Raw genomic sequence first — 72,089 nt, 5'->3', positions numbered from 1 at the left:
GCTAAGAAAAATGAGTTTATGAACCTGGTTCAAGGAAATGCAACAGTAACTGAGTATGTTAACAGATTCGATGGGTTAGCAAAGTTTTCTTTTGTTATGGCACCCACGGATGTAGCTCGAAAGGAAAGGTTTATCCAGAGATTGAATCTCAGGATAGCTCAGGGCATTAGAATCGCCCCAATACATGAAATCTCTACCTACGCCCAGGTGGTAGGGAAAACTCTTGTTGTTGAGAGCACAAGAAATGAAATTGAGAAGGAGAGTGCCGGAGAGCGCGAAGCTCAGACAATGATACCTCCGTTTATTGGATTGGGGAAGGACAAGGATTGGAAAGTTTACCCAGAATGCACTTAGTGTAAGAGGCGTCATCTGGGAGAATGCCGAGCAAAGGCATGTCTCTTATGTGGGATGGTTGGGCATTTCAGGAGAGATTGCCCAGGGAGAAGGAAGAATGAGCAAAAGGGGGCGGCTAGCTCGACTCCAGCTCGAGTGTTCGCTCCGATGCAGTCAGAGTCAAAGACTGAGACTGAGATTGAGGTTGATTCCTCAGTGGTGGCAGGTAAGCTTTTTTATTCTTATATTATGTTGATTGGTTTTGGTGCCATGTAGAGAGGCATAGATTTGATATGCAGATTACATGGTTATGTTGTAATGAGAATGTGATACTCTATTGGTAATTTTAAGAAATGGGTTAGGTTATGGTAAGAAATGGCTCATCAGTTGATTTGATGGGGTTGGTTATGATTGACTTTGATATAATCCTGGATATGGATTGGTTAGCCGAGTTTGGGGCAATGATAAATTGCAAAGAAAGGATAGTAACTCTTGGGTTTGAGGGTGAGAAACTCTTGTATTTTTTGGCACTGTGCATGGACCCTGTATGTTATGACATCTGTATTTAGAGATAAAGACCTATTGCAGGAGGATGCATAGGACTCTTAGTAAGGAGGATAGTGGGCCAGCATGATTCGGTTCGGGTCATTATGGACCAGTATACAAAGTCAGCTCACTTCTATCAGCAAGAACGAGTAATATAGTTGACCAGTATGCAGTTCTCTATGTGAGAGAGATAGTATGCCTTCATGGAATTCGAGGTCTATCTTATTAGATGAGGACCCTATTTTTACCTCCAAGTCTTGGGGAAGGTTGCAGAAGGCGATGAGTATATAGTTGGAGTTTAATACAGTTTATTATCCTTAGATTGATGGTGAATCAGATGGAGTTATCCAGTTATTGAAAGGGCACCTTATGAGATGTTGTTTAGTAGGAAATGTATATCGCTCGTTCATTGGGATGAGATGAGCGAGATGTTATATTTGGATCCTGAGGTAGATTAAGGGACCATTGAGGCTGTTGAAAAGGTTAGAGCTTGGATGCTCACTTCTCAAAGTAAATGGGAAAGTTATGTTAGTTTGAAGTGAAGGAACATGGAGTTCCGAGTGGAAGACTGTATCTTCCTTAGAGTCTCACCATGGAAAGGGGTGAGGAGATAAGGGCAAGTTGAGCCCTAGATTAGTAGGACCGTTGGAAATCCTGGATAGGATCGGTCAGGTTGCCTATGGATTGGCCTTATTTGTGGCACTGTCGGTCATATACAGTGTACTTCATATTTCCATGTTGAAGGAAACATGTGTTAGATGAGACTCATGTGTTGAGTTATGAGGATCTGGAATTAGAGGCTAAGTTATCCTGTGAGGAGATAGCCAGCTCATATATGAGACAGAAAGAACAAGGTTCTGAGAAACAAAGTTGTACCTTTGGTTAAGGTATTATACAGAAACAGTAAGGTCAAAGGAGCGACCTGGGAACTGGAATCAGATATGCGGGATTGATATTTCGGGCTACTCAGTTAAAATTTCGAGGATGAAATTTCTTTAAGGAGGGGATAGTTGTAACGTCCCAAATTTCCTAATAAGGCTTAGGGCCTTGATTAAGGGGCCAGGATGGCAAATTATGGAATTGTGTGATTATATGATATTTATGTGTATTATTATGTGAATATGTGAGTAATATTATAATATAACTTGATATGCATGTTTATCTGTATTAAATATGCATGTGGGCCCATTTCTGTTTAATTGGGAAATTTTCATAATTTGGCCTGTTATGGGTATATATAGCATATATGTGGTATGTGTGTGGTATTACATTATTATATGATTATGTTTGGGTTACTCGGCATAAGACGATCCTGGGAAGCAAGCTAGTGGGAAAGTCACAATAGGATCCATACTTGACTTGGAGTGAGTCAAGGGGTATATTGGGTATTTAGCACATTACCGGGATATTGGGTAATGGGAATGATTATTTGATGATAAATTGGGAGTTAGTGAGATCATGGACAAATTTTGGGAATTTTGACTATTTTACCCCGGGGGCATTTTTGGGACCCCGAGCATTAGGATTTGCTTGAGGTTACTTAAGCTCGAAGTAATCTGTTAGAATTATAAAAGAATGTTCAGAACATTCTCTCTCTCTCTCTCTCTCTCTCTCTCTCTCTCTCTCTCTCTCTCTCTCTCTCTCTCTCCCCTTCCCTTATCGACACCCGTTCACATTTTCGAAGGAAACTCGCGTTTTAGGACTCAGATTCAAGCAAGGATTGAGGCATAGCAATTCTAGGGAAGATTAGAAGCTTATTAGACGAAGGATTTAGTTGGGAAATGACTCAATTGGAGGTAATCCAAGTTTTAAGTTTTAAGTTTTCAAGATTTTAAGCTTTGATTGGATTTTATGTTTTGATGAGTTTTTAGATGGATTGAGACTTGGGTTTTCGTGGTTTTGGGAAATTAGGATGTTTAGGAACTTTGATTTTGGTATTTGGATGTGTTTGGATAGGTTTTTGGAGGATTTTAATTGAGAAAAATCATAGGAAATGGTTGGTTTCGTGGTCAAGTCGCGACCTTGTTCTAGCAAGTCGCGACTTAGATGAACCAGAAGCTAGGAGAGCTCTACCTGGGGGGCACACCGCGACCCAAGAGAGGCCAAGTCGCTGCTCGTACCTTGAAGCCCAAGCAGTGGCTCTCTGTCTTGGGGCCAAGTTGCGACCCTCAGGGCCAAGTCGCAACCGCCCTATGCATTTTTGCCCAGATTTAGCGTTTAGTCGTGGGAACTTAACTCTAAGGGCCTAGGATCGATCCTACTACCCAGTTGAGTAGGATTTGATGTCCCAGAGGCTAGGATTTGTTCTAGAAGTATTTATTTACTCATTTTGATGGGGTTTTATATTATGGTTGTGACTACGTTATCACTAGAGGCTTGGAAACAGGATCGTGCTTGAGGGTCGTTTATTGGTAACCTGTGCTTGGACCAAAGGTAAGAAAAATGCACCCAGTAAGTGATTTATGTGATACATGTGATTAGGGCATGACATGAATATTGAATATGGAACTGGTCACATCTTGAGTCTCTGTAAATGGGCATGATCATAATTGTGCTGGTGATTGTTCAGTAAGCATGTTGATTCCCCTATATTTGGATATTTGACATATGATATATACCTAGTTGCATTGCTTACTTGTGAGTGGCACTGACTCATTAGTCAGAAACGACATTGGTGTTAATACTGGTCGTGAAGTCTTAACTTATTATTCATGATAGGCAATAGTATTGAGCACTGGTCGTATAGAATTGACCTACGAGTCAAGAGCAGCGTTAGCATATTGAATGTAGAGTCAAAATTATTAGATCTAATCAACATGAGCATTAAATGCTTGACCGTCCCCAAGGTCGAAGAAAACTAAATCGCTTGTCTAGTCTAAAGGCTTGTTACTTAGAGCCAGGGCCAAAAGGCTCAGGTGACTGAAACATCAGATGGCTTAGGGCGCAGCGCCCCAGATAGTGACTCATTAGTCACCTACCCAGAGAGTGACTCATTAGGCAACTAATCAGTGCGTGGGTCCCCAGAGATAGTCTCATTAGTCATCTAATCAGGGCGTGGATCCCCATATATAGACTCATTACTCATCTAATCAGAGTGCGGGTCCCCAAAGATAGACTCATTAGTCATCTAATCAGGGCTTAAGTCCCCAGAGATAGACTCATTAGTCATCTATTCAAGGCACAGGACCCCATAATCATTTATTTGGACTTGCTACATGCATGAATAGGACTATTACTGCTAGGCATGCTTATTATGATTTAGTGACATGTTATTACCTGTTTATGAGCATGTTGAGTTTTCTTGCTGAGCCTCAGCTCACGGATGCTATGTGGTGCAGGTAAAGGTAAAAGAAAGTTGGACCATCCTTGAGTTGGAGAGCTTAGATGACGATGTGTACATATGCGGCTGCTCAACCACCACGGCCGAGGGTTTAAAGAGAAACTAGGGTTAAACCCTATTTTTCTGCTTAGGTCCTTTGATTGTAAATCTTTTATTGTAATTAACCTTTAAAATATATTTTGGGATCCCAGTGTATACAGTAAATATTTTAGTGAAACGTTGTATCTTTGACCAAAAATTTTAACCCTAAACATGCACATAAACATGAATAGTTACACCCTTATTAACAAGAACGGGCCCACATGAATAGTTAATACACATAAACATGCACATATATTCATATTACCATATAAATCTTGTATGCCATGTAGTCACACATTTATTCAATTAATTCCACATATATAAATCCAACTAAGCCCTCCCGGCACACTAATCAAGGCACTAAACCTTATTAGCAAATTTGGGACATTACAACTTTCCCCTCCTACTGAAAATTTAGTCCTCGAAATTTACCTAAATAACTCAGGATGCTGATCCCGCATAACAAACTCTAGCTCCTAGATCGCTTTCTCGACCTTGTTATTTCCCAACAAAAATTTAACTAGAGGAATCGTCTTGTTCCTCAGAACCTTATCCTTTCTATCTAGGATATAAACAGGTCACTCCCCATAGGAAAAATCTGTCTGCAGCTCCAGATTCTCATATCCCAATACATGGGTCGATCTGACACATACTTCTGAAGCATTGAGATGTGAAACACATCATGCACTCCTGATAATGACAGGGGCAGAGCCAATCTATAGCCTACTTGCCTAATCCTCTCCAGGATCTCAAAAGGTCCTACGAATCTAGGGCTCAGCTTGCCCTTCTTTCCAAATCTCTTTACCCCTCACAGTGGCGAAACTCGCAAAAATACGTGGTCCTCTACCTAGAACTCCACGTCCCTACACTTAGGGTCAGCGTAGCTTATCTTTCTACTATGTGAGGTGAGCATTCGAGCTCTGGTCTTCTTAATAGCCTCATTAGTCCTCTGGACCAAAACATTTCTTTATCCCGTCTTATCTCAATGAATGGGTGATCTACACTTCCTCCCATACAACATCTCATATGGAGCTACTCTAATCGTCGACTGATAACTGTTATTGTATGAGAATTCAATCAATGGGAGATACTTACTCCAAGACCCCTCGAAGTCTAGCACACATGCACTAAGCTTGTCTTCCAATATCTGAATCATCCTCTCAGACTACCCGTATGCCTGAGGGTGATATGTTATACTGAACTTCAACTGAGTCCCCATAGCCTTCTGCAAGCTACCTCAAACTTGGAGGTAAAGATGGGATCCCGGTCCGATACTATAGATTTCGGAACCCCATGAAGACGTACAATCTCCCTCACATACAACTTTGCATACTGGTCCACGGTATAGTTTGTCCTCACCAGCTGAAAATGAGCTAACTTGGTATATATGTCCACTATCATCCATACCGAGTCATGTTTCCCCCACTGTCCTAGGCAAGCCTCCCACAAAATCCATAGTAATATCTTCCCATTTCCACTTGGGAATACCTAAAGCCTGTAACAACCCCGCTGGCTGCTGGTGTTCGGCCTTTACCTGCTAACAGGTTAACCATGTCCTTCTTTATCCCAGGCCACCAGTACAACGACCTTAGATCTTGATACATCTTCATGGTTTCTGTATGTAGTGAATATGGTGTGGTATGAGATTCATCAAGGATCTCACCTCTAATACTCATGTCCATCAGAACACAAATCCGATCCTTGTATCTCAGCAAACCCATCTCTAAAATGGAATAATCCTTATCTACTCCAGCTAGGACATCCCCTATAAGCTTCTTCAACTGTGTATCACTCATCTGGTCCTCTTTTATTCTCTCCAAGAGGGTGGACTACAAAGTAATATTGGCCAACCGGCCTACCACCAACTCTATCATTGCTCTGGTCATGTCTTCTGCCAATTCCTTCGATATCTGCTTCGAGCTAAACAATTGTCCTGGACCCCTACGACTCAAAGAATCTACCACTACATTGGCTTTTCCTGGGTGATAAAGGATCTCACAGTCATAATCCTTTACCAACTCTAGACAACGTCTTTGTCTCATGTTTAGGTCCTTTTGGATGAAGAAATACTTCAAACTCTTATGATCGGTGTATATTTCATACTTTTCTCCATACAAATAGTGCCGCCACACTTTCAGTGCAAATACCATCATTGCTAATTCCAAATCATGAATAGGGTACCGCTTCTCATACTCCTTTAACTGTCAGGATGCATAGGCAATGACCTTCCCACTCTGCATCAACACACATCTAATCCCAGTCTTGATGCATCGTAATACACCACAAACGTATCCCCATCGGAAGGAAGACTCAACACTGGAGTAGTGATCAATCGTCGCTTCAATTCCTGGAAACTACTCTCACATCTGTGTGACCACACAAACTTCAGATTCTTCCACGTCAACTCCGTCAATGGTGTGGCAATCTTCAAAAATCCTCCCACGAATCGCCTCTAATACCCCACCAACCCAAGGAAAATCCTAACTTCCGACGCGTTCTTTTGCCTCGGTCAATCTGTAACTGCTTCTACCTTGGCCGGATATACCTTAATCTCGTCTCCACTAACAATGTGACCAAGGAATGTCACCTGCAGTAGCCAAAACTCGCACTTCTTAAACTTAGCATATAATCGGTGCTCCCTTAATCTCTACAATACCAATCAGAGATGTTGCTCATGATCTACCTCGAAACGGGAGTAAACCAAGATGTCGTCGATGAAGACAATCACAAACTGATCTAAATAATCCTTGAACACCCTGTTCATCAGATCCATAAATTTTGTTGGGCATTAGTCAACCCAAATGACATGACTAGGAACTTGTAATGCCTGTACCTCGTCTGAAAGGTCATCTTTGGGATATCCTTATCCTTGATCCTCAGCTGGTGATAACTAGATCGAAGATCAATCTTCAGGACTACAATCTTACCATGCAACTGATCAAACAAGTCTTCTATCCTCGATAGTGGGTACTTGTTCTTGATAGTTAACTTGTTCAACTCCTTATAGTCTATGCACATCCTCAGGGTCCCATCCTTCTTCTTCACAAATAAAAACGGAGCAACACATGGTGAGAAGCTAGGTTTGATAAATCCCAGGTCTAATAATATTATATTTTTTTATATAATGTTTGATTGATTAAATAAGTGTTACAATAGATAACTATTTAATCTAGTGGAGGAATGTTATATTATTTATAATATAATGTAATATTATATTATTTTATAATATGATGTTTTAGATTAAATAAATGTGACAAAGAGTGTCACATATTGTAACATATAATAGAGAGTTACAATATTTAGATATATGTGAATATCCAAATATGTAACATATTTGGTGTTACAAATTTGTAACTTCCAAATATTACCCAATAATGTGTAGATTGTATGTTACACAATTGATATTGGATTTCACAAAGCCATGATGAAATATGGTTGTTGGAGACATGTTTTTAACTCCCATTAGGTGTTTGGAGGTTACAAAATCATGTGGGAAAGGATTTGGGACGTTTTGGTACTATTTGGATAAATGACTTTTTTGTGCTGAAAATGGCCTGTGGCCATGGCCACTGACTTTCCTTGGTCGCGGCCACTGACAATCCTGGTCGCGGCCAATGAGGCTGACAACCAACTTGGTTTTTCAGTTTTTTCTAAATTGAACGATTCTAACATCTCAAATAACTCTCAAATCTCCATTTTAATTCCATAAACTTCCAATAAAACACTGGTAACAACCATGGGAGTTGGTGGAATTTGAAATTAAAAGGGTATCTCAAACTCTATAAATAGGAGCCTAATGCTCACTTATAAGACACACCATTTTCCATCCACAAAGCACTTGGCTGGAAAATACACCATAGAGGCTTGATAATTCCAGAAAGCTATTTCCTAGAGAGATCCCTTAGTGCTTAGAGAATAGGGGGAAATAAGCTTTTGGACAAAGGTTTTGAACCTTGTTCAAGTTGGTGATCCCCACTACTCTACACTTTGGTTGCGTGAGAGTTTGTTTTTTCATTGATCTTTTCATTCTGTTGTTCTTCTTGTATTATTGTATTGAGTTTGTAATCCTCTTCTTCTATTTCTATTTACATATTTATTGGTATCTTTTGTTTTAGAGTTTTAGTTCTTATAATTCTCTTCTTTCCCTTATTTCTATTTACTTGTATTTTGAGCAATTGAGTTGTAATATTTCTTTAATCAATATTATACTGTCTATTGTATTTTTGCATAGAGTTGTATTTGGTTTTACCATTTCCATTGAGCAATAGCATATATTCTCTAACAAATAACTCTTTTAATTGTACCTTCAACTCCAACTCTGTCGGAGCCATTTTGTAAGGTGCCCTCGACACCGGTTCTGTACTGGCGCTAACTCAATGGCGAACTCGATCTCCCGGTGCAACGACAGTCATGGTAAGTCCTCAGGGAACACATCCAAGAACTCACACACCAATCTGGTATCCTCTGGTTTTATTGGCATAACCCTAGTGGTATCCACCACACTGGCTAGAGATCATATACAACCTCCTTGTAATAGGTCTCTAGCCCTCAATGTTGATATCATGGGAATGTGAGGTCCATGTGTTGGGAATAATGCCCTTAAAGCAGTTTTAGTTGACAAATATTTTAAATGAAATAATAATTGACTTGAATTATCATATATAGACTATGTTCGATATTATATTGATAATATTATGTAAATATCAAAAATTCCAAAGTTTATCGATGTGGTCTTAATCTCATATTGGTATGAGAGGAACGAGATTAAGACAATAAACTTGAAACAGTTCGTAGTAAAATAAAGTTATGGAATCTTTAGATTAATTACTACTAGTACGGTTCGCTAGTATTATGAATACAAGTGACCTAGATCCAGGTCACTAGTGTAGTAGGACACTTTAGTGAAGGTGCTTTATATATAGTGATATATAGAACTGGACCAGATGTGATTTGTTAATACTTGTTCAAACATCGTTTCATAGTATTAATCAAACACATCAAACAATGATCATATACACAATGATCTTAATCCTGAGGTTGCTATGAACTCTTATATATGTCATCTGATCCATTAATTCATGCATTAAGGTTTGCCAGAATGATCAGACTAAGAACAATTGTTTTGGGGACTCAATGATATATATGGCTGGGGACATAGTTTAATAGATATGGAATCTATACTTTCTTATAGATTGAATAATGATTCCCTATTAGGTTGACTTTTGGAACTGAAAAAGTTATAAGTGCTCACGTCGCAAACTTGTTGTGACAAAACCTTCACTAGTAAAGTCAATGGTACTCTAGGAACAAGATGTAGCTAAAAGGGTAAAACGATAATTTTATTCCCTTTTAATTATGAACCATTAATAGAGGATTAACGTTGTATATAATGATTATATCATTGGACACTTTATTCTTAAATAATGTACTCAATAAATATATCACTACTACAAAAATAGGCTTTAACTTCAGTTTTTATACATAGAATTGTTGAGAAATACATAATAAGCGAAGTTAAAGCTTCTAACAGACTTTTAACTTTGCTTTTTGGTTAGGCACTCAAAGGAATTAACTTATTATTTCGATTTTATTGAAGATAAGTAGAACGGAGCTTTTAACTTTGGTTTTTTTTTTAAAAAAAACTGAAGTTAAAAGGTACCCTTTAACTTCGGTCTTTTCATAATAACCGAAGTTAAAGGTCTTTAAAATCCTTTTCCACTTGCACGTCTCCTCATTCTGAAACACAAACAGACTTGAAACCCCCATTACCATCGTGAGCGAGAAAAGGGTTTCACCTATTTTCCATCATTTTTCTTATTTTCTTCCAATTTCTTCCATCATTTTTGCTAAAAAAAAACTCATCTTGATCATTGAAAACTGATTATATTTAGTTTTGAGAGGAAAAAGTTGTTCATTTTACAATGGGTATGGGTGGTGGTCGAAAATACCCATTGTTTTGGGTTTTTGAATAGATTTTCAACATCCAAACATATTTTTGAGCTTTGAAATAGGTATGGATCGTTAAATATTTGTTCGTATGATTTTTTATATATATTTTTTTCTTATTATTTTGGATTTATTATATTTTTGATAATGTATAGGTTTTTAAGGTTGATAATATTGATTTGGAGTTGCAATTGACTATTTAAAAAGGTATGAATCCTCCAACTATGTGTTTATGATAATTTTCTTTATTAATCCGAATTTAATATTATTATATTAATAAATTGATAATTTTTTGTTATTTTATAAAATATTATTATTTATAATAATTATTTGGTGTATTAATCAAGTTAATATTTTGTTGTTGAAAAAAAAAACAAATTAATACGTTGTTGTTATAAAAAAAAAATCAAGTTAATATTTTGCTCAAAGAGTCATTTATATAAATATGTTTTAATGTTTAGTTTGTATTAAATATTAAATATGTTTGGTACTAGTTATATATAAACTCAATAATTTAATACTTTATTTTTGTTGAAATTTTTTAGGACGATTATTGTTTTGGCGGCATTTTGGTTTTGAATTGCCGGTTACTAACTTGAAGATTAAATTGAAGGTGAGTAAGTATTTTAGTTTTATTTATTACTATTGCACATATTTATAGAATTATAGTTAATTTATATTGAATTTAGCGGAAATTAAGTTTGAAAACTAGTGAAGTATGTTCTGGAAAATTTGTGTGTTGTGTTGGTATAAGGATAGAATTATGCATGTTGATTGTCTTTGTATTGAATTAATATAATAGGTACTTATGAAACTGGGATAAGTTATCGAAACAGAAGAAACTCTGTCCAATTTTTTAGGATTTATTAATTGAACATATTTTTAAATATGTAGTATTTATTCATAGAGTTGTAATTTAAACTTTTTAGGTTTGGCGGTAGGTTTTGAATAGGCTATCGAGAATTTGTGTGCTGTAGTGATAACCATAAGTCCCTACTTTGAAGCAACCTTATCATGTCTCTTGACTAGATAAGGTTACTTTGAACTACAGGTTTGGGTAGTCCTATTTATAGGGAAAATTTTGCTAAATTTTTAAAATATATATATTTAATACATAAGAAATTTTAATATTTCAAATAATTACTTAGGTGAACTTCACATGTTTAGTTGTATGAACACTTTAGATGTTTATATGGTACTTAGCTTTTATTTATGTACGAATGTGTATATATATGTGCATTAAGTCTATATAATTTGTAAATTTATTTTATTTTATGTTTATTGGAATGTTCAAATATATTTAATAATACTAAAATAATTATAAATTAGAATTAAAAAAAATTAATTATGAAAATATTTTATAAAAACCAAAATAATAAAAAAAATTAGGAAAAAATACCTTTAAATTCGGTTTTTAAATACTTTTAACTTCGCTCGGATTAACTTCGTTAATATCTCTGCGAGATCCGAAGAATAACAAGCGAAAAAGCTGAAGTTAAAGCCTATTTTTGTAGTTGGGTATGTCTATAATTATCAAGAGTTCAATCTCATATTTATAGTGGAGTAACCATGAGATTAATAAATATGATTATTTAATCAAAGAGCTTTGCTTAATGATCTAATATTTATTGGAGCTTGAAATTATAGGTCCATAGGTCTCCAGGGTGGCACTATCAACACCATATCAAAGTAAGAGTTGATACAATGGTATAATTGTAATTTGGGAATTTGAGAAAAATTTTATTCTTCGGGTCAAGTATACAATTATATGATAATTGATGTTGAATAATTAATTTGTAATTAATTATTAATTTTTAAAAATATATTTATTAATTTTAATATATAAATTTCGAATTTCATATATATAAATAAATTAATTTTTGAAATTAATTTATTTATTTGAGTGGGAGAAAATACAATTGGTAAGTCAAAAATAGTTTTGATTTATTGAATTTTAAAAGATGATGATAATGATGATCATCAATTTGAATTTTGAATTTAAAATTTAAATTTTGAAATATGGTTGTCATCTTTTCCTTAAAAAGATGAGTACCTTATTTTGTGGAAGATTGTTTTTTGTTGAATAAATAAATGAAAGAAAAATGCAATATCCCTGAAAAGGGATATAGCAGTACACGCATGACACAGTCCAAGCACTGTGCCATGCATGTATCAATATACTGATATTGTATCAGTGTTGTTTTTATTTTATTTATTTAATTAATTAATAATTTGAAAATAGTTTTTTCAAATTTGGCAAGTTAGATATTTACCTAAATCAAATCCTATCATCATTATGATATTTTATTATATTACTATTATTATTAGGAATAATAAGGTAATAGAATTATCTCTATATATATGATATAGAATAATAAGAAGACATGTAAATCAAATACAACTCAGAATAGTTCTCAAAAAATTTGTTAGACAAAATGTCTTTCTTCTTCTTTTTTATTCTAGTCATTCTCAAAAATACTTGTGATTCCTAAAATTGCATACTCATGTTCTCTATGTGCCTACACACATCTTGAGGTGTAGAGAACACTCCGGAAGATCGTGGTTTAAGTGCTCAAAGCTTTGGATAGGAAGATCGATAAATATACGAAAAGACTCAAGAACACTTGATAGGCTTCAAGAGGTAATTGTTCTTGTTCTTGAATATTCATATGTTTATGTATTTATATGTTGTATATACATATATAATATATTTATATATATGTTGCATGATTAATAATATTGTATGTTAATGTTTCTGGATGGATGTTTTCTTGGTCATATAAACTGTTTATATTATTAATGAAATTTTTTATTGTTGTACCCAATGGGCCCACCACGCTCATTTCGCTGCATGTTCTGAATGTTTTTCCAACAATTAGTACCAGAGTAGGACATTAATCTATACATATTATTAATTGCTTTGTGGGATTATATGCATTTTTATATCATATGTGATATATTTTTTAATGGATGGATGTTTATTTTCATGATGATAGATTCTTAAGGGGTGTTTATAATGATGCTTTTAGGTTTAGGAATCGTTCTTAAAATTTCTACATGAAATATGTAAGCCATTTTGGGGCATAGGAATTTTGAAATTTATTTTTAAAATTCTGTTATGGCCTGAGCCCCAAGTTGCTGCCAGCGCACCAGCCCAGCTGCGTGTGGCGTGCTGCCCCTTTGGCACACCCACATGGGGCCATTTTGTAATGAGCATGCCTTGGTGCTTGGTCATTAGTCAAGTCTTGCACCAAGAAACCTCATGGGATAGGGTAGTGGCAGTTTTGTAATATTGCATATGTCTCCCAGACAAAAATCATATATGTTCCTGGGAAGACTTTATTTCCCTAGAAGGCTCCTTAGGGGGAGGTGACCTGGTGACTTAGGGAAACACCATGGCCATCAGCAGATAGGGGCCAAAGCTGTGTACTCCCTTGCCCTATCAAGGCTATATATTAATGAAATAGTATTTATCCATACTTGCCCCTGTGTGCTTCCTTGTTGCTTATGTGTACTTGTTTGTTATCTTCATTGGGTCACTGTGTACCACTTGCCTTGTTGTGTGCTTTGTGTTGTGTGAACGTTCCTAAGAATGACTTGCTTTGTGCTTGCTCATACTTCGCTATTGCCCGTTACATGTCTGAGATGTATATGTGGCTAACCGCTGGGTTTGTTTGCCTGTAGGTGTGTGTTGTAGGCTGACTTGCTAGCTTGAAGAGTCTGCAAGTGCCGCACGTTCCGTCTAGTTGGAGTACCCAAATAGCCGGTCCGTGACACCGCGCGCCTACCTGCTGCTCCAGCCGCGCCCCTGTGCCAAGCACAGTGCCCCTGTGCACCAGCCCAGCCTGTGCGTGCCTGCCAGCTGCACCCCTATGCCCAACCAACGTGCGCCCCAGCCGCATTGCAGCTTGCGCCCAACCATGCCTACGCCAACTCCCAGCCGAGCCTCCTCTAGCTGTCGCACCCTTGGTAAAACCTAGGGTTTGAACAAACCCTAGTGTGTTATTACCATAATTATTTTTTAATTATTCATTTAATTAAAAATCAGAAATTGAATTAAAATAGTTTTAATTTGGAAATTTCTTTCATTGAAATAATGTTGATTATTTTCCTTAATTAGAAATGATTTAATTGTTATCTTCCATAATTAATTTTTTTTAAGTAAAATATCCAAAATTAAAATTATCTTGAATTTTAATTTATTAAAATTAAATTGTTTAATTTTATTTTTTTAATTAAATTACTCAAATTCAAATTGGGCCTTAGAAACTTTTGGGTGTTGAAACCCAAAGTTTAATTATTTTAAAAGGTTGTTTAAAATAATTAAAAGTTATATAATTCAAAATGGATATGGAAAAAGGGTGGCATTGGCTCAACAAGACTACATCTCAAGGTTGAAGATCAAAGTGTTTGTATCATGCCTTAGTTAGTCTAGGTTTCATTTTCATGTATATTTTTGCAAGTGTTGTAACTTTTCTAGAAATACCCAAAAGCTACCATACCCGCTTTTATTTACTTATTATAAATGTTTGAATGTGATTAAAATGTTTAATATTTTGACATACATTATAACATGTCATTCATATACCCACACAGTATGCAATTAGTATGCATTACACTCGTGTAGAAACATGCTATTAGGAACGTCCTATATTTTTTGTATATGTTTATATGTGATAAATCATATAATAATAAATTTAGTCTCAATTAGTTAAGATGGTAAATCAAAATTAAAGTTGTTTAATTTGTTGTTTTAATGAAAACTAGTTTATTAAAATAAAAATAATACTCTCTTGATTAAAGAAAAAATAGAATTAATGGCACAATTTTGTTTTGTTTTGCTTAATTGGATTAGTAATTATTAGAATATCATTTGGTAAAAATAATTAAATTTATTCTTACAACTAAATTAAAAAATATTGATTTTGTGAAAAACACACTTTTCCAAAATAGTGAGTGGGAGAGGGAGTTATGACAATAAGTCTCATGGTCTCCATTATTGGTTGAACACTGAGAGACATAGGAAGGGCCTCGTGTCACCTCCATTTGCGGCCTCCCTAAGGAAAGGTTTTCGAATATGTTTATTTTATCTCAAGGTTGACTTCTCTTATGAGAATATAATTAGAGATGTATTTTAAGTTTGACTGATAAGGCACACTCTTGAGTTAAGTCATTGATTTAAAATAATGGGTTACACTCCAAAGGTGTATCTAGGCTTTCGAGCACGACTAGTGCATTTTGACCAAACTAGCGATAGTTCATAAGTCAAAAGAGAAAAAGATGTTTTTAAGTTTTCACTTACGAAATTGAGATTTGTCTCAAAATTAATTTGGAGTTAGTTTGACCTACCCCAAGGCGGTCCATTAATTTTCAAATTAATTTATCATGGAGTAGTATGTATTTTTCTGTGTTTTTATATGTTGCATTCATGCATCATATTTACTTTTCCAAATAAAATCTGATATTTATTATATGTTTTAATTCATTATATTTTATTTATTTATTTCCAGCAACAAGGGTTAATTCTCTTAATCTTGATCATGTACTTGAAAACTTGGGAAATCAAACATACCTCATTAACAAACTCTTGGAAAGGATTCCATTTAGTCTTAACCAAATGAGAAGATGGTATGATGGGATTTACATTGTCTTCATAACACAAAACTTGTATGGAGCGATCTATGATCTACCACTAGAGGTTCCAAACTTTTCATCCAACTTTGATGAACATGAAAATATGGTGAATGGATGAGATCGAATCACCTGACACGTCAATGCATGTTATCGACCATGCATTGCGACATTAAAGAAAGATGTATAGTTATTGAAACTGCATATGAGATGTGGGCCATGATAAAGGATGATGTTGTTGCACATGCTCAATTTTTGAAATACGGGGTAAATTTGATTTACTCAAAAGCTCTTCTTTAATATTTTTGAATGGTTGATTCAAAACTATGTCACTAATATTATTTTTCATATGTTCTTGTTTTCAGGGATGCAGAAATCTTTTGAGAAAAAGAATAGTTGCATTGAAACCAAAGCGAAGAAGAAATGATGAAGACAATTAAATAAAGAAAATATTAGTTTAGAAATTTATTTTGCTTAGTTTAAAACAATTTAAATTTTTAGTCATTTTGAAATACTTGATTTTTCATTATGAAAGAAATTAATAAGTTCTTTCTTTAAATTAGTTCTAGAATTCTTTCTAGAAACTATGTTTTTACATTCATTTATTTGATGAATGAACAAGTTTAGTATTTCTTTTGAATAATAAATTCAATTGTTATTTTTGAAATATACTTGTTCCACCTATTTCATCAATGAGTATAAATGATAATTATGTATTATTTATTATTGTACAAATCATAGATTTAATAAGACATCTTATTACAACCACAATTAAGTGAAACATATATGTGAATTATTTTTTAAATTGCCTTGTGATGAATTAGACACATAAAACAAATAAAAGACAGTCTTTTATTGCAACCATTCAATGGTTATCTCCCTGTTCATATAGTCTATTAAAGATTAACCAAAAGACCTTTCTCTAATAAAGGCTCAAAAATCACATCATCATTTAGCTAATACATGGAGATGTATGTTGAATCTTTTAATGTTCAAAAGCTAAAAGAAAGAATAAATAGTAAGTCAATATTGATTGACATTTATTTAAGATATGTTTGACTTTGATGCAAAGAAAATTTCTAGAAATTTTCATTCAACATTCAAATTAAAGTCACTTAGAGACTTGTTTGATCTGGTCAAATGGAAGTCTAAACTCAAATTTGGAATTCAAGTAATTTGCATGTGAACTTGGAATTCAAACCCAACTCACATACAACTAAAATGCTAAGTGAAATTAGTATTTTGGAAATGGAATATAATCATATTAGAGAAGATTATATTCATGATGAGTAATCATTATCGTCTTTATTATTTCTATAATTTTAACACTTGTTATACTCTGTACATGTTTGATTGTACAACATCAAAGACTTAAAAGTTAGGATTCACAAGTTGTATGTGAATAAATTGAAAATTTTCCATGGAGTCATTTAGTGAAACAATTTAATAATCATAAAAAACTACAAAAGAGTTTGTATCTCTTAAATGCTACTTTAATGAAGCATGATTATTATAATCACTATATTTTCTAGTTAAGTTATACTAGAAATAATGACTGCAAGTCTATTAAATAAGTTATCGATAATTAACAATAATAAAACCAAAGAATATCACAAATTTTGTAAAGCATTCTTGTAGTGGGAGCGTTAGTTAGTAATTACCCCATTACAAATGTAAAGATAATTTTGTGTAACTTGAATATAATAGAGATTATATGTATGTGCATTTAGGCAGTGGCCTAAAAATCCCAAAGGATGATCTAATTTTAAATCTTCAAGGATTGATATCAGAATCGGCTTCCATAACTATGGAGGAGACACATTAATCTGGAAATGTATTAGACATTTCAGATTTATATGTTTCACCACAAAAGCCTAAATGTAACAATAACGAGCAGTTAAATAAGCTATTTGACTTAGTTAAGTTCTTTGTCTTTCCAGAAAGGGTTTCAGACTAGAATAAACAACGTGTATCTCATTGCGAAAGCAATTGAGGTACAAATATTATAGAAGAACTAGAAATCATGAGAGGGTAAAGCACAGGTAACGCCCCGCGTTTAGGGCACTGGGTAAAACCCTAGTTCGGGTATTTTTAATTCCCTGTATAATGTATTATGTCAGGTGAACATTTTATGTTACAAGAAGTTGTGATGTTTGAATGCTAGCCATGTTGTGGTAAGTCCGGTTTTCATTAGAAACTAAGACCTTTGGTCGTGGACCGGGTCAAAAACCCTAATCGTGTAAAAATCTCAAATTAATTAAATAGGAAATACTATGGCATAAAAATATTCATTTTGTTTGGCACTTTCTTGCTCGAGCCTCTAGGGGCATTTTGGTCAATTTGATAAAATTACCATAATTATGTTATGTGAAAAAAATTAATTTTTGGTCACATTTATTTTATTTTAGCTTGGAGATATTTAAAAACTATGGGGCAAAATTTTGGTTAAATTTGGAGAGTGAATTTACCAAAAGGCCCTTGAGTGCATTAGAAGTGAGTAAAAGGAGCAAGGGCATAAAAGTCTTTTCACAAGGGAGGAGAGAGAAAGGTGGCCGGCTAGGCTATGACTATGCATTCAAGTGTCTTATGACACATACCCTAGGGGAGAGCTAGAGTTTCACTTACCCTAAAAGTTAAGAGACTACCCTAATGATTAGTGCTCTTCCATATTTTTGTCCTTAATCCTTTTTCACCAAAACTACACTCTTCCCTCAAAAATTATTTTTTTCCACTCAAGCAAACTTTCTCTCTTCCCCTACACTCCCAAAACTGAAACCCTAAGTCCCCTAAACCTCCATTGTTGCATTTCTTCTCTTCTTCACAAGCTCAAGAGTACTCACCTCCATTGAAGGAAGGAGATCTTTAAGAGTTCTAGCATTTTCGAATCATAGCTCTTCCTTCTCTTCTTTTTTTTTTCTTTCAAATCTGAAACCCTAAGGGGATTTTATGTGCATGCATGTGGTGCTAATGGCCATGCATGGCATGGATCTTGTGTTCTAGGGCAAAAGGGAAGTGGTTCTAAGGAGATTTCAAGGTTTGGAAGCTCTTTGGTGCTTTAGTGAGAATCAAGGTAAGATTTTAGGATTTGGTTAAGCTTATTGTTTTCTCTCTTTCCACTCATCTCCATTTTCTACCCTAACACTCTCTAAAAATATTCATGTGAAACCTTTGGGGCTCGGTTTGAGGGTATAGATTCCAAGAAGGAAGTTTGGACAAGCTAAGGACTATCATCTCCAAGCTAGAACCATCAAAGGTAGATCTTTGGTTGGTTTTGAGTTGTTTTTGGTTATTGATGTTAGATCTGGTTGTATAGGTTGTTTTGTTGGTTTTTGTAGTTTATTTTATGCTTGAGGGTTAGATTGTTTGATTTGTTGATTTGCATGCATGCACGTGGCTAGGGTTTTGCTAGTTGTGTTTATTTTTGCTAGAATGTATAGAAATGCATGCTACCAAGTTTTTGTGGTCTGACTTCCAATGGGTCAGATCGTACACTACTGCCTTTGATTATGAAAAATAATTTTGTAGTTACATATCTCGTTGAGATTACTTGATGATAGGCTTTGGAAAATTGTGAAAAGATGTTTTTAAACCCAAGTTATGTAGGTTTTGGCATTTTTATGTAAATTTGGAAAATTTCTGGGCAGCATGCACTGCCCAGTTTGTTTTGACTTTTGAATGGGTTTTACAAATCAAAAAGCAATGAAATTTTGTAAGATGTTATTTTAAACATGTATAAGGTCCACTGTTGAATTTTAAAGTAAAATATGTTAAGGTATAATAGATATGATTTTTCAAAGTTTTCCCTAGAATCTAGAAACAAAACTTCTGGGCAGCAAGCATTGCCTAGATGGATTTAAACATTTTGTTGAGTTTTATTATTCCAAAAATTATGAATTTTTTTAGAAAGCTATTTTAGAAATGTATAAATATACTTGTAAAAGTTTAGAAAGAACTAGGCTATGGTGTAAAATAAATAAATTTTCAAATTTACCATAAAAACTGGGAAAAACTTCTAGGTAGCAGGCACTGCCCAGATTGCTTTAAAATTCGAATGGGTTTTTCCAACCCAAAAATTATAAACTTTTGAAGGTAATTAGTTAAGATGTGCACAAGGACTTCTGTAAAATTTTAGGGAAAAGTGTGTTACGGTTTAAGAGAAATAACTTTTTCAATTTTCCCTAAAAAACTGAAAGGTAGCAATTTCGAACCTTAAAGAAAAGTTAATTTTACCATTTTATAAGTTAAGGGTCCAATTGCCCTTCTTTTCAAAAAAACAACATAAAGAGAGATCCTAGGTTATGGGAAATAATTGGTAAGAATGGGAGTTTGGGTTTTGTAGAACATTTAAGCGAGCGATATGACATTGTTAGATATTATTTGAAACAGATTAATAAGCGGTATTTTAGTAAATGATAGAAAACAGTAAATTTTCATAAGAAGACGACAAGCTGGTATTTTCTAAGGATATGAGTTGAGCATAACTCTTTTTTCCTAAAACCAAAATATGAGTTATCCGATAAGTGAGTTCTTCATTTAAAGAATATTAAAAATGCATGGCATGGTGGGCGTGTTGCAATGAGACCGATATTCCTATGATACCATTAAGACTGAAACGAAATCTGATCTTATACACTGTGAAGTGTATAAGAGACTATAGTATAGAGTATTAAGAATTTATTTCATGTAGCTATTTCAGAATATTAACTATAAGAATATGTCATAGTTTAATCTAAGTCACTGTGTGGTTTCACTACAGTGTTATCTAAGAGTGAAGGCTCGCTTCTAGATAGAAGATTTCCACAAGCAAGCGCTAAGGAATCTGGGTAAGACAACTTATGATATGTCTTGCTACAACACGTTAATGACTAGTTTAGATAACTAAGCTATTAGTTAATAATTTGAACTAGTCCTCGAAGGTTTACTCAAGATCATGGTCCTAGAGAATTCACATACACATGACTAAGGTAAGCCAGCTAGCTACCCCGACGACTATGAACTCCGGCTAGCCACCAAGGAACTATGTGAGAAACCGGTTCGCCACCGATGTCTGTGTGGCTAAGGTCGGTTGTCCATCGCAATATGTAAAAATTCCGGCTTAACACCCGTGACATAAGAGTCCGGCTAGCTACCGTGACAACTATGAACTCGGCTAGCCACTGGGGAACTATGTGAGAAACCGGTTCGCCGCCGATGCCTGTGTGGCTAAGGTCAGTTGGCCATCACAATATGTAAGAAGTCTAGCTTAACACCCGTGACATAAGAGTCTGGTTAAACTCTGGGACACATAAGTAAGTTGATTCTGAGTCCGGCTAGCTACCATGGCAACTATGAACTCCAACTAGCCACCAGTGAATTATGTGAGAAATCAGTTCGCCACTGATGTCTGTGCGACTATAGTCGGTTGGCCACCGCAATATGTAAGAAGTCTCACTTAACACCTGTGACATAAGAGTCTGATTAAACTCCGTGACACGTAAGTAAGTTAATTCTGGAATCAAATCTCTATGGCTAAGAAAGTATGTCGAATTCCTCTAGGAGTCTGGGTAATCGGTGTAACTAGTTTACACCCGTCGACGCTATGGTAAGATATGTTAAGATATGATAAGCTATGTTGAAGCTTCCTCCGGAACCCTGAGTAAGTATGTATGTTATGATACGAATGAGTAAGTAAGTATGTATGTTATGATACAACTAAGTAAGTAAGTATTTAGGTTACCAATTAAGACTGTATGTATACTTTGGGATTTTCTGCGTGCAGATGTACTTTCAGGTTATAAATTCTGGTTATGAGGCATGAACATAAGTTTGACAGGACATTCACACGTTCTTAAATTCTATGTTAGGGTTTGGTTTCATCATAATCCTATTCTTGGTTGATTATTTGCTTAGTTACAGTTAGTTAAATTCTTGCTCTGTTTATGTGGATATGTTTGTTAAGTTGTTCTTACTAAGCGTTTCGCTTACCTAGTTGTTTCATGTTGTAGGTAAGCTCAAAGGCAAAGCGGATCAGTGAGTGCTAGAATTTATCTACGAGGATGTACATGTGGACCGACCTTTTGAGAATTTATGTTTTGGGGATTAGAACCCATATAATAACTAATAGTTTATTTTGGGCTCGTTGAATGTTTTAAAATTATGACAATGTAATTCATTTTTAAGTATGCGCATACTTCCGAACTCTTGCATGTTTTGAAAAGTTTTTTTTATATATGGATTTTTTATTTCCTGATTGTAGAAACTGGTTATGTTTTTCCGCAAATTATGTTAAGAGATTTTACGGGATTTACAACACATGAAATGAAGTATCATTTAATTGAAGACAATTTTACATAATTGATGTAATGATCTTGAAGATAACTTCAAAAACTGTTTCTTACAAAACTGTTACAAAGACTTTGTTAGACAAATTCGGTCAAGAGAATATGATTGACATATTAAAAAGAGATGCCTCAATTTGCGTTAGGTTAAGTGGGAGATTGTTGGGAATAGTGCCCTTAAAGCAATTTTCGTTGCAAATGTTTTAAATGAAATAAATAATTGAATTAAATTATTATATATAGACTATGTCCGATATTACATTGATGATATTAAGTAAATATCATAAAATTCCAAAATTTATCGATGTGGACTTAATATCATATTGGTATGAGAGGATGGAGATTAAGATAATAAACTTAAAACGGTTTGCAGTAAAATAATGTTATGAAATCTTTAGATTAATTAGTGCTAGTACGGTTCACTAGTATTATGAATACAAGTGACCTAGATCCGGGTCACTAGTGTAGTAGGACACTTTAGTGAAGGTGTTTTATAGAACTGGACCATATGTGATTTATTAATACTTGTTTGAACACCGTTTCATAGTATTAATCAAACACATCAATCGATGATCATATACACGATGATCTTAATCCTGAGGTTGCTGTGAACTCCTATATATGTCATATAATCCTTTGATTCATGCGTTAAGGTTTGTCACAATGATAAGGCTAAGAACAATTGTTTCGGGGACTTAATGATATATATGGCTAGGGACATAGTTTAACAGATATAGAATCTATACTTTCTTATAGATTGAATAATGGTTCCCTATTGAGTTGACTTTTGGAACTGAAAAGGTTATGAGCGCTCATGTCGCAAACTTGTTGTGCCACAACATTCACTAGTAAAGTCAATGGTACTCTAGGAACAAGATGTATCTATAAGGGTAAAACAGTAATTTTATTCCCTTTTAATTATGAATCATTAATAGAGGATTAACGTTGTATGTGATGATTATATCAATGGACACTTTATTCTTAAATAAAGTACATCAGTAAATATATGTCTATAATTACCAAGAGTTCAATCTCATATTTATAGTGGAGTAATCATGAGATTAATAAATATGATTATTTAATCAAAGAATTTTGATTAATAATCTAATGTTTATTGGAGCTTGATATTATAGGTTCATAAGTTCTCAGGGTGGCTCTATCAACACCATATCAAGGTAAGAGTTGATACAAGGGTATAACTGTAATTTGGGAATTTGAGAAGAGTTTTATTCTTTGCATCAAGTATACAATTATATGATAATTGAGGTTGAATAATTAATTTGGAATTAATTGTTAATTTTCAAAAATATATTTCTTAATTTAAATATATAAAATTTCAAATTTCGTATATATATATAAATCATTTTTTTAAATTAATTTATTTATTTGAGTGGGAGAAAATAAAATTGGTAAGTCAAAAATAGTTTTTGATTTATTGAATTTTAAAAAATGTTGATAATGATGATTATCAATTTGAATTTTGAATTTCGAATTTAAAATTTAAATTTTGAAATATGGTTGTCATCTTTTTCTTAAAAAAGGTAAATACCTTATTTTGTGGAATATTTATTTTTGTTAAATAAATAAATAAAATAAAAATGCAATATCCCTGAAAAGGGATATAGCAATACACACATGACATAGTCTAAGGACTGTGTCATGAGTGTATCAATATACTGATATTGTATTAATGTTGTTTTATTTTATTTATTTAATTAATTAATAATTTGAAAATAATTTTTTCAAATTTGGTAAGTTAGATATTTACCTAAATCAAATCCTATCATTATTATGATATTTTATTATATTACTATTATTATTAGGAATAATAAGGTGATAGAATTATCTCTATATATATGATATAGAAAAATAAGAAGACATGTGAATTAGATATAATTCAGAATAGTTCTAAAAAATTTTGTTAGAGAAAAAGTTTTTCTTCTTTTTTATTCTAGTCATTCTCAGACCATAATCCAAGTTTTCATGTGTTGAGAAATACTTGTGGTTCCTAAAATTGCAAACTCATGTTCTCTATGTGCCCACACACATCTTGAGGTGTAGAGAACACTCTGGAAGATCGTGGTTTGAGTGCTCAAAGCTTTGGATAGGAAGATCGATAAATATACGAAAAGACTCAAGGACACTTGATAGGCTTCAAAAGGTAATTGTTCATGTTCTTGAATATTCATATGTTTATGTGTTTATATGTTATATATAAATATATTGTATGTTAATGTTTCTAAGTTGATATTTTCTTGGTCATATAAATTGTTTAAATGATTAATGAAATTTTTTATTGTTGTACCCAATGGGCCCACCATGCTCGTTTCGTTGCGTGCTCTGAATGTTTTTCCAACACCATGCACAGTACCAACAAAAATAAAGGGGTCTTCACCCTCGGGCTCAAATGTCACCATCTTCTTCTTGCAATCTATTGTCGCCACGTACCTGACTAACCAATCCATCCCCAAAATCATGTCAAAGCCATCCATACCTAACTCAATCAAGTCCTCAGATAGTTCCCTGCTATCCACCATCACTGGAAATGACCTAGCCCTTCTCCTAGAAACTACCAATTCCCCTATGAGCAATATAGTCCCAAACCCCCACAATATAATAATCACAGGGCCTACACAATCTATCAATCACTTTGCTAGCACCAGAGTCAATCAATACAATAAATGAGGTGCTAGCACTAGAAAGCTGACATGTCACCACAGAAGGACTAGCCTTAGCCTCTGCCTAAGTCAAGGCGAACACTCGAGCTGGAGTCAAATTGTCTGCCTTCCTTGGTTCCTCCTTCTTCAAAGTTGGGCAGTCCTTGAGATGCCCAATCACCCCACACAAATAACATGCTTTTGCCTGACATTCGCCCAGATGGCGCTTCCTGCACCATGCACACTCCGGGTAACTTTTCCATACCTCACTGCCACCCTAGCGACCGCCTTGGACACCCTGACCCCTCCTATCAAGACCAGCAGTTGTCGAGGTGTCAGGGGTCTTCCTCTTATAATCATTGGGGCCTCTGCCCCTACCTGGTCCCACAAATGGAGGCACTTCCCTCCGAACATCTCTTCTTGCAGTGCTCTCCCTCCATATCTTGTTTTTTGTCTCCTCAGCTATAAGGGTCTTCTCAACCACCTGGGCATAAGTAGTCTCCCCAGGTACTGAGGTAATCCGCATATCACGGGCTATCATAGCATTCAGCCCCTGGATGAACCTGTCTTGCCTGGTTGCATCTGCAGGCACTAGATCAGGAGCAAAATTTTCCACCCTAACGGCGTTACTGTAGTACTTCTAGTTGAACAAGTCTCTGAAATGAAAGAAAAATCTCGAGTTTGGGATGCCACCTCCCACCAAATGCGAGCATCATCTCGAAATATGTAAGTGGCGCAGGCCACCCTATCATTACCTACCACTCTCATAAAGTCCAGGATGGAGGTGGTCAGGCTCATCCACTGTTCAACCTTAAGTGGATCTGGTCCTCCATCAAAGATTGGAGGATGTTGCTTCCTGAATCTCTCATATAGCGGCTCCCACTTGTTCCCAATATCAGGCTGTTGTACGGCTGGTGCCATAACATGTGGCAAGTCTGGTGCAGTGTTCCCTAACAAAACTTATTGTCTCAGAAGGAGAATTTCGTCCTCTTGACTCTGAAGTCTAGCTTGCATGTTAGCAAGCATCTGCTACCAGTTCTCAGGAACTAGCAGAGGGTTCTGACCCTGGTTATCATTTCTAGCATCAATCTTGGCACCGATTAGTCGAACTGGTCGCCTTGGAGGAATAACTCTCTAAGTATATCTGCAATCAACAACTTGGTTGATCAAATAATGATAATAGGATTTTGAAATCACCCGACGGTTTAATGCCAACGATCAAGAAACAATATGCAATCACAATGCTAACAGGCATTTCAACAATTATCCACATACGATAGCAATGCTAATAAGCATGCCTTATCATATGGGCCAAGCACTATTAGTATATCTCATACTTCCTAGTAAATAGGAATATAAGGCATTCATATTTCATTTTAACAGTCAAACATATAATCACATATATAGTTACCAAACCCTGAGTCGAGCGTGTCTTTAGCGGCGAGTGTACATGCCTAGCCAGTCTTCAAGACCTTTAAAACTAGACCGCTCTGATACCAAGTTGTAATGCCCTGAATAGCCAAGACCATTACAGTGTGTATTTTAAATAGTGTTGGACTTGCTAATCAAGTCATTTGGATATAAACATGTTACTAAGGTTAATTAACGGATTATGGTTACAAGATTTTGATCGTACAAATAGTTGTTTTCATTAAAAGCTTGAGTCTGTACATGGGATCCCAAAAATAAGTGTTTACAAGGCATATACAACTTCAAAATAATTACAAGGTAAGCCGGCCTAAGCGGCAAAATTAAGTTGCCTCTAGTCCATGTTGATCCCTCAGTCGTGGCGGTCGAGCAGTTGCAAATGTACACACCGCCCCTAATCTCTCCAACTCACAGCTGGTCCAACTTTCCCTTTCCCTTACTTGCACCACAACGCACCCATGAGCCAAGGCTCAACAAGAAAACTTAAATTAAAAACACAAATGAGCAACAATTTATAAACAATAGACTCAAATTGTTCAACTTCAAATAATAACAAGACATAGCAATGAGCTAGGTAGTAATAACCTGCTCAATCCAACACATAATTCAATATCAGCATTCAATACACCTAGTTAAGTGCAAACATCACTTCTATTTATTTTAGTGATGTTCAGGCCCGGCGCCCTTAGGCCGAGTCCTCTGGTCACATAGCTGACCCTGGCACACTTAGGCCAAGTTGCATTTTGCACGCTCATCGTCAGCCCTGACACCCTTAGGTCAGACATTCAGATCAAACATAAACAAACGAATAGATTGCATAACACGCAATCAGTTGCAGCATAAACAAGAATGCTTAACCAGATATTCTTAAACACAAATATAATAATACTTTAACGTATAATCATAGTCATAATCATGTTCGTTAACAGGGGTCCAAGACCCGATCATAACCCGGGTGCAATTTTCTTACCTTGAATCCCGAGCAGAAGGTACAAGGCGGTCCCGAGCACGATCCCTAATCCCGAGCCTTAGCGGTAAAACCTAGTCACAACGCAATAGTGGATAACCATCAAAACTTAAACCAATTAAAAGCTTCAAAATAATATAATAGCCTCCGGGACCTCGAATTCCACTAAACCGGGTAGAAGAATCCTTCCCAAGCCCTTAGGTTTGAGTTCCCAAGCTAAAAAAAAAACTATTTTGGCTATTTTTCTCAATTAGAGTCGTGGCTCAGGCCCAAGGGTCGCGACACTCTGCTGCTCAAGGCTCTCTCCTAGGAGACGGGTCGTGGCGCGCCCCAACCAGCGTCGCGACGCTTAGGCGATTTAAGAGAACCGCCAAGGCCATTTCATGTACATGGGCCGCGGCGCTTGAAGAACAGCGTCGCGACTCAAGCCCGAAACCCAGAAATTATGTGGCTTTTCCTTCGTTTTTCTCGAGCCAAATTCACTGAAATTCTTCCTAAACATGCCCTACAGCCAGAATTGAGTCTAGGACTCTCAATGATATATCACAAACAGCACAACCAACCCAATAATTCAAGCCAAAACCTTAACCCAAATCAAAACCCAACATTATTTAAAACTTAACCTAAACTAAAATCATAGCAGAAATCCACCAAAACCAAAGCAAAAACCTTACCTCAACTGAGAATTTAAACCCCCTGGGTTTTTTCAATTCAATCCTAGCTTCAATCCCCAATTCACAGCCTTAATTGTCAAGCCCTCCTCCTCAAAATCCTAAGGCCTCTCCGAAGCTTCAAGAGATAGAGAGATAATATATATATAGAGAGAGAGAGAGAGAGAGTAAGCTGAGTTCCTAAGTGTTCTCTGTTCTGAAAGGTTCCAAGTGACTAAGTCACTACAGCTGGGTAAATGACCAAGCTACCCCTTGCTAGACCCTTACTCATCAAATGCCCCTAAGGGCAAATCCGTCTTTTTCCATGTTTCCTACTAATCCTCTAGTAGTCCTGTAAATTCCCAATTAATCCCGACATACCCAATTTATCACCAAATAGCTACCCGTTACCCAGTAAATCCTGAATACACGCTAAGTTTCCCAAAGTACCCCTAGGCTCACCCCGAGCCGGCTATTTAACCTCGTTGTGACTATTCCACTAATCCGCTTACTAGGATCGCCTCGAGCCGAATATCACAAATATATCCACATAATAATGTGGTCTCAATCATTTAACTCATATAATCACATTTATACTCTCAACGGATCAAAATTACAAATATGCCATATTAACAAGAACGGACCCACATGCATATTTAATACACATAACACATGCACATATTTTCATATTACCATATAAATCATGTATGCCACGTAATCACACATTTATTCAATTAATTCCACATATATAAATCAAATTATGTCATCCCGACACACTAATCAAATTTGGACGTTACAATTATGATCTCCCTAATTTTCTTATTTGTTTGTTTAATCAATATTTAAGACAATATATTTATCCCAAAATAAATATCAGTTAATTCAAAATTAACTTTATCTTAAAATATCAGTTTTAAATAAATAAATAAATAAATATCCTATTATAAATAAGATAATTATTAATCTCTCTCTTTAAATTAATCCAAACATGATAAATATTTATTTTAACATATAGTTTTTCAAAATAAAAACTATATAGTTAAATAATTAATTAATTCATAATTAATCAATTACCCATAATTATCACATAATTATTTCCTTGCCCTGAAAAATTAATTCAATTGCAATTAAGTCCTTCCTACAAATCTTTCTTTTGACATCCTTACCCTTGACAGTGTAGGACATAGGTGATCTGGGGACCATGGACCTATAATACGAAGCTTCAATAAATCAGATTATTAACTAAAATCTTTAATCTAATAATCTTATTTATTAATTCCATGATTACTCCACTATAAATATGGAATTGCACTTTAAGTATTCATAGAATTATATTTTACAGAGTTTTCTCTTGTAGTCCATTGATATAATCAATAAATGTAGTTTTGTCCTCCATTTATTGGTTCGTTAATTAGAGTTGATCAAGATTGTCGTTTTACCCTTCTAATTACCTCTTGATCCTTAAGTACCAATAATTCACTAGCGAATGATTAATCTATAATCAAATTATAGATTTGAGCTCAATAACTATTCAGTTCCATAATTAACCCTGAAGGGAACCAATATTCGATCCATTAGGAAATTATGGATTCAATTATTGTAAATCATGCTCCCAGCCATTCATGATATTGAATCTCCAAAACAAAAGTCATCAAACTCATTATACTAAAAACCTTAACTAGTGAATCAAAAGATCCAATAAACACAAACACGAGTTAATGAATACTAGGATTTAGACTAATCTACAAACGATCATCTATTATGATAAGAATTAAATCTTTATGTCAAACGAAAACTTTATAAAGATAATTAATTCTCATCGGTGCTATCATATATAATCTCTTTTATATACAACACTTTTACTAAGATGTCTTTCCACATTAGTAATCTGAATCTAGATCACTTGCATCCCCGTATGCTTCGTGAACTGCACTAGTAACTATTCATTAAAGATTCAATTCTTTATTATTTTACTGATTATTTTATTCATTATATATGATCTTAATTCTCTCATACTAATACTTGATCATATTCTCATAAATAATTTCTTGATATTATTATATAATTAAAATAATTAATTAATTATATAATTAAAATAATAATTATATCATTCAAATATAATAAAATTGTACTTTTATTTAAATCAATAAAATATATTTACATACTTTTAGGACATTAATCCTAACACTAACATCCCTCTTATTAACAAAAATCAATTATGTTAACTAATACAACCGCTTCCATATGATTTGAATATACTAAAAAAACCCTTGATTAACTCTCATCCACCTTTCCTCACCCATCATTCCAAAATCAAACAATGGACTTTAACAGTCCACCTCACATACACATGGATTCAAGTATCAATGATACCTCCATCGATGATAATCCCTTACCTTCTCTTTATAAAACTTCTCGAATTCTAATCTAAACAAACAATAAACCGAACAAATAGACAATCCTAAAGTACAAATAGGAAGAAAAAGAAGAAGCAAATTTGTGTTTTAGTTCTACATTTTTTTTTTATTATTTTTATTTTCCATTCAATTTTAGATGTTAATTTTTTCTATTAATTTTTTATGTTAAATTAAAATTAATGAAATGGATTATACTATTTTGGACCATATATTTTGTCTCATTACTTGTTTGAACCCTATATTTTAACAAACTACTTTTTGGACCTAAGTTTTGTAAAATTGTTCAAATAGACCCCTAAACTCAATTTTGATGAACAAAAAATTAAATACAACAACAGAGTTGTCAGACAGAATGATTGCACTTTTATTATGAGTTGTTACTTTGGTGATTTTTTTTTTTTTTTTTATCAAGAAATGATAATTTTATTGATCAAACAAACTGAAACAACCTAAAGGTCGGAGCAAAAACTCCCCCTCAATTACAAACTAGAGATAAAATGGATCATCAATTTCTCTCTGAATGTCAGCTTTTTAGCTCTAATACTAAGGCTAGAAACTCTAGCTTTAACTGATTCTTTTATTTGGTAATCTAAGTGATACACAGAATAACAGCTACGATCAAAACAACATTTATTTCTATTAAGCCAGAGATAGTAAACAGAGGCAGCCAAAGTAGCTGAAACTACCAGAGCCATGCAACCTTTCCTGGTATCATTCAGCCAGATGCACCAATCTTTAAACTTCTCAAGCCAGATTAAATCTCCCAGCCAGACAGCAACAGCTTGAAGCACTCTCTTGGACACTATACAGTCAAAAAAAGAGATGGGAGTGGCTTTCCAACTCAGACTCACAAACTGGACAAGTCAGAGAAGTAATTGGTATGTGACAGTGATGCAGCAAGTCATTAGTGAGTAATTTCTGGTTGGTCACCTGCCATAGAATGAACCTATGATTGGGCACTGAAAGTTTGCACCAAACAGCCTTCATACTGTTAATGGGAGTACCAGGAATAGATAGTAGATACAATTTATTCAGCTGGATTTTCCCATGTATGACAGCTTCATTCAAGGTCGAGTTAGACAGAGCTTTACTCATCTTAATCAACTTTTTTCAGTACCAGCTGGAATCTTTATGCAGAACATAGTTCCAAATCTAGTCCCCTTTTAAATAGATACAATTTACCCATTTAACCCATAAGAGGTCCTGCTTAGAAGAGATAGCCCAAATGTATCTTGCAAGGTTGATTTTATTCCAAAGAGGCCCCTCTTTAAAGCCTAAACTGCCATGACTTTTAGGCCTGCAAACTTGATCCCAGGAGGTTAGATGAAACTTGCTTCTGGTGCCTTTAACTCCCCACAAAAAATTCCTGTAGAGACAATCTATCTCCTTGATGACCCTTTGAGGCAAAAGAAAAATGCTCATCCAGTAATTCCTTATCCCCAACAAGACAGAATGGATAAGTTGCACACGACCAGCATAAGACAAATTTCTACTGGCCCAACCATGTAACCTTTGCCTTATTTTCGTAAGAATGATATCACAGTCCATAGCCTTCCATTTGGTAGGTCTCAACGGCATGCCAAGATAAACCAAAGGAAAAGACCCTTCTGTCATTTTAGATAGATTCAGCAGAGAAGCTTTCTCTAAGCCTGAAATGCCTCCAAAATATATTCAAGACTTGAAATTATTAATGTACAGACCAGATGCAGGAATAGAATTAGCATGAGTTTTTCAAACAAGAAGTAAATCATCCGCAAAGCAAAGGTTAATAATATTCAAAGATTTGCATAAAGGGTGGAATCTGAATTTTTTATCCTTAGAAGCCTCATGAAGGGCTCGAGTAAGATATTCCTTCACTAGAACAAAGAGTAAGGGAGAGATAGGATCACCTTGACGAAGCCCTTTACCTCCCTTAAAACTACCTTGGAGCCGACCATTCATGAGTAAGCAATAGGAGGAGCCTCTAAGACAGATCATAACCCACCTAATGAACCTACTAGGGAACCTGAATGCATTCAGCACATTCTCTAAAAAATCCCAGTCAATGGAATCATAGGCTTTACTGATATCTATCTTCATTAAGCAACGAGGAGAATTTTGTTTGCGATTATAACCCTTAATTAGATCTTGAAGAATAAGGACATTATGGGCAAGAGATCTATTCTTAAAAAAAGCCCCCTGATTTTGATTGACCAGCTTATGAAGAATAGTAGTCAATCTGTTACAAAGCATTTTTGAGATGCATGTGTACAGAGTAGTACAGCAAGCAATTGTTCTATACACTGTGGCATTTGTAGGATGACTAACCTTAGGAATGAGAGTTAAAATAGTACTATTCAAGAACTTCGGAATATATCCTGTGTCAAAGATCTCAAGCACTGCTTTAGACACCTCTTTCCCTATGTCAGTCCATAAACTTTTGAAGAAACCAGCTCCAAACCCATCTGGACCAGGACTTTTAATAGCATTTATACTAAACATGGTTGTTTTGACATCTTGATAAGAGAAAGGTTTAATCAGCTCTACTTGGTCTTCAAGGTTCAAAATCGGACCCAAGTCAATTATTGAAGAATCTATATGACCTGAGCCTGTACTAGAGCAACCCAAGAAAGATTGAAAGTGTTGAATAAAATGATTAATCACCTTTGGGTAATCGTCTTCTACTCTGCCATCTTCAGATACAAAAGACACAATTCTGTTACTGGTTTTCCTTTTCTTCATACTAGCATAAACACATGGATGAGTTTTCATCACCAAACCGGAGCCAATCTATCTTACTCTTCTGATAAAGAAAACTAGCATAGGCTTCCTCTTGTTTCTTAAATTCCAGAAAAGAGGATCTCTCAGCTGCACTCAAGCTTTGATTATTCGGATCAGAAAAAAGAGTAGATTTAGCTTGCTGATAAACTCTTTTGCTTTCCTCATACTTCTTGACAATATCTCCTATAACCCTCCAATTAAACCTCTTCAGCTCATACTTAAGCCGAGACAGCTTCCAAGATATCTGCTCCAGACCTCGACCCTCGGCCTTTAAAGGCTTATACCAGTTAGTCAATACTGTTGTCTTGAAATTAGGATGGCCAGTCCACATATTGTAGAATCGAAATGGTCACAAGCCCTCTTTCTGGACTGGAATATGCTTCAATATTATAGCACAATGATCTGAAACTACCTCCCAATTCGCTATGGCACTGACATTAGGAAATGAATCAAGCCAATCCTCATTAAAGAACACTCTGTCTAACTTGGAAAATATATGGTTGCTCCCATCTTGATTGTTCGACCATGTATAAAACGAACCCATAATCTTCATTTCTTCCACTATACCAAGATCAAGCCATTGTCTTGCATCTTCTAACTCTTTTATTGATATGGCCTTACCTCCCATTCGATCTGCTAAATCAAAGACAGCATTGAAATCACCTACAACTAACCAAGGCTTAACTAGGAAAGTTAAATTGGAAAGTTCAAACCAAAGAAATCTCCTGGCCTCCAGCTAGTTAGAGCCATAAACAACTGTTAGGCAAAAAGATTGGTCTGTAGCCCAAAGTCGAACCTTACAGTGGAGAAATTGAACATGATCCTTTATTACTTCTATTTTAACCCAGTAGACCTTCCAAATTAAAAGAATTCTACCCTCCAAACTCAAACTACTATAGAAGTCCCAACCCAGAAAACTAGAACTCATAACCTCCTTAATTCTCTCTCCTTTAATTTTAGTTTCTAGAAGAGCCCCAATACCAATTTTATTCAACTTACAGATATCTAAAATGGATAACTGCTTATTCCTCTTATTTAAACCTCTAACATTCCAGCTCATTAAGTTGAAACTTTCCATTCAAGTTCAATAACGGGGACGGGTCAGTGAGAACCTGCTTCTGTTCTTGAAGAACACTGAATGAATTCCTTGTTTTCTGGGAAGGAGCTGGATGTTTTGATTTCTAATTCCCTGATTTTTTCGGATAAGCCCACCCTTGATCCTTTGGTACTCCTCAGGTTAAGACTCATCTTTCTCCTTTGATTGAGCATGAGCTGAAGGTGTCTGGGCAGTCTTCAAAATACTATCAATCTCTTTAGGATCAGAACAGTCAGCTACTGGTGCTTTCACAACCTCCTTCTTCCTCCAAACGACTCCATCCACAAACTTGCAAGAAGTAGTTGTATGCCCCAACTTTTTACATTGATAACACTTCGTAGGTAGCCACTCAAAGCCAATCAATTGATCCACTACTTGACCTCTCTCATTGATATAACTAATATATTGAGGTAGTGATTATGATATCTCCATGTCCACTAAAACCCGAGCAAATTTTATCTTCGATTTATCTTTGGTGATCCTATCTATCATTATAGGTTTCCCTATTGTGCTAACCAGTGCACTCAAACAATTGATTCCCCAATACTGTAACCCAAGATCTGGAAGCCTGATCCAAACTGGTACCAATTTAATTGATTTCAAAGAATCAATATCAGTTGTCCATGGCCTTAAGATTACTGGCTTCTTGTCAAAATGCACCACCCCTAATTCTAGGACCAAATCACGAGTTGCTTCATCTCTAAATTTGACCATAGTAAAACCGGAATTCATTCTTGCCACTTGCTCAACCCCTAGCTTCCCCCAAATGCGATTGATAAATCCCTCAAAAATGGGTAATGGAGGATTGGCACCAATAACCACACAAATCAATGCAGACTTCCAGAATGAGGCTTCTACTGCAATTTCCTCAAAATCCAACTGAGCAAATTTTTGACCATCCTTCTGAAGAGGTTCCTTGAATTGCAATTTTGTACACCCATGTGAAGGCAGAGATTCCCTAAATCGAGACCAGGTTTCCTTAGCAGCTTCTTGGAATGATTGGGTCTCTACCTCCTCCGCCCACGATGAGGAACTTAACTCAGGAGTAGATTGATTTACCTGAGAGGGATCTATCACCTCCTTACCAGCTTTCTCATGGATCTCTAAAGTCATATTCTCTACTGCAACAGACTCGCTATCCATCCTAGACGGAGGCAAGACAGCTGAATCTTCATTGGATGAAGGGAGCTCCTGCCTAGCTTCTTGCTGAACAAGCTTCTGCACAAGTTTTCGTCTCCGCGCCATGGCAGAGAGAAAGATGAGCTTCACGCTTTTTTGATGTGGCGTATCAGTTTGGTGAATTATTTATGATTTTTGTTAAAAAAAACTTTGATCGAAATCGGATTCAGGAGTCTATTTAAATTATTTTACAAAACACAAGGTCTAAAATTGTATAATCTCTTAATTAAAATATATTTCTCATTATTATAAAATTAATTTATAATTTTATTTCTATTTTTTTAAGTTGGACTACCCACAAAATTGTAGTTAGAATTAACAAAGAGAAACTCCATAAAATGACCTTATTGATACCCATATTACTAAGCATATGCGATTTTTTTGTTATTTTTATGAAAAAAATACTCCTTATAACAAAATCTTTAATTAATTTTGAAGCAATTGATAACGAGTAAATATTATTGTTATTTATAAGTTATGGTGTGTTATATAATAGTTTATGTGTTTTTCGAACTGTTATAGGTTGAAAAACTTGTCAAAATATTTTAATTTCGGATTGAAATGAAGAATTTTCATGTAGATTTTGCAATTAAAGTTTTTTTTTTTGTAACATTTTTCTAAACCGATTCTATCATTTTTCTAACCTGGCTCTAATCTATTTCTAACATTTTCTAACCCAGTGCTAACCTATTTCTAACATTTTTCTAATTCATTTCTAACCAGATTCAAACCATTTTATAACATTTGTAGAAAAGCAATGTTAGAAAATAGTTTGACATAAGTTAGAAAAAAGTTAGAATTAGAAATAATGTTAGAAAATAGTTAGAACCAGATTAGAAAAAATTAGAAATGAGTGCGAAAAGGTTAGAACTGGGTTAGAAAAATGTTAGAAATGAGTTAGAAAAAGGTTAGAACTGGGTTAGAAAAATGTTAGAATCGAATAGGAAAATGTTAGAAATGGGTTAGAAAAATGTCAGAAAACAATTGGAAAAAGTTCGAACAAAAATTTTTTAAATCACAATCTACTATTCAGTTCGTCGTTTCAACAAAAAAATCATTTTTTTTTGTGGTTTTTCAACTCAAAACAGTTCAAAAAACACATAAACTATTGTATAATACATCTATAACCTATAAATAACAATAATAATGGAAGAGAAAAAGAGCAAATTCAAAATACTCATTTCTATTGTGTTAAGTCATTAAGGGTATTTGTGTTATATTAAGTGAATTTTGGGTTTGTGAGAAAAATAATTTGGGTATATGGTTAGTAATAGTGGGAGTATTAAGGTCATTTAGTGAAGTTTCCTTAACAAAATAGATAGTAATAATCATAGGGAAACTCCACCTATTAACCCTATTAATCCCACTAATACTAATCACATACCCTCATTTTTGTTTCTCACTAAAATAACTCTTTCAGACTAAAATACCCTTGTAACAAATTAACTCTTTTCGTTTTCTCTCCTTCACCTTCACCATCAGTCCCTTCTCTCTCAGCTCAGACCCACCATCACCATCTTCCAAGCTTCTTCCCACCGCAGCTCCCGCCACCTAGGACCGAAGCAGCACCGCTCCCGCCGCCTGAGACCGAAGCAGCACCGAAGTCGCAACCCCCATGCTTCCATCGCCAGAACCAGAGCCGCAACCCCCTTCGCCAGAGCCAAAGGCCTGCAACCCCCTTCGCCAGAGCCTGTAACCTCCATCGCCTAAACCTGCAGCCCCCATCGCCTGTGCCCGTAACTCATGTCGCCTGAGCCCGTAGCCTCCATCGCCTGAACCGGCAACCCCATCGCTTGAGCCCGCAACCCATGTCGCCTGAGCCATCAAACCCTTTGCCTTCCATTGCAGCCACCGACTAGTTGAGTGTATATATGTATTTTTTGTATTGAGTTAAAGAAAAGAAATTGGTATTGTTTTTGTTATTGTATTTAGTCAGAGAATGAATTGGTATGGTTTTTGTTTTTGTTGTTGTATTTGATTAGAGAAAAGAAACTCATGATGCTTGAATGTTTATTCATAGAATATATAGCTTGTGAGGAATGAGGCGAAGAATACTTCATTTTATTGAAAGAAATTGTAGAATTTTCTTTAATTTCTAACTTTGTTCTAACTATTTGAGCCATGTTTTTAATTTGGTGTAAACAACGACCGAATTTAGTCTGAATCGTGTGTGAGCTATGTGTGATTGTGGTGTGAAAAATGTGTGAATTTAGTGTGAACCATGTCTGAAGTGAAGTTGGTGTGAACCATGTATGATTTCGATGTGAAAAGTGTGAATTTGGTGTGAACGGTATGTGAACCATGTTCTGAATTTATGGTGAACAATGTGTGAATGAAGTATGAATTATGTGTGAATCATGTTAGAATTTATGGTGAATAATGTGTAAATAATGTGTGAAGTATGAATCATGTGTGAAATACATGTAAACCATGAGGGAACTATGTGTGAAACATGTGTGAAATACATGTGAACATGTGTAAAAAAATATGTGTGAATCATGTGTGACCCATGAGTGAATCGTGTGTGAATCATGTGGGAAAAATATGTATGAATCATGTGTTAGTGAACCATTTGTGAACTATGAGATGTATAAAACACGTGTAAACTATATGTGAATCATGAATGAGTCATGTGAAAGACGTGTGAATCATGTTAGAAAGTTGATGTTCACGCATGTTTTGAATTGACCGGATCTTACTTGGAGAAAGTACTAATATTTTTAAGGGTATTTCGGTCTTTTACTATGTGTGTAAGGTTATTTGTGTGAAAAACAACAACAGGGGGTTAGAGTTAGCATTAGTAAAGTTGGTGAGGTTAATGAGTAGAGTTTCCCTAATCATACTCTTTTAATAGCATGCGATATAAGTGAGGGCTCAAGTGGTTAGATGTGAGTATATAGAAGGAAATATTCTTGTTCATAGTTTAAAAAATAAATTTTAAAAATGCCATATTTTTCTCCAAAAAATGAGTAAAAGTATAATATACCAATTTTTAGTACATATATGCATAAATAATTTTGTTCAAACATCAAAATAACACGAGCTCCTATCCAATTGTCGAAAATAAAAATAAAAAATCATTGATTAACCATGATTATTTTTTATCATTGCCATAGAAACATTCAATTTTTATTTGACAATTTGGTGGTTTCATACTTCAAATTATTGATCAAATATGTAGTGTTATATTTAGATGGTTTCATAATATTGAGGATCAAAACAAGTCTCCTTCGCAATATATTTGGCCTGTAAAAACTTAAATTACCTACCAATAAACAACAGTTCAAAAGGACGATTACTGTTTAGAACATTGTTTATATCCTAATCATCCAGATGAACATAATATCAAAGTAGAACTAGAATTATCCCCCCTATATTATCACCAGAATATATAAAATATATGTACATATACATAAGCAGCAGTAATCTTAATCTTGCAAGTTGTGGTGATGATTTATCCACTAATTGTTAAAACGCCCCAACCCGCCCCAAACTTGAAAATGCAATACAAGGTTGTGCCCTTCTTAAAAGTGACATAAGCAGTATATGAAAAACTGTCTTAATTATAAGTTGGTCTACCACATAATCTTTTCAGACGAACTCTTTCCTGAAAAGAAGAAAAACAACAGGGAATTGACAAGTTAAATGGTAATAATGTTTTCTCTCTCTTTATAGAATAATTTTCAATGGTTACGATTTCATGATGATTACATGTAACTACTAACCCATATAAAAATATGCATGATATATATATATATATATATATATATATATTTTGGACAATTGCAGACAAAATAAAATGGAAATACTTGCCTCACTTTCATCATGATTGTACCGAACCAGAAAGATACATCGGCAGCCCCTTATATCATGCATCCTCCTTTGGATTTCTAATACTTGAGCATCATAATGGCTGGCTTGGTCACCCTTCTCCTGGTGTAAGAACAAAGATAGTAAGGCGTTATGACGTGACTGGAGATTTTCAAAGTCATGTTAAACAGAAAAAGGTGCTAAAAATTACAATCACCTGGAAGCAGAGGACAGGATATCCAACCTTTACTTTGTGACATTCTGAATGTTCGAGAGGAACTGAACGTTCTCGTACTGCCTTTTTTATATTGATCCACTCATCCTCTTCTGCTCCATATCCAACAAATCTGACACGAACTTCCTTTAACAAATTACAATATTCATTAAATAAAATTTACATAGAAAAATGGTGCAAAATCATTGCGTTTCTTTCTAGTTTTTCATAGCAGTGAAAGTTGTGTAGCAACAACAAAGCTTTTAACTCTGAAAGCAAAGCCTATAAAGCTCTACCCAGATCTTCTACACAATCCGAATATTTTTTTAGTTGATAGACATGTATATTGAAAAAAAATTAAATACTTACAGTTTCACCAGTACTTAGAACTCTGTGTGCAAGAAACATATCAACATCATACCTGCAGAGCCAAAAATTCCCTTGGTAATAGTATCTTTTAAACATGCAAAAATCATTCCACTTTTTTCTCTTTTCCAGTTCATCTTTAAACTTTCTTTGTTTCCATAGGGTAAGTGAAAAGAGTTTAGCATACGGAATGCAGCTTCAACCAAATTGTCATAAAAAGATAAGAGAAAAATGAATAAATTGAGTAAAAGATCAACCGAATGTATTGATTGTTCATGAGATAAAATCCTATCAATATTTACCCAAAAAACTCCAATATTTTACAAGAGGAATAGGAGGACTCATACCATGCCCCATCTTTTGCTGACCTTGCCTCAAATTCCAACTCTGATAAGTCTTGATTCTTCTCTTCTGCTTTAGAATGTAGGGAAAGAAAACATAATTTAAAATCTAGTTTATTCAATATCTTATTCGGTGGCAGACTAAACTCACAGAAATAAGAAAAAGTTTAATCTATAAATTGTACTTCCGAACTAACTAGTGTGCAAAATCTTCCAGGGGTGGGAAAACCAGAACATATTTTTTTAGGAGAAGTACCTGCAGGCTTTGCAGAGCTTTTGACTGGAAGAGAAGCTCCTGCTAGTTCAAGCACATTTTTGGAGGCTTTTGCAGATTCCTGTTTTGCATTATGGAACCAACTGTGCACCTAATATACATCACAACAAAAAAGAGTATCAGAATCAGAAGCAGTAATAAACACTGGTAGAAGCAAAACAATCAAAGATCAGTGACAACAATGAGAAAGAGAGAATAAAAGTGCAACAACCTCAGTCCATTTTACAACAGGCTTCCCAGCCCGACCAGAAGAGCGACTGCACAGACATAAGATGACAAACAATTTCGGATAGATCAGCATACATATGTCTATAATCTACACCACAAATGCAATAAGCATGAAATGAACCTCACTTAAAAGCTTTTGCAACGTATTGACAAAACTCCTTGTCTAATACAGTTTCCCTGGACACCTCCAACATTTTCTCCATCTTCTTTATCTGTTTGCAAGAGCAGGAGTTTTACAACGGCCCAAAAAAAAAAAAAACTCGACTAGATAAAATTTTAGTAAGACACAAGCCCAGCAAAGACATTATCAGATGATGCCATCAACAACTTTCTAAAGAAAGGTTAAACTGTTTGCCATTGTCTTGAAATGTGATATTTCTCAATATATAAACTACCCACGCTTACTCCACTCACAGAAATAAACAAACAACGAAAATATTGAAAAGTAATCTTCTTCACATTGATCAAATAACAACAAATTTGCAACGAAAAATCATATATTGTCAGCTTTGGGAACGGCTGACAGAACATGTTGGAAATTGTTCAATGAAAAATGATAATTAGCAAACATATATACATATACATATATATATATGTAACACAATACACGGCACATATACACAAACATACACAATGCCCATACAAAATAGATAAGAAAAAAAATTAGCCGAATATTTATCTAACCAGGAATACACATAACAATATATATATATATATATATATATATATTATAATTGTATAAAATACGTTTTTCCGCAAGAAATCTTCTTCATTTTAAAAAAAAAAATAATAAAAGAACCAAGGTTCATGGGAAAATCAGAATTTACAAAATCATTTACTGAATCGTACATAAAAATGATATATACCTGCATACACACCCCTATATATGATAATATATGTACAAATAATTTTGAGCAAATAATTACCTCTGTATTTGTAAAGCCAGTGAAACTTTTTCGGTCTCTACGACGAAGACGGTCCATGAAGATTGTGTCACAATCTCCCTTCTATTTTGGGGAGAGTCAGGGATCGATAGAGAAAACCCTAAAACTTGCTTTTGTTTGTTTTGAGGTTTTACTTGACTCGTTTATTTACCCAAAAAATAAAAATAAAGAGATAAAAAGGGCTTAAATTTGAGAATGAGTGCGGAAGCAAGAAGCGTCTTGCATTGCCTTGTCTGACAGAATACACAATACAAGTACATACTTTACATATATATTTTCTAAATTTGTTTTGGCCTCTCTTAAAGTTTTTTCTTTTTTTTTTTTTGGCAAAATACAAATTTATATATATAACACAAATACGGATCTCTACATATCATACCAACTATATACCTTACATATATTTAAAATCTACCAAATCCTTTTATATATATAATTGTTATTTTCGGTTAATTTGACATTTTTTTTATTATTGTTTCTAATTCGGTTAGTTTTAGAGTATTCTAAATAAGATAAATAAATTAAAAATAAATAAGACTTAATAAAATCATCTAAATAAAGTAAATAAAGTGAAAAAAAAATAAAAAGTAATAAAAGAGCTATAATAATTTTCTATCACATATTCTAAAATTTCATATTAAAGTATTTAAATTAATTAGATTTCAAAACAACTACATAAAAATTCTTATTTGCTTAAATTTATTATTTTTATTATTAATTATTTATTTTGTCATTTAATATATTTTATTTATCCAAACATATATGTAATAATAAAATAAGACATAAATATACATATTTTTCTTATTTTATCGTTTAGTATTTTTAATGAGAAATTACTTATTTTAATTGTTCTAGTCATTAAGTAAATAATATACATTTACATATAATTTTTTGTTGGCTTTAATTTTTTTAAAATTTAATAATTAAAATTTGATCAAATAAACATTTAAAATTCATATTTTTAATTTATAATTTTTTAATTTTTTATTATATTAAAATTCGTAGGTATTTTTTCAAAAGAAAATTAGAAAAAAAAGTATTTAATTTTAAAACTAAAATGATATATCCTTATATATAAAAAGTGGGTATCTAAGAGATTTTTGGTTAATGATTTTTTATTTTATTTTAAAAAAAAATAATTATCTTTTTTTTAAGCTATAGAAAATGTTTTGGTTTAATTTTTTTAATATGTTTATATTTTTTTTATAATATATGATATTTTTTATTTATTTAAAATTTATATGACAATTAAAATATATAATAAAAATAAATTAATATATTCTTTAAACAAAACTAAGTAAATGTACATTGCACGTTGCTTTTACCTGGTATCTTTATATATTATAAATACGAGTTTAATGAAAATTGTTTTTTTCCGTTAAATTTAACATTTTTATTATTATTTTCTAACACCATTAGTTTTAAAGTTATCTAAATAAGATAAATATATTTAAAAAATAAATAAAAAATAATAAAATCATCTAAATAAGGTAAAAAAAATAATAAGTAATAAATTAGTCATAATGATTTCTCATCACATATTTTAAAAATTCATATTAAAGTATTTAAATTACTCTATCAATTATGTTTTCAAAACTATAATAAAAAAATATTTATGGGCTTAGTTTTTTTTTTCTTTATTTTATTATTTAACATATTTTGTGCGTCCAAACATACATGTAATACTGAAGTAATAAGACATAAATATACATATTTTTATTTTACCATTTAGTTTTTTTAATGAGAAATTATTTATTTTAAATACTATAACCATTAATTAAATAATATATATTTATATATAATTTTTTGTTGGCTTTAAAATTTTTTAAATTAAATAATTAAAATTTGACCAAATAAATTTTTTAAATTCATAGTTTTAATTTAGAATTCATTAATATTTTATTATATTGAAATTCGTAGAAATTTTTTCTAAAAGAAAATATTTAATTTTTAATACTAGAATGCACCATATATTTATGTATAAAAAGTGTGTATCTAATTTGGTTTAATTTTTTCTAATATTTTTATGTCATTATTTTATAATATATGCTATTATTTATTTATTTAAATTTATATGACAATGAAAGAAACATAATAAAAATAAATGAATACATTTTATAAATAAAACTAATCAAACGCGCATTGCGCATTGCACATTCCTTATACCTAGTATTATTATATATGTGAGTTTAATGGAAACAATTGGTTTTCATTAGATTTAACACTTTTTTTTATTATTTTCTAACACCGTTAGTGTAACGTCTCAAATTCCCTAATATGGCTTAGTGCCTGGATTAGGGGGTCAGGAGGACAATAATTGGTTTAATGTGTTATTATGTGATTATATGCATGATTATGAGCTATTCGGCATGAGACGATCCTAGGAAGCAAATTAGCGGTTTAGTCATAACGGGGACAAATACCGGACTCGGGGTGAGTCTAGGGGTAATTTGGTACTTAGTACATTACTGGGATTGAGCAGGTAATGGGAAATGATTTGATAATTATTTGAGGATATTAGAAGTGGTGGGAATTGTGAGGCGTTAATTATGGTTAAAGGGGTAGGTAGCAAATGACAAAACTGCCCTTGGGTGGCTTTGAGAGGGAAGGCTGGCCCTAGGGGCATTTTAGTCATTTTAGGTTAAAATTAGATAGACTTAGCCCAGGGGAAGGTTGTAGAATAAACCAAGGAAAATAGGGCACTCTCTCTCTCTCTCTCTCTCTCTCTCTCTCTCTCTCTCGGTTTGATTGTTGAGGCTAAGATTAAGGATTCGAGCTTGAGGATCTAAGGCTTAGGGTTTAAGATATGAATTGCAACAGCTTGAGAGATTCAATTCATAGTTGAGGTGAGGTTTACAACCATGTTTTTAGTTAGTTTTCTTTAAGGTTTTGATTGTTTATAAGCTTGAAAGTTTGATTATGGAATTGAGTTTTTGGTAGTGTTTTAGGTGTTATAAAGCTTGGGTTTTATTGCTGGTTTGGTGGTAATATTGTATTGAGTTTTAGTTTTAATTTTGGGATGGTTTGGAAGTGTTTTTATGGTGAGTTTTGAGCTGAGGAAAACAGGGGTGCTGGTGTAACGCCCTAAACTCCAGGGACCGTTACAGTGTGCATTTTAAACAATGTTAAACTCGCTAATCGAGTCATTTGGCCATAATCATATAACCAAGTATGATTAGCGGTTTAGGGTTAAAATTTTTGGTTAAAATACAACTGTTGACGCCATTTTTCGTCAACTTAAAAAGGAGAGCAATTAAACAAGAATATATAAGAGGAAATGAAGTAAGAAGATGAAAACTAGATCTTTTTACGTGGTTTAGCAGTTAAATCTGCCTAATCCACAAGTCTGTGTTATTAACCCTTGGGAGTCTTCTGGAAACTTTCAAAGAATAGTTGCCCAGAGTTTTTTCTCAAGATCTCAAAACTTTCGGTCCTTTACAAATGGAGTTTCCTTCTCTATTTATAGAGAAGGTTTCAGAATTCATTTCCACATATTTCAGGAAGATATTTTGTAATTCAAATGATATAATGCCACTTAATGCATTATTTGCCACATACACGGTAACTTCCCATAAAATGTGGGATTGGTTAACAAATTACATAATATCCCTTAAACATAGGGATTCTATAACAATAAATACATTCACCCATAACCGACTAGCTCAGATACTAAATCCATTACACCTTTGAGACTATTTGTCTATTAAGAGCTCGAACCATCTTGTCTGAGGGCAAGAGATGCATTAAGAAATATATACAAGTGTTGAACCCTTGCTATTGCGAGCTTACCTCACAAGCTCGGGGAATCTTCGAGGCTACACACTACTCGAGCTCACGAGGTCGTCATTTATAGCAGAACTGTCTGACTGAAGGATCATATGACGACTGTGCTTATTTCAAGCTTACACCTAACGAGCCTAGACTTCGGGATCATAATTCCTCAATCTCAAAATCTAGATGTAACAACAACGTTTCACTAAAACATCTACTGTATACATTGGGATCCCAAAAGTACAATTTAAAGGTTAATTACAATAAAATATTTACAACCAGCCGACCAAAGCGGCAAAATAGGGTTTATCCCTAGTTCCTCTTTCAACCCTCGGCCGTGGCGGTCAAGCAGCCGCATATGTACACATCGTCACCTAATCTCTCCAACTCAAGGATGGTCCAACTTTCTTTTGCCTTTACCTACACCATATAGCACCCATGAGCCGAAGCTCAGCAAGAAAACTTAATATGCTCATGAACAGTAATAACATGTTACCAAATCATAACGTGCATGCCTAGCAATAATAACCCTATTCATTCATGCAAATAAGTCCAAACAATGATGGTTGTGGATCATGCCCTCCTGCAAGGATGACTATCAAGTTAATCCTAATCAAATGAGTGATTTAACACTTTGAGATTTTGATAACCATGTTAGAGCGTATAGCCCTAATCAGATTAGTGATTTACACACTTTGAGATTCTGATAACCATGCTGGAGCGTATAGCCCTAATCAGATGAGTAATTTAACACTTTGAGGTTCTGATAACCATGCTGGAAGCATATAGCCCTAATCAGTTGAGTGATTTATCACTTTGAGGTTCTAATAACCATGCTGGGGCTTGAAGCCCATAGCCATGTTACGATGCAGTCACCTGGGCCTTTTGGCCCTGACTCAAAGTGACTAGCCATTAGACTAGACAAGCGCTTATAGTTTTCATCGAACTTGAGGTCGGTCCGGCATTAATGCTCATGATGAGTCATTCAATTCTGATGTCGATTAGATATAATCTTTTTGACTTGCGTTAAACACGCAAAAGTGTTCTTGACTCTTAAGCCAATACCATACGACCAGTGCTCAGTACTACTGCCGAACTTGACTAGTAAGTCACAGCTTCACAGTTAATACCAGACACCATTGACGATTCTGACTAATGAGTCAATGCCATGCACAAGTAAGCAATGCAACCAAGCATATATCATATGTCAAATATCCAAATGTAAGGCATTCGGTATGCTTACTTAACGATCACTAGCATAATTATGATCATGCACAAGCACAGAGACTCAAGCTAATCTCATATTCAATATTCATGTCATGCCCTAATCACATGTTTCTCATTCATCACATGCATCACATACTGGGTGCAGTTTTCTTATCTTTGGTCCAAGCACAGGTTACCAATAAACAAGCCACAAGCATGATCCTAATTCCAAGCCTCTAGCGATAACCTAGTCACAACCCTAAATGGTTTTTCAATGAGTTCAAGTTTCAAAACCCAAATCCAGGGATCTCAGGACCTCAAATTCCACCAAACAAGGTGGTGGAATCATCCCTCGAGCCCTCAGGTCAAAACCCCCAAAAGTACCAAAAACCACATTCTGAAGGCTATGTAGCGCTATCTTTGGGTGCTACAGCGCTACAAACAGACAAAAAATCCCCCAAAATCAGAGCACCTAGCGCTGTAGCGCTACAACACCCAACCCAGAATTCTGGGTTCTCAACTTCGTGTTCTTCGAGATTCAAAGCTCCAAATCTGACCCCAACCTATCCAAATCTCAAAATTAAAGTTCCCAAACATCCTAATCTCCCAAAATAAATAAAACCCAAGCTTTAATTCATCCAAAAACTCATCAAAACACAAAATCCAATCCAAGCTTAAAAACTTTTAAAACTTAGAATTTAAAACGTGAATTACCTCCGATTATGCTGTTTCTCACTAAATCCTCCGGATAATAAGATTCTAATATTCCCTAGAATTACTATGCCTCAATCCTCACTTGAATCCGAGTCCTAGAACTCAAGTTTCCTTCGAAAATGCGATTGGGTGTTGAAATGGAACATTGAGGAAGAGAGAACATTCTGAAGGTTCTTTTATGATTCTAACAGGTTACTTCAAGCTTAAGTAGCCTTAAGCAAATCCTAATGCTCGAGGTCCTGAAAACACCCCCGGGGGTAAAATAGTCAAAACTCCCAGAATTTCCCCTGATCTTACTAACTCCCAATTTATCATCAAATATTTATTCCCATTACCCAATATCCCAATAATGTGCTAAATAACCCTTGATTCACTACGAGTCAAGTATAAATCTCGTTGTGACTTTCCCACTAGCTTACCTCCTAGGATCGTCTCGTGCTGAGTAACCCTAGCATAATCAAATAATAATGAAGCACCACACACATGCCACATATATGCCAATTATTCCCGAAATGGCCAAAATATGAAAATCATCCAATTAATCAGAAATGGGTTCATATGTATATTTAATACACCTAAACATGCATATAATCATTTAATTGCATAATAAATCAATTATGGCCCTCCCGGCCTCCTAATCAAAGTCCTAAACCTTATTAGGGAATTTGGGTCATTACAACTGGGTTCGCGGGGTCGAGTCGCGTCCTGTGCGAACCTCAGAGCCAAGATGGGGCTCTGTCTAGCTAGCGCGTCGTGACCCTCAAGGCTAAGTCGTGACCTAGCCCTGGCACCCTGAGAGGGGGCTTTCTGTCTAGGAGGCGCGCTGCGGCCCTTGGGGCCAGGTCGCGACCCACCTGGTTCTTTTGAGCTAATGTTGGTTTTAAGGTCGGAGTTTCAAACCTTAAGGCTCAGGATCGAATCTACTACCCGATTTGGTAGAATTCGAGGTCCTGAAGGCCAGGACTTGGTCCGAGAACCTTTAATTGCTCTTTATTGATGGGATTTCATATTTGGTTATGATTAGGTTACCGCTAAGGGCTCAAGGTTAGGATCGTGCTCAAGGGTCATTCTTAATTTATTTTACGCTCAAGCCTGAGGTAAGAAAACTGCACTCATTATGTGACATACATATGATTGTTGATGAAGCATGTTGAGTGCTCTATATATGAATATATGTTGCATTACGAATGCTTGGTTGCATTATTCACTTGAGAAAAGCACTGACTTCTTCATCAAGGACGCCAATAGCGCTGAGCGTTGGTCATAAAGCACTGACTTATCAGTCAAGAATGGCAATAGTGCGCCAGACACTGGTTGATATGATTAGATTTAATAAACAGAGTGTCACACGCTCGTCTGACCCTATGGTTGAAGAAAACTAAAGTGTTTCACTAGTTCTATGGCTAGTTACTCAAAGCTAGGGCTAAAGGCCCAAAGTGACTTTATGGTCACATGGTTAGGGTATAGGACCCCAGGATGACTCCATAGTCCTCTATTCAGGGCACAGGACCCTAGGATGACTCCATGGTCATTTATTCAGGGCAAAGGACCCCAGGTTGACTCTATGGTCATCTGATTAGGGCTGCGAGCCCCAGAATGATTCCATAATCATTTATTGGTACTTGTAGGCATGCAGTAATAAGTTTTCTTGCTGAGCCTTGGCTCACGAGTGCTATGTGGTGCAGGTAAATCAAAAGAAAAGCTCACCCAGCCATGAGTGGAGAGCTTAGGTGGCGACGTGTACATATGCAAATTCTTAACCACCACGACCAAGGTTTCTCAGGGGAACTAGGGTTTAACCCTATTTTTGCCGCTTAGGTCGACAGACTGTAACTTTTGAACTGTAATGACCATTTTGGACTGTAAACAACTTTGTAAACACTATTATGGGATCCCGTGTATAGTGTAACTTTTTTAATAAAATATCCATTCCTTTTGACCAAGATTTTAACCCTGGCCCATTAATAACACTTAGATGCGCGTTTATGGCCTAACGACTCATTTGGCGAGTTAACCACTATTTAAAATACACAGTGTAATGGTCTTGGCTAACTAGGGTGTTACAATTAGTTTTAAAGTTGTATAAATAAGGTAAATAAATTTAAAAATTAAAAAATAATAAAGTCATCTTTATAAGGCAAATAAAGACAATAAAAATAATAAATAATAAATGAGTCATAATAATTTCTCATCACATATTTTAAATTTTCATATTAAAGTATTTAATTTACTCTATCAGTTATATTTTCAAATGTATAACCGAAAAATATTTACGTACTTAAATTTTTTCTTTCTTTCTTTTATTAATTATTTATTTTTTCATTTAATGTATTTTGTTTATCCAAACATATATGTAATATTAACATAAGACATATATATACGTATTTCTTATTTTGTCGTTTAGTTTTTTTCTTAATTAGAAATTACTTATTTTAATTGGTCTAGTCATTAATTAAATAATATATCTTTATATTTAAATTTTTGTTGTCTTTAAATTTTTTTAATTAAATAATTAAAATTTGATCAAATAAACTTTTTTAATTCATGGTTTTAAATTAGAATTTTAGAATATTTTCTTATATTGAATATTTTTTCTAAAAGAAAATCATAAAAAAAGTATTTAATTTTAAAACTAGAATCGCCATATGTGAATATAGGAAAATCGTTAAAGATGCAAGGCACCCGAGAAGAGGGCCTCGCACACGTAGAGGGCTGAAGTTGCTGAAGGCGCATGACGCCTAAGGAAGAGGCAACTTGTTGTATGCCAACCATGTGTCAAGTCTTCTACGAGTCAAGTCCCTTGCGTCGAAAAAGAGAAGCATCTAAGGATGAAGGCCTCGCTATGCGAGGCCAAACTCGCCTGCGCCTCGTGGAGTCCAAGTGCCTCGCGTAGCTATGCCACCCATGCGCAAGGCCGTGTGCCGAGGAAACTTTGCCCGTGCAGAAGACCATGCGAGGGCCTTGGTGCCTTGATGTCTCAACATGGCGGAAAGCCTCGCATAGCGAGGCCAGGCTGGGCTCGCTTCGTTGAAGGCTCACTTAGTGAAGGCTTCATTGAGCCTCGCGCACATCCAGGCACCACGCGAAGCCCCAGCGACACGTCGTGTTGCTCCAGATGCAACAACTTCCCCCATGCACAAAACCACGCGAGGGCCTTGTTGCCCTGGTGTCGAGGCATGGAGGAGAGCCTCGCTTAGTGAGGGCTTCATTGCCTCATCACATACTATCCATGCCAAGCCTTCCAAGTATACAAGGAGAACTAGTAAGGATGTCCCTCACTTAGCAAGATATTAGAAGTCTATGAGCTAAGATATACTTTAGAAATGTGAGAAGGACCATTAGGCACGTGAACAAGTACGAGGTGTATGACCCTGAGAGAGGCAAAGGCGTGATTCTGACATCAGTATCCGACAAGTAGTGGTGGTACGAATTAGTGCGAGGAGTGGTGGCATGATCTGCGTATCTCTGACCATGTACCAACAATCAACAACACAACCCTCTACTCCACTACATCCTACACCACTACCCTGACAATGTACCTATGCATGATCTTGTCCCTTGGGACCACCTTGTATCAGAGGCAAATATGGCCCATCTATAAATAACGTAATGCCCTAGATAACCAAGACTGTTACACTGTGTATTAGAAATAGTGCAAGACTTGCTAATCAAGTCATTTTGAGTAAAAATATGATCCTAAAGTCATAATCAAGTTAGGGTTAAAAGATTTTGATCATAAACGGTTAATTTCCATTAAAATAGATGTTTGGTACATGGGATCCCAAAAATAGGGTTTAAAAGACAATTTACAAACTCTCAAAAGCTATATACAATCAGTGACCACTCTAATGGAAAAATACAAGTTTTAGGATCTGTCCCTGTACAATCCCTTGGTTGTGGCAGATGAGTAGCTGACAATGTACACCTCGGCCCTAGAGCTCTCCAACTCATGGTTGGTCCAGCTTACCCTTTCCTTTACCTGCACCACGTAGCACCCGTGAGCCAAGGCCCAACAAGAAAACCATAGCAATAACACATAATCAATGATGATAATCAATTAATTCACCAGACAAACAACCAAATATTCAACAAGCCATAGAATCAAGCTAACAACAGTGAACATTTAAATTCAACAATTCATCTCAATCAGCATGCAATACTTAGGGTTGACTTCCTCAGGCCACACCCTCTGTTTAATCCGCCGACTCCGGCTCGCTTAGGTCGAGTCCAGTGTTTATCTAGCTGACCCCAGCTCACAGTGGCCGAGCCGCGTCCTATGAGAAAATTATCTGCCCCGACTCTCTTAGGCCGTTTATTTCATGCTCACATGGCATTATCACAATCATACAACATATGTATTCAAATACAAGGAATCTCAGCCCCAACACAGCCACACAAGGGTGCAGTTTTCTTACCTTTAATTCCAAGCAGAGATAATGGAATGGTTCCGAGCACAATCCTCAGTCCTGAGCCTTGGCAATAAACCTAGTCACAATGTTCAATGGGTTATTGTTAACTTCCAATCCAAATAAATACACAGGAGATAGAAACTAGCCTTTGGGACCTCAATTTCTACTAAACTGGGTAGTAGAAATTATCCCGAGCGCCTAGGTTCGAACCCCCGAGCCTTACCAATTCTAGAAAAAATTCTAAGGCTAAAATCCCCAGGCGGGTCGCGACTTGGCTTAGTGGGTTGCGACTTGCCCCCAAGTCAGAGAGTAAGTACCCAAGCCAAATGAGAGGCAGGCCGCGACTTGCCTTCTAGGGTCGCGACGCGCCCCCAAGTCAGAGGCCAACCTAGGCCCTTCTAGGCACATGCGCCGCGACGCCCCAAAGCTGGGTCGCAGCGCGCCCTCTTCGAACCTAGAAATTCTGGGTTATCTCCATCCTTTTCCAACCAATTTTCCTCAAAACTCAAATCCAATAAGCCTCCTAATTAGAACCAAACCCAACCACAAGTTCAAGATTAAATCACATACTTTAAACATAAAATTCCTGACAATTATACTAGAATCAATACCCCTATTCAGTAGCAATTCAGACTCTCACTAGCACCCAAATTCAACTCAGAACCAACTAACAAAGCCAGACCTTAAGCAAGCTTAATCCTAAACATAGTTCTAGCATAATTCAGAGATTCTAACCAAAATTCTTACCGTAAGTGGCCACCAAATTCCTACACAATTTCTTTGAGTATTCCCAGCTTGATCACCCAAATTTCCTTCTGTTTTTCCCTTAGCTTCAAGCTCTCAATTCCATAGTTTGGTTCCCCAAGTTTCTTAGCTAAAACTCAGCAAAACACGCAGCTTGACATCTCCTCAATCTTCAAGCTCCACTAGGTTTCACAAGGGAGAGTGAAAGAGAAAAATCGTGAGAGAGAGATGAGTGAGAGTTCTGAACCTTCCTTCACTTTCTAATTACCTCTACTTCCTAAGTTTCTAAGTATATCTCTTAGTTTCTAAGCAAAAGGCCTTGTTACCCTCCTAAACTTACAAATCTTCCAAGGGTACTTAAAGGGTAATATAGTCATTTCGTTCCCAATTCCCACTAATTCCTCAAGTGTTCCTACCATTAACCAATTAATCCTGTCATCCCATTTAGTTACCAATTATTTATCCAGTATCTAATAATTCAAAAGATATTCTCTAAATTCCCAAAAAAATACCCCTAGGTCCCTCTCGAGCCGAGTATTAGTCCCCACTGTGACTATTTGACTAATCTGCTCACTAGGACTGTCTCGAGCCATACGCTACAAATATATCCACATAATAATGTGGTCTCAACAATTTATCACATATAATCACATTTATGCCCTGAACGGGCCAAAATTACAAATATGCCCTTATAAGCTATAAATGGCCCACATGCATATCTAATACTCACAAACATGCATGCCACATAGTCATATAATCATGTAATCATGCATGCCACATAATCATGAATTTAATTATTTAATCACCACATATACCAATTATGGCCTCCTGACATGCTAATCAAGGCCCTTAAGCCTTATTAGCAATTTTGGGTCGTTACAAATAGACTTCGACCCTTCAAACCAAGGGGTTGGAAAATTCTTTGTATGCTCAGACAATTAAGAATATACAATTTTTGCTCCATTGTGTTTCTGCATCCTTCTCCTTCAAGTTCTTTTTATCTTCTTTATACATAGTTTTTGCAATACACTTTGAGTTTTCTGATCCTATATCGTTGACGAGTTCTCACTGTCAACACCATATATAGTATATAAATCAAAACATAAGAAATACCAAAATTTAAATTATTAATTTTAAACTAATAAACAACATCAAATAATTTACTTTAAAACTAAAATGCATCATGTCTTTATGTGTAAAAAGTGTATATCTAACAAATTTTTAGTTTACCCGTTTTTTTAAATGATCATATATTCTTTTTAAACTATAAACAATGTGTTTAATGTGTTTATGTCATTCTTTATAATATATGACATTATTTATTTATTTAAAATTTAAATGACAATTAAAAAATATAATAAAAATAAATTAATACATTTTCTAAATAAAACTAAGCAAACGTGCATTGCACATTGCTTTTACCTAGTCTCTTATATATTATAAATGTGAGTTTAACGGGTATTGTTCTTCAGCGTTAGATTTAACACATTTTTTATTATTTTTTAACACCGTTAGTTTTAAAGTAATCTAAATAAAGTAAATATTTTTTTTTCTTAAAATAAAAATTAATAAAGTCATCTAAATAAGATAAATAAAATTGAAAAAAAAATCGTCTAAATAGGGTTAGTAAATTGAAGAAAAAAAAGTAATAAATAAATAATAATTTCTCATCACATATTTAAATTACTCTATCAATTATATTTTCAAAATTATAATAAAAAAATATTTAAGTGCTTAAAATTTAATATTTAATATTTTTTATTCTTTTATTAATTATTAATTTTGTCATTTAACTTTTTTTTGTTTATCCAAACATATATGTGATAGTATAATAAGACATAAATATACATATATATATTTTTTATTTTGCTCTTTAGTTTTTGATGAGAAATTACTTATTTTAGTTCCTCTAGCTATTAATTAAATGTACGCCCTGGTTTTCCCACGGGCTGATTAGCAGGTCGAGCCTTGGACTAATCAAGGTTAGTCCGAGGACTTCCCCAGGTCAGAGATTTTGTTTTCCAGGTCGTACCCACTTAGCTCGAGGTATCCTCAAGAACTCGCCAATGCTGCCCAAGACTGGGGGAAGGAGTCCTTCAGGCCGAAGGTTGGGCCAATGAAGCAGCTCGTTGTGCGAGCTACTGCTCGTGGATCTCTGACCCTTTGTAAAGTCAACACACGCAAGATAAACGTGCCTATATCTGACATCACGTGTCCAATATCTCCCTGACTTCCCGGGCACGCATCAGGAACGTGCGCATTCAGACACCCACGGCTGGGTTGGGCCGTGCGGCCCATTATCTCCTTACATACTGTTTAGACCACACTTATGTGTCAGGTTTAGGAATTAATCATAAATGTTACAGAGTTGATATGACAAATGGTAAGGTCACGTGATGACCTCCCTACCAACTTCCAGGTGCCTTCTCCTATAAATATGGGGACCCTGGGAGTTGATAGAGGTTGGGAAAAAATAGTCTCTGAAGAGCCATATACTTTGTAAACCAAATACCCAGAATACATCAATAATATTGACTAGTGGAGTAGAATGATTTTAACCTTTGAACCACTTAAAAAAGTGTCTTGAGTCATATAGTTCATTCTCTAAGATTTCATATCTGTGACGGTTCTACTTTCAGCACTAGTCCCTTTCTCTTCTTCTCTTAATTACCTCTTGGCGAAGAACCGCGTCAACATTAAATAATATTTATGTTGGCTTTACAATTTTTTTAAATTAAATAGTTAAAATTTGATTCAATAAACTTTTTAAATTTATAGTTTTAATTTAGATTTTTTAAAAATTTTATTATATTGAAATTCATAGATATTTTTTCTAAAAGAAAATTAGAAAAAATAATTAATTTAAAAATTAGTATTAGGGATGAAAATTTTCCCCACCGGGATGGGGCCCTGTGGGGACTTGCCCCTAATGGGGGGGATTCCCCGCCTGAACAGGGAATGGGGCGGGGATAGCACTACCTGCCTCAACGGGGCCTTGACTAATTTTTTATTTATTTATTTAACATGTTTTGTTTTGTGATTTTGTTGCATAATAGTATCTTTTTAAAGATTTTAATTTTATTTTGGATATATTTAATACTTTGAGTGATTAATATAGTGCAATATATATTAATTTAAGAAAATTTACATTTTTTTATTTTATTTTTAATAAGATGGGTACCCATGGGGATTCCCCGCCCCACCCCGACGGGGAATATGCGGGATGGGGGCGAGGATGGAGATTAAAATGGTAAATGGGGATGGGGGCGAGGGGAACACCTCCAGCCATTACTCGCCCTATTTCCATCCCTAACTAGAATGCACCATAACTTTATATATAAAAAATGTGTATCTAATGGATTCTTGATTTAACTGTTTTTTATTTTTTATATTTTTAAAAAATTATCTTATTTTTTAAAAACTATAACAATGTTTTTGTTTATTTAAAAAAAAATGTTTATGTCATTCTTGTATAATATATGGCATTGTTTATATATTTAAAATTTACATGACAATTAAAAAAACATAATAAAGATAAATTAATATATTTTCTAAATATATATCTTATATGTAAAAAGTGTATAGATACGAGAAATTCTTGATTTTAACAGTTTTTTTTTTGTTAACTCTAATGCAATATTACAAATGTTTAATGGAATATACCTTTAAAAGTTATTAAAAATAGATTTTTATTAATTATATCAATATAAATTCAAATATTATAAAATATCATTATTATAATAATATATAATACATATGCTTAATTTTTATTAAATTTTTTATAATTTATATTTATAAAGAAAGCATGTTTTTTTATTTGTTAATGTAACTTAACTAAATATATATTTGTTGACATGGTTTTTCGGCAACAGGCGATCTAGAAAGCCGACAATAGAGATATTAAACCGAATGCATAAGAAATGACAAAAAACAAGAATGCAAATAGCTCACACGATTTTACGTGGTTCAGTGGTTAAAATCTACTTAGTCCACGAGTCATTCTTATTGATCTGTTTAGGACTTTAGAGGAAATTGTTTATGACAATTTCAGCTGAGTTTTTGTTTACAGAAAGTCAATCCCTCTATCTGTCCATTCCTCTTGTATTTATAGGAGATTTTCATGGACAATTTTGGGTAATTGTACATTAATATGGTAATTGACCTATTTGGGTAACTTCCCATTTACATAAATATATGATTGCCTATTAAATTTATACCTATTATATTGGGTAATAAATGCATAATAAAATATGGGCCTTTATGAGGTGTATAAAGAATCTTCGAGTCTTTTGGGATCCTTCACTGTGCGTCATGACCAGGCTTCTGTGACCTGAACCCTTCCTTTGAACTGGATGTCATAGGACTAATTCGAACTGGCACATGTCATGTTCAAAGCTTCACAAAGGCGATCTGTGTGATGTACATCTCGAACTAAGTTGTTGGTGCAAGAAGCGATCTAGAGAATATCTGGTTGTCGTAAGTTGTCAAGCTTGACTTGAGTTGCTCACTTCAAAGTCAGCGTCTTGCTTTCTTCATACGCCTATGCCAGCTGTACCTCGTTGTAACGACCCAACTATTTCTAAGACCTTGGACCATTAAAAACTACTAGACTTAACTACTACTTTTGAAGGAAACATAAGAAATAATCATAACTTTATTAAAACTCCAAAATAAATATTGTATCAATAACATAAAATTATAAGTTTAAAATGTAATATGGCATGGGTACCCATTGTTTGTAAAACGTAAAACATAACTTTACATTAATTGTTCAAAAACTAAATGCGGAATTTCAAAAGAAACATAATTCAAAAGACTAAATAAATGCCATCCTCGATCGACACGCAGTCCACTCATCCTTAACACACAAGCCATGCTACCAAGAATCCTTCTGCCTCCATATCTATTTTCCTGCATCACGCTAAAAATAAAGGAGTGAGCCTAATGCCCAGCAAGGAAAATCTACTAACAATCACATATCATAATGTAAGACTATATCATAAACATATACTATAAAACGTATGATTATAACAACATATATATAATATAGGACTATAAAAATAATGGCCATCATAAATTATTGGGGCTTGTTAGCTAAGCAAGCCACGTGCCCATAAATTTGTGGGGCTTGCTAGCTAAGCAAGTCATATGCCCAATATAACTTCTTGGGGCTTCCTTATCTAAGCAAGTCATATGCCCAATCATAAATTCTTGGGGCTTGTTGTTTAAACAAGTCATATGCCCAAGAACTACAAAACATAATATACATATACTTATCACAACATAAACATATCATAACATAAACATAAACACATAAAATCTATCCTATTTTCTTTACCAAAAGTTGGGATATTTGGGAACAAGAATGAGATTTGAATACTCCTATAAACCAACAGTAGAAAAGGTGAGAATCTCTAAGAATAAAGATGAATATGAAAACTAAACCATCAAGAAGAAACTTGCCAAGAAGGACCTTAAGTTTCAAGAACTTAAATACCTAATCAAGAATCATAAACAAGAGTTAGGATCTGAATAAAAGAAACTAAAGAAAACTAAATGATTATAAAGAACTGAACTTAGGAATAGGAATACCTTGATTGATCTTATGGATTGATCTAAACCTTAATACCCAAATCACACTATTTCTCACTTCCCAAGTCTTTAGAAAAGCTTAGAATGATAAAGCTTTTATCCCAAACCCAAGTGTATCTCTTTATAGTAATACTAGCACCTTAGAGGCTCTGATCAAATGCTTGAAGAATGAAGAAAATGGCTGAGCACTAGGTCCTATATATAGAGTTTGAGGAGTGAAACTATCCTATTAAAAAAAAATACTTAAATCCTTAAATAAACATGATTATGACAAGTGTCATGCTCTTAATGGTTCTGGATGATTCTAGAGTTTCTATATCTTTCTTTTATTTAAACTTAAATCCTTAAATAAACATGATTATGACAAGTGTCATGCTCTTAATGGTTTTGGAAGGTTCTAGAGTTTCTAGATCTTTCTTTTATTTCAAAATACTTAAATCCTTAAATAAATATGATTATAACAAGGGTCATGCTCTTAATGGTTCTATCTAAACCTTAGGTTATAATAAATATATTTCTAGGAACAACAATATTAATCAAACCTTACGTTATAAGAAAATATTTTTAAACTATAAGTTAAACTTATAAAATTCATAATTGTTGTTACGAGTTTCCAACTAAGTCCCGACTTGAACCAAAATCCACGGAATCTACTACTACTGCTACTGCTACTGCTACTGCTACTGCTACTGCTACTGCTACTACTACTGTTGCTCCTACTACTGCTGCTACTGCTACTGCTACTGCTACTGCTACTGCTACTGCTACTGCCTACTGCTGCTGCTGCTGCTCCTACTACTACTACTACTGCTGCTGCTGCTGCTACTACTACTGCTACTGCTGTTGTCTAGCTAGCGAAGTAAATATTCTGGGACTCTACAATTCTCCCCTACTACAAAGAATTTCGTCCCAGAAATTTACTTACCAAACAATTCCAGATACCGGGCTAACATGTCTTCCTCCAACTCCCACGTTGCCTCCCTTTCAGAACTATTACTCCATAGGACCTTGACTATCGTAATACTCTTAGTAATTCCTTCATCCCTCTATCTAGGATGCTAACTAGTCGTTCATTGTAACTCAAGTCTTTCTGGAGTGCTATCGTATCATACTTGAGGACGTGAGATGGGTCTGACACATATCTACGCAACATCGAGATGTGGAACACATTATGGCTATCTGCTAGAGCTGGTGGCAGGGCTAATCTATATGCAACTATTCCCACCTTGTCCAATATCTCAAAAGGACCTATAAACTAGGGACTAAGCTTGCCTTTCTTCCCAAACTTCTTCACTCCTTTCATAGGAGATATCTTTAAGAAGACTTGATCTCCGACTTTGAATTCCACATCACGCCGCTTGGCCTTCGCATAACTTTTTTGACGGCTCTAAGCAGCGAGCAAATGCTTTCTAATCAGCACTACTACATTTGGAGCTTTGAGAGATCAAATAAGCGGCGTACGTAGTCCTTTTCCAATATAGCATAGTCTCTGACCGTTAGGAGTCTCGAACGTCATTTGCTTGCATTTACAGTCGATGGTTGCGCCATGCCTTGCTAGCCAATCCATGCCCAATATCACGTCGAAGTCTTTGATCTCTAATTCTATCAAGTCTCCTTCTAGTTCTACGTCCTCAATTTTGATCGGTACGCCTCGTACTATTCGTGATGATAGAACTACTTCGCCCGAAGGCAGCTATGTCACAAACCTAGTTCTACAAGGTTTGTCTAATTTCTCTATCATTCCTAACGAGATATACGAGTATGCTATTCTCGAATCAAACAATACTTGAACATATACTATGGAGGATAGGAATTCTGACCTGTGACTACTTTATTACTAGCAGGGGCTTCTCCCTGGGTCAAGGCAAAGACTCTGGTTTGGAACCATCTTAGTATCCCTCTTCTTTTCTTGCTTAGCTGTGGACATACCTTCTTCTGATGACCTTCTTGGCCACAACTGTAACGTCCTTTGGTGTTTGCACGACATTCCCCAAGATGTTTCTTTTGGCATTTAGAGCACTGCGGGTATTCTACATAACCTGGCCTATCACTTGCTCATACTCTTTTTGTTGGGGTTTTATGCCCTAATTAAAACCCAAATTCTTTGTAATCTCATTTTATTATCAATAAAAGACTATAAATTATTTTTTGAATTGGTCAATCACTTTGCTCACATGTTTTATTTTCATGATTATTTAAATAATATAAACTTTTATTGAATCCCGAGCATATAACTAATCTTATTTATAGTGACATAATCACAGTGGAATATAAATATGATTATATGTTCAAAATAAGTTAGTCCTAAGATTAGTCAGTGCACAAGATTTACATTGACTTGCCAATCTACGATATGATCTACTTACACATTACAGTGTTATGTTCTTTCCAGAACATTAGCAAAGTAGATAAGATCGGATGTATTTGTTACATCGGACTGGACCGATATTGACAGTTGATAAGATAAGTAAACATACCGTTATTATCTATTCTAGTCATATCATATAGTTGACCATAGGTCAATTCAATCTCAATTCTGAGTGGTTAGTATTCTAACTGATTGAATTATTTGAGTTCTTTGACTTGTTCATTACCAGCTTACCCTACGAACTAGCCCATACTTATATCTTGGGAACTCGGTAGTATAATTGAGTGGGAGTGTTAATCATAGATATGAACATCTATAGCTTCTGATGAAGAAGTGGAACGATGGTTTCCTTTTAGTTTGGTTCAAGGTGTTAAATGATAGAGATCTCATTTAAGTAATTAAATTAGTTTACTGAAATATCATTTACAAGGAACTAAGTATTTTAAGGATACAATACAATGAGGGGTAAAACGATATTTTAGTCCTATCTCATTGTAGACCGTCTATAGATGATTGAGTGACAATTATGGTGGTAACAATGGATAATTAATAGCGTATCTATATTTATTATAGAGTGTTCTATGAATTCAAGAGTGCAATTTCGAGTCTATAGTGGAGTCACGAGGAATTGATAAGTTAGTAAATTTATTTGTTAGATTTATGATAACTTATTAGAGCTTGATTTCATAGGCCTATGGTCCCCATTGTACCTTGGATAAAATCATCTAGATAGTCTCAATCCACATATTTGTTGGTATTAAATGATCCAATCAAAGGTGCGCAACTGAATATATGGACTCATTTTAATAAATATTAATACTAGACAGGATCATATACATATATAAACATTAAATCACATACAAAACAGATCAGGGATTAACTCTTGTAGCCTATTAAGGGTCCTTGAGTCTTTTTGTATAAAATCAATGATCTTCCTATCCAGTAATCTGAAAGCTCACACCATGATCTTCCAAACCAATCTTCAAACACACAAGGATGTGTGTGGGCACGTAGGATTGAAAATGTTGATTTATGTGACTCTCTAGATGTTCTTAACACATGAGATATAGAGATGTTTGACCAAGAGAAGAGGTTTACAATAGTTTTCAGGTTTAGAGAAAATTATCGCTTTAGAGAGAGAGTCTGTATTTTTTAATTTAAAAAATTAAATTATGTTCTGAAAGTTACGTACTATGAGACATATATAAAATTATTTAATCTAATTAAATAATCTTTATTTTATTAAAATTCAAATTTAAATTAAAACTGATCTGATATTTATATTTAATTATTTATTTAAATCATATTTAAAAAGTAATAATTAAATAATTGATTAAAAAAACTTATTTGAAATTCAAATCCCAGGGATAAAAGTCCCTGTGTTAGGCGCCACACACTGTACTGTATAGTGTGTGTCGCCCAGTCGTATTAGGATTTCCATAATTTTCTCATTTGTTTATTTAATAAACTTTTAAAACAATATATTTATCTTAACATAAATAGCAATTAATTCAAAATTAACTTTATCATAAAAAACAGTTTTAAATTAATTAAATAAATATCATATTCTAAATAAAGTATTTATTATTTTTTCTCTTTATATTAATCCAAACAAGATTAATATTAATTTTAATCTATAGTTTTTCAAAATAAAAACTATATAGTTAAATAATTAATTAATTCACAATTAATCAATTACCCATAATTATCACATAATTATTTCCTTGTCCTGGAAAATTAACTCCTTTGCAATTTAGTCATTCTGTCTACAAATCTTTCTTTTGACATCCTTACCATTGATAGTGTAGGACAGAGGTGGGGGCCATAGACATATAATACGAAGCTTCAATAAACCAAATTATTAGTCAAACTCTTTCATCTAATAATCTTATTTATTAATTCTATGATTACTCCACTATAAATATGGAATTGCACTCTAAGTATTTATAGAATTATATTTACAGAGTTTTCTCTTGTAGTCCATTGATATAATTAATATATGTAGTTCTGTCCTCCATTATTGATTCGTTAATTAAAGCTGCTCAAAATTATCTTTATACCCTTCTAATTACCTCTTGATCCTTAAGTACCATTAATTCACTAGCGAATAATTAATCTATAATCTAATTATAGATTTGAGCTCAATAACTATTCAGTTCTAGAATTAACCCTTATGGGAACCAATATTCGATCCATTAGGAAAGTATGGATTTCATTATTGTAAATTATGTTCCCAACCATCATGATATTGAATCTCCAATATAGAAGTCATTAGCCTCGTTATACTAAGAAACCTTAACGAGTGAATCAAAAGATCCAATAAACACAAACAAGAGTTCATGAATACTATTGATTTAGAATGATCTACAAATGATCATCTGTATGATAAGAATTAAATCTTTATGTCAAATGACTAATTTATAAAGATAATTAATTCTCATCGGTACTGTCATATATAATCTCTATTATATTCAACACCTTTACTAATATGTCTATCCACATCAGTAATTAGAATCTAGATCACTTGCATCCTGTATGCTTAGTAAACCGCACTAGTAACCATTCATTAAAGATCCATACTTTAATATGTTACTGAATATTTTATTAATTATATATGATCTTAATTCTCTCGTACTAATATAAGATCATATTATCATGAATGAATAAGGAATTTTCTTGATATTATTATATAATTAATTCAAACAATAATTATATCATTCAAATATAATAGAATTGTACTTTTATTTAAATCAATAAAATATCATTACATGCTTTTAGGACATTAATCCTAACACTAACAACACTGATTAACTAAAATAAATTATATTAACTAATACAACTGCTTCCATATGACTTGAATATACTTAAGAAAAAAACCCTTGATTATCTCTCATCGACCTTCCGTGACCCATCATTCCAAAATCAAACATCAGAGTTTAACCGTCCACCTCACAAACACATGGATTCAAGTATCAAAATACCTCCATCGATGATAATCCCTTACCCTCTCTTTATAAAACCTCTCGAAATCTAATCCAAACAAACAAAAAACACAACAAATAGACAATCGTAAGTACAAATAGGAAGAAAAAGAAGAAGCAAATTTGTGTTTTAGTTCTAAATTATTATTATTATTTTTATTTTCCATTCAATTTTAGATGTTACTTTTTCTATTAATTTTTTTAGTTAAATTAAAACTAATTAAAGGGATTATACCATTTTCGACCCTGTGTTTTGTCGCATTACCTGTTTGGACCCTATATTTTAACAAACTACTTTTTGGTCATATGTTTTGTAAAACGGTTCAAATAGATCCCTAAACCCAAGTTTGATGAACAAAAAAATTGAATATAACAACATAGTTGTCAGGCAGAATGATTTCACTTTTGTTCTGAGTTGTTAGTTTGGTGAATTATTTGTGATTTTAGTTCATAAAACATTGATTGAAATTTGGTTCAGGGGTCTATTTGAACCATTTTACAAAATATAGAGTCCAATTTTTTTTTTTTTATCAAAACATAGGGTCCAAAATGGTATAATCCTTTAATTAAAATATATTTCTTATTATTCTAAAATCAATTTATTATTTTATTTCTATTTTTTTTAAGTTGGACTACCCACAAAATTGTAGATAGAATTAACAATGGGAAACTCCATAAACGACTTTGCAGCAAGTGTCTTGGTAAACAGGTCAGCTAGGTTCTGTTTCGAAGCTATCTTCATAACAATGACATCACTTCTGTGGATAATCTCTCTAACTAGATGGTATTTACTTTCTATTTGCTTTCCTCTCTTGTGGCTCTGGGTTCCTTGGAATTAGCTACTGCTCCACTGTTGTCACAGTACATGACTAGTGGCTTATCCATATCTGGAACTACTTCTAGATGTGTGTAGAACTTCCTCAACCAAACCGCTTCCTTAGCTACTTCACAAGCCGCTATATACTCTGCTTTCATGGTTGAATATGTTTTACTGGATTATTTAATACTTCTCCAGACTACAACTCCTCCACCAAGAATGAATACTCAGGATTTAGACTGATCTACAAATGATCTTCTATTATGATAAGAATTAAATATTTATGTCAAATGTCAATTTTCTAAAGATAATTAATTCTTATCAGTCCTGTCATATATAATCTCTATTATATACATCACCTTTACTAAGATGTCTATCCATATCAGTAATTCGAATCTAGATTACTCGCATCTCGTATGTTTAGCAAACCGTAGTAACCATTCATAAAGATTCAATACTTTACTATGTTACTGACTATTTTATTCATTATATATGATCTTAATTCTCTCGTACTAATACAAGATCATATTATCATTAATGAATATGGAATTTTCTTGATATTATCATATAATTTATTCAAACAATAATTATAACATTCAAATATAATAAAATTGTACTTTTATTTAAAACCAATAAAATGTCTTTACGTGCTTTTAGGACATTAATCCTAACAATATTAACGTGGTCTCACTCATATAACACACATAATTACATTTATACTCTCAATGGGCCAAAATTACAAATATGCCCCAATTTACAAGAACGAGCCCACATGCATATTTAACACACATAAACATGCATAAATATTCACATTACCATATAAATCATTTATACCGCATAATCACACATATATTCAATTAATTCCACATATAAATTTGATTATGCCTTCCCGACACAGTAATCAAGGCACTCGGCCTTAATAACGAATTCGGGACGTTACAAAAACATTGTTCGCCTATATCAAATCAGATTAGGCGCATGGAAACGAACAAGCTTGGTATGTACCTGTTCGCGAGTCATGTAATGGCTTTGAAAAGGGTATAGAAGGAAATCATATTCAAGCAAAATGGCATTGGATCTATTCCCCCAAGACTATATTTAAAGAATAAAACTTGTTCGGGTACAACATATATCTTATCACCTACACTTATCTAAAGAGACGAACAAATCAATAGCAAGAGTCATGTTCACTTACATCATAAATTAATGGACTATGCTCATACGTATGCAAATGAACAGAAAGTGACTGTTCGTTTGTGTGCTTATATCAAAAGACAAATCATACAATCTCTATGAAACTGAGGCTAAATGAACACAGGCAGTGGCAAAAAGTTTTGTTTGCCTATACTAGCATACAAGAAAAAAATTGAACCTCTACTCTATTGGCGTACGAACTCACCTGGCCAAATTCCTATACAAGACAGTAAACATGGGCGACCAGAAATGAAGCAACGATGGGAAGATTTCTTTTTATCTATGGAACGAACAAGGTGCCATTTTAATTATATCATAGGAAGAGTTTTAGAAACACATCTTGATTTTCAAAGGGTTCTCTCAAGAACTCAAAAATTCTAATAGAAATTTAATGGAGGAGAAAGATCAATGCTCGAATCATTATCATAAAAAATCGGCAAAATGTAGTATAAAATAATATATCTAACTAACACTATGAATGTAAAACATCAGAGGAAGTCAGATAAATTCCTTCAGGAAGATAGGAATACCTACATAGCAAAACAGCAATGAAAGCTTCTCTGCGGCACTACACCACTCAACAGCAAGTTCCTCTCCTCCCACGATGTTCGTTCTTCGGTGACGTTAGCTTTATTCCATCCAAGCTGCGAGTTCTTGTTCGTTCATGTCGTGAGAACCTTCTTAGGATAAGGAGCGTCACACCATGCTATTTGCAAGCTCAGAGCACTTTCGAGGCTACACATCCCTCGAATCTTCGAGGTCGCTATTTACAGAGAAACGGTTGACGCACGGCGACCGCGTCTATTTCGAGCTTACACCAAATGGGCCTAGATTTCGGGATCATAACTTCTCATGCTCGAAATCTGGGTGTAACATTTTTCCCCCTCAAAAGTATCAGTTCGAATCCTATGAGAAGGAAACTTTGAACTACCCTCCTTGGAAACTGTACCATTAATTGTACTCGAGTATGGACACGCGTCAGCTAGGGATTGACTAATCAGAGTAATTGAGTGCCTTTTCACTTCTCCCACGTCTATTCGTCTGCCGCCATTACTCCATTTGTACCTGACCGTTGGATCAGATACGAAATCTAGTTAATGGCTTAGATTAGCCTGACCTTTGACTTTCCCTAGGGCCTATAAATACATCCCCATCGTCTTCCTTATTTTACTTTCTTTCTTTGAGTTTTCAGAGAAAAAGAAGAGAAACTAGAATCAAAGTCTGCTCTGCACTTGCATGTTTTCAAAAACGAGAAAGCAAAAAAATGTTGGCTTATTCAAGTCCATGAGATCATTCTTGCAACCACTCCTTCGATCATCAATCTCTTTGTACCCACCAGCTTCATTGTGTAAGTTTCTGTCCTTGATCCCGTATGTTTATATGTATTTTTTTCTCCATGCGCGTTTGTATTGTTGTTGCACTTGTAGGCACATATACTAGTTTAGCACTAGAATGTTTTAGCTGATACCGTGTAGTTCTTAGGTTCTTCTGATATTATGGGTTCCAAACTCAGATTTTGCATAAAAGATGCAAATATGGCTCTTTTATTGTGTTATTTAAGTTTCGGATATCATATCGTGTAGACTAAGAAATGGGCTATGGAATTAGGGTTTTTAAATTGCACGTTTCCCAAAATTATAACCTTTTTGAGTAACCGCCAACTTTTTCCCTAAAAATCCAAGATTCTTTAAAATAAATCCACTTCCTTTTTCCGCGTCAAATACACTCTCGAAGCCCGAGCCTTACAATGACTCGGGGGGTTCTTTCGAGTTTACCCGTTCCTTCGAGATCTTTGATCTCGATCGAACTTACTCCATGACCTCAGGACTTCAAGCTCGAATCACTTAAAGTTTTGTTCTTATTTCTTATGCCTGGCCCTCACCCTTTTCTTTCTTACTAGATGTCGCAGAATTTGGAAAAACAGTGGGGGTCAATGCTCGCAACTCCCTACTACCTGTCGACTCCAAGCCCTGAATTACCCTTTACTCGAAATCAGTGACGTATTCGTGAACACAAATTGAGGTGTGAGGAAGAATACATTCAAGCTCACTTTCGACGCCAAATTGACAAAGTCGAGGAGAGGAAAAGGAAAAGACTTCGGGTCGTAATTTATCCTGATCCATACCCCGAACTTAGACCGATCCCTCTTGACCCCAAGCTCAGAGTCACTGTTGCCTTCAAGCCAGGTGATCTCAGTTTCACACTGATGGAGGATTCATAGAACCATCCTTCCACTTCGAAACCTACTTCCATTCCTACGTCCAGGGGAAAAATGTTCGAGGCCGAACATTACTAGAGCTCGGTGTCTTCATTAGGACGAATCTATGACATCCTAGCTCGCCATGGCCTCGGATTATTAGGCTCGCTGAGATGTCGAGCTCCCACCTCCAATGAGTAAAGTTGCTTTGCTCCGGGCGATGGCCGCCCCGACAATAAATTGAAGCTTGCGGCCTGGAGTCGCGAGCATATGAAGGCAGGGGCTCTATTTCCCTTGAAGTATTTTTTTAAGGACTTTCTGGATTTTGTTGGGCTCACGCCCTTCCAGCTCCAGACCAATTCATACAAGGTCTTGTCAGTCCTAAGGTCGTTGTACCACGAACTGAAGTGGGAAGGACCTTCGCCAAGAGAGATTTTATATCTCTTTTTCTGAAAAGCAACCCCTCCCGAGCTTGGGGAGGAGATGGCTTCTACTACCTGTCGAGCTATCCCAAAGAGAAGAATATTTTCGAGGATATACCTAACCATCCCCCCAACTTCAAGCTGGCCTTCTTTTGGACAGACAGTCTGGTTCCCTCAAAGTTTTACTCATTTAGGCAAATTCGTAAGTGTATTATTCCCTTTCGTTTCATGATCGATTTTCACTTAGGCTCAAACTAATCATAATGTATTCGACTCTTTAGCCAATTATCACTGTCCTACTCCTATGAACGCAATGAAGGAGCATAAGGAAGCCCTGCTCAAGCTTCCATACGGTAGGCGCTCCTTGTCTTATCTTTTTCACGAAGATAAGCTTCGATCTTGCAGTCTCTTGGAGCGGGACCAATCAACGGATGATACCATCTACCGAAAATACACTCAGTGGGAGAATGTGCCACTCCTAACTGATAAGCTTCCTCCGAGGCGAAGCTCGAAAGCACGAACTCCAGCTCACCGTCGCAGGAGTCCGTGCTCAGGGAATGACCAGAACGACGAGGCCTCGAGCTCGAGTGACAAAGGTAAGGTCATTCTTAGCTCGGCCTTATGGTCTCCTTCCTTACTTAGGCATAAACCCAACACCCTGATCTTATGTCCAGATGATAGGGACAAATTTTATGTATGGTCTTGGGTAGATGATAGGGTCCATAGGTTTGATAGCTGGCTAGGGAAGTACGACACAATGTACAGTCTGAATGAGGTTTGAGATGGAATAGTCATCCAATACGGGACAAACAACTATAGGGACCTTTCGAGGTTGAATTCCACGTATAGGGAAGAGACTCCCCCAGCCTCCTCTGAAGATAGGGGAATTACTTGGTCGCCGAGCACGAGCTCGGGGGAGAGTTCCAGTTAGGTTCCTTGTCACGTGTCTTAAATTCTTTTAACTGTCTACTTTACGCTAATTTAAGCATTTTGAGATCATTTTCTAATGTGATTTATCATGCAGGTACTATGGATTCCGACCTCGAGAATATACTCGCCAGTGGTGAAGGGGCCAAGCATAGTAAGCGCTCGAGAGCCTCGCAAAAGTCTGGCCAGCCTGCTAAGGTCCCTAAAAGGACCGAGGTGACTCCTCCTCCCCCAGCTCCTATTGTTACGAGCCCAGCTACGGATCCCACTCCCTAGGTCGACATTCCTGCAGCAGATGCTCTTCCTTTGCCTCCTGCTATCAAGATCCTTTCAACGCTCGGCTCAGCTCTGAAGAAACCAGCGATCACTAAGGGGCGCCTGTTGTCGATTTCTACTCATTCTGATGAGTATGTTATCGACAACGCTTCCGGGAGTCACGGGGCCACCCTTGGTTCGGATATCCTGTCTCAGATAGGCCAAAGCATCAGCAATCTCGAGGCTCCTCAATGGAAATTCCTGGTCAATGCTTGGGACTCTAATGTCCTTTATGACAAAAGTACTGAGCTCATCTCCTTGATAATTTCTCTTACCTCGCTATTTATTGTGATTTTATTCGGAGCATGCTCTAAGTTGATTTGTCTGTGTGTTAGGCTCTTACTGCAGTTGCTCAGATAAATTATAAGCTGAACAATGAGGTTCATGCAAGCATGTCCTATGCTCAAGAGTCGAAGGATCTCCAACTTAAGCTCGCAAATAAGTTTGAGACTGCAAAATCAAAGCTGGAGGCTGAACTCGAGAAACTGAAAGCCAAACTCAAAGAGAAGAACTCCAGTGTTGAGGAGCTTGAGAAGCTGAATGCCAAGCTCGAGGAGGAGACAAAGGCCACCTTTGAGATAATAGAGGGTGCAAAGGCTCGTCTTCTTGAAGAGTTTAAGCAAAGGAAGGAACGGGCAGTCGACCTGCCCATGTATAGGATTTGGGCCAGCAATGCCGATCTCGACACAAGCTTCTTAGGCTCTTTTGAGGATGAGTTTCTAGCCAAATGGCAAGCTCGGCTAGAGGCAGAGGAAGTTGCTCGGGAGGATGCTGAGAAGGCTAAGGAGGGTGCTCCTGCCTCCTAAATCCTGATCATGGGCTGCGTCCCTCTGAAACTTTTGTAATAGTTTATAGCTTTTGTTTTTCATGCCCTTGGGGCAAAAACTATTTACAGCTCATAAACGAGCTATTTACTTTCGATATTTTTAATACCATGTTCGTCTTTACTTTAATATTTTTGCTTTACATCTCTCTGATCGAAATATTTTAAGCAATTTATATTAAAAGTTTTCTTTTATGTTTGTTTATTCATACAAACACATGTTGGATTTAGGCTCGAGTTTCCATGCATTCTCGTATAATTTGCTCGATATATCCGTGTCCGATCTCGTTATTTGTCAAGGTCGGAACTTACTTTTACCATGCACTCGAAAGTACTATATGCCGTGTAAGATAGGTAGTTTAGTTATATCTTACTTTTCTAGTTTCTTTTCCTCATCCCCAAAGTTATGAGGTTGAAACTTTTGTTGCAAAATACTCCAGCCTCGGTATCGACTTAGCTTGTAGTAGGTTAATTTTTTTTCCACTTGTGTCGATCGATTTTAGCTGGTTTGTTCTAAACCTATTTAGGTCATGTTTGGTTCGTAATCCATACACTTATATATTTTCAATCTAGTTATATCTAGATCACATTGGTTCACGTATCTAGTCGTATCCAGACACTTTATTTTTAATAATCTTGTTATGTCCAAATTATCTTAGCTAGCGCATTTGGTTATATCCAAACACTATTTTTAGTAATCTGGTTATGTCCAAATTATCTTAGCTCGGGCATTTGGTTATATCCAAAAACTGTTTTTAATAATCTGGTTATGTCCAAATTATCCTAGCTCGCACGTTTGGTTATATCCAAACACTTTATTTTTAGGATACACTTTTAACTTTTATGTCGGGTTAATGGTCCAGACATTTGTTTGTTTTTGTGTATGCTATATTTGAGTTATTTATTTTTCAAACTTATGGTATACATACCACTAATGCCTCCTTAATATCCTATGAGTGTGACCATAGGTTATTAAATTAAGAGAGTTTGCAAAAAACACAACATATTGAAAAGGAAAATGATTTTTATTTAAAATTGAACAATTTATTAACAGAATCAAGCATGGTTACAGGGTACATCATTCCTACACTATTGATAGTAAGGTCGTAGATGTTCGCCATTCCATGCTCGTGGCACCAACTCTTCGTTTAATCTTGCCAATTTTTAGACGCCAGGTCGAATAACTGACTCGATTTGATAAGGTTCTTCCCAATTGGGCCCGAGTACGCCAGCGGCTGGGTCCCTTGTAGCTAGGAACACACACCTTAACACCAAGTCTCCCAATCTGAATTTCCTGTCCCGAACCTTTTTATTGAAGTATCTGGTAGCTCGCTGTTGATATGTTGCATTTTTCAGTTGAGCTTCATCTCGCCTTTCTTCAATTAGGTCCAGATTTACTTTGAGCTAGGATTGGTTCGAGGCTTGATCATAAGCATGGCTACGAATAGTGGGTACTTCGACCTCGATTGGTAACATGGCCTTGCATCCATATGCCAGAGAAAAATATGTATGTCCTATTAAAGTGCGAGCTGTGGTTCGATATGCCCACAAGACTTGGGGCAACTCCTCAGGCCATTTTCCCTTAGCTTCTTCCAATTTCTTTTTCATAGAACTCTTGAGAGTCTTATTCACAGCTTCGACTTGGCCATTTTCCTGGGGATGGGCAACAGAGGAGAAGCTTTTCATTATCCCATTTTTCTCACAAAAATTGGTGAACAATTCACTCTCGAATTGAGTACCTGATAACTCTTGAATAAAGAGTTATTTCATGTGTTTTTGAACTTATAATTGTGAAAAAAATCATGGGTGATGTTAGTTTATTTTTAGCTTTTGTAGCTAACCTTGATGTTTTCATTATCTTAATTAAGTTTAATTTTTTTTTTTAGTTTTTAATAGCTATTGGGTTAAAGGTAATAGTTTCATGGATAAATATTCGCACAAGGAATGAACTAACATGTGAAACTATTTTGATTTAATTTTGTTGTTGATGGCTGAATTATCAGGTTTGCTGCAGCAAAATAGAAGAATTTTGATCAGGCAACTTTTGGGCACATGGAACGCGTGGCAGTTAATGAGTAAGCTGGAAA

At 35.0% G+C, this 72,089-nt stretch overlaps 1 protein-coding gene across 3 annotated transcripts; it reads right to left on the bottom strand.

The window, feature by feature from the left end:
- Window positions 1-38,588: 38,588 nt before the first annotated feature.
- Window positions 38,589-41,761, bottom strand: LOC133803763 (protein SAWADEE HOMEODOMAIN HOMOLOG 1-like). 3 transcript variants are annotated; one of them, XM_062241872.1, is made up of 9 exons: window positions 41,508-41,761; window positions 40,708-40,793; window positions 40,565-40,610; window positions 40,336-40,444; window positions 40,086-40,152; window positions 39,742-39,793; window positions 39,403-39,519; window positions 39,162-39,281; window positions 38,589-38,955 (listed from the first exon to the last, which is right to left on the bottom strand). In XM_062241872.1, the coding sequence occupies exons 1-9, from the start codon at window positions 41,562-41,564 to the stop codon at window positions 38,908-38,910; spliced, it is 702 nt and encodes a 233-aa protein (XP_062097856.1). In that variant the 5' UTR covers window positions 41,565-41,761; the 3' UTR covers window positions 38,589-38,907. The 3 variants fall into 3 exon arrangements, with proteins under 3 accessions (XP_062097856.1, XP_062097854.1, XP_062097855.1); XM_062241870.1 differs by having other exon boundaries at window positions 39,376-39,519; window positions 41,508-41,754; XM_062241871.1 differs by having other exon boundaries at window positions 39,376-39,519; window positions 40,086-40,149; window positions 41,508-41,753.
- Window positions 41,762-72,089: the final 30,328 nt, after the last annotated feature.

This window comes from Humulus lupulus, chromosome X (assembly GCF_963169125.1).
Source record: "Humulus lupulus chromosome X, drHumLupu1.1, whole genome shotgun sequence".
Lineage (NCBI taxonomy): Eukaryota > Viridiplantae > Streptophyta > Magnoliopsida > Rosales > Cannabaceae > Humulus > Humulus lupulus.
Note: the sequence above shows the minus strand (reverse complement) of the source record. Positions and strands in the feature narration are given on the sequence as shown.

Bases quoted from the DNA above. Each gene is read 5' to 3' on its own strand.
- LOC133803763 (XM_062241870.1), bottom strand. From the start codon at position 41,564: ATGGACCGTCTTCGTCGTAGAGACCGAAAAAGTTTCACTGGCTTTACA. The intron at 40,611-40,707 runs GTGAGGTTCATT...ATGTCTGTGCAG, and splicing joins TACGTTGCAAAAGCTTTTAA to TCGCTCTTCTGGTCGGGCTG. The intron at 39,520-39,741 runs GTAAGTATTTAA...AATTTGTTAAAG, and splicing joins TTCTAAGTACTGGTGAAACT to GAAGTTCGTGTCAGATTTGT.